This window comes from Oncorhynchus keta, unplaced genomic scaffold, assembly GCF_023373465.1.
Source record: "Oncorhynchus keta strain PuntledgeMale-10-30-2019 unplaced genomic scaffold, Oket_V2 Un_scaffold_17407_pilon_pilon, whole genome shotgun sequence".
In the NCBI taxonomy this organism is placed as follows: domain Eukaryota; kingdom Metazoa; phylum Chordata; class Actinopteri; order Salmoniformes; family Salmonidae; genus Oncorhynchus; species Oncorhynchus keta.
Genome location: NW_026290822.1, coordinates 195667 through 267755, shown reverse-complemented (window position 1 = coordinate 267755; position 72089 = coordinate 195667). Strand labels below are relative to the sequence as shown.

Sequence of the window (72089 nt, the reverse complement as noted above, 5' to 3'; positions counted from 1 at the left end):
GACCAGCTCCATATTAAGTGTCCACATACCTTTGGTCATGTAGTGTGTCTCCTATACTCAGTAGGACAAAATACACTCAGGCCACTTTATTAGGTACACCATCCCATTCACTGGGTGGCTCCTACAGACAGTGAGTTACGTGGTCGTGGCTTGCTATATAAAGCAGACAGGAATTGAGTCATTCAGTAACTGTTTGATTGAACGTTAGAATGGGCACAACGAGGGCCTCCCGGGTGGCGCAGTCGTTAAGGGCGCTGTACTGCAGCGCCAGCTGTGCAACCAGAGACCCTGGGTTCGTGCCCAGGCTCTGTCGTAACCAGCCGCGACCGGGAGGTCCGTGGGGCGACGCACAATTGGCCTAGCGTCGTCCGGGTTAGGGTGGGCTTGGCCGGTAGGGATATCCTTGTCTCATTGCGCACCAGCGACTCCTGTGGCGGGCCGGGCACAGTGCACGCTAACCAAGGTGCACGCTGTTTCCTCCGACATATTGGTGCGGCTGGCTTCTGGGTTGGATGCACACTGTGTTAAGAAGCAGTGCGGCTTGGTTGGGTTTGAGGACGCATGACTTTCAACCTTCGTCTCTCCCGAGCCCGTACGGGAGTTGTTATTGATGAGACAAGATAGTAGCTACTAAACAATTGGAAACCACGAAATTGGGGAGAAAAAGGGGTAAAAATTCAACAACAAAAAAACAAAACAAACAAACCAAAAAAAAGAAAGTATTCGGCCCCTTGAACTTTGCAACCTTTTGCCACATTTCACGCTTCAAACATAAAGATATAAAACTGTATTTTTTTGTGAAGAATCAACAACAAGTGGGACTCAATCATGAAGTGGAGCGACATTTATTGGATATTTCAAACTTTTTTAACAAATCAAAAACTGAAAAATTGGGCGTGCAAAATTATTCAGCCCCCTTACTATATATGTCTCATACTATATATGTCTCATACTCAGTAGAGCTATATATGTCTCATACTCAGTAGAGCTATATATGTCTCATACTATATATGTCTCATACTATATATGTCTCATACTATATATGTCTCATACTCAGTAGAGCTACAGTATGTCTCATACTATATATGTCTCATACTCAGTAGAGCTATATATGTCTCATACTATATATGTCTCATACTATATATGTCTCATACTCAGTAGAGCTATATATGTCTCATACTATATATGTCTCATACTCAGTAGAGCTATATATGTCTCATACTCAGTAGAGCTATATATGTCTCATACTATATATGTCTCATACTCAGTAGAGCTATATATGTCTCATACTATATATGTCTCATACTATATATGTCTCATACTCAGTAGAGCTATATATGTCTCATACTATATATGTCTCATACTCAGTAGAGCTATATATGTATCATACTATATATGTCTCATACTATATATGTCTCATACTCAGTAGAGCTATATATGTCTCATACTATATATGTTTCATACTCAGTAGAGCTACAGTAGAGCTATATATGTCTCATACTATATATGTCTCATACTCAGTAGAGCTACAGTATGTCTCATACTATATATGTCTCATTCTCAGTAGAGCTATATATGTATCATACTATATATGTCTCATACTATATATGTATCATACTATATATGTCTCATACTCAGTAGAGCTACAGTATGTCTCATACTATATATGTCTCATACTCAGTAGAGCTACAGTATGTCTCATACTATATATATGTCTCATACTATATATGTCTCATACTATATATGTCTCATACTCAGTAGAGCTATATATGTCTCATACTATATATGTCTCATACTATATATGTCTCATACTCAGTAGAGCTATATATGTCTCATACTATATATGTCTCATACTATATATGTCTCATACTCAGTAGAGCTATATATGTCTCATACTATATATGTCTCATTCTCAGTAGAGCTATATATTATATCTTCCGGGTTGGAGCGAGCGGTCGCATTCGCACTTCGCTCTGCAGGTTGTATAACTTTTTCATTACATTTCATTATAGTACAACGGTTGATTTGTCTAATCTTAGCAATTCTTCTTAGCTAGCTACATAGCCGTCCTTGTATCAGAGATAATTGCATAATTATCGTATTTCGTCGCCCTAACGTAGCCTTCACTGCTATTCGCCCAGGAGCTAGCAAACGCTAGCTAATGCACACAGATTAGCATCACTGTAGTGCTATTCACTCAACTGAACGACTTGATTAGTTTAGCGTTAGCTAGCTACATAGCTGTCTTTGTTTCCAAGATAATTGTGTAGTTTAGTGTGTGTAGTCTTGGAGCGATTATCTTAATTCACTGAGGTTCGCTAGCCAGCTATTTGTCGTCCTTAACGTAGGAGACTCTGCTAGCTAGCCAACAGCTAACAGCTAACAGCTAGCCAACGTCACCACACACACGTCTACTGTTTCGAATTCAACAACCCGGTCAGGTAGTATCACATTTTCATTTCATTACAGTACAACGGTTTGATTTGTTTGATCGTAGCTAGCTACATAGCTAGCTACATAGCCGTCTTTGTTTCAAAGATAATTGTGTAGTCTAGAGCGATTTCCTAGGTTAGCTAGCCAGCTATTGTCGTTCTTTTAACGCAACGTAACGTAAACAACACTGCTAGCTAGCCAGCTGGCCCCGAATAGCAGCACTGTAGAAACTATTACACTCAACGGAACGACTTGATTAGCGTAGTGTCAACAACGCAGCTACTGCCAGCTAGCCTACTTCAGCAGTACTGTATCATTTTAATCATTTTAGTCAATAAGATTCTTGCTACGTAAGCTTAACTTTCTGAACATTCGAGACGTGTAGTCCACTTGTCATTCAATCTCCTTGCATTAGCGTAGCCTTTTTCTGTAGCCTGTCAACTATGTGTCTGTCTATCCCTGTTCTCTCCTCTCTGCACAGACCATACAAACGCTCCACACCGCGTGGCCGCGGCCACCTAATCTGGTGGTCCCAGCGCGTACGACCCACGTGGAGTTCCAGGTCTCCGGTAGCCTCTGGAACTGCCGATCTGCGGCCAACAAGGCAGAGTTCATCTCAGCCTATGCCTCCCTCCAGTCCCTTGACTTCTTGGCACTGACGGAAACATGGATCACCACAGATAACACTGCTACTCCTACTGCTCTCTCCTCGTCCGCCCACGTGTTCTCGCACACCCGAGAGCTTCTGGTCAGCGGGGTGGTGGCACCGGGATCCTCATCTCTCCCAAGTGGTCTTTCTCTCTTTCTCCCCTTACCCATCTGTCTATCGCCTCCTTTGAATTCCATGCTGTCACAGTTACCAGCCCTTTCAAGCTTAATATCCTTATCATTTATCGCCCTCCAGGTTCCCTCGGAGAGTTCATCAATGAGCTTGATGCCTTGATAAGCTCCTTTCCTGAGGACGGCTCACCTCTCACAGTTCTGGGCGACTTTAACCTCCCCACGTCTACCTTTGACTCATTCCTCTCTGCCTCCTTCTTTCCACTCCTCTCCTCTTTTGACCTCACCCTATCACCTTCCCCCTACTCACAAGGCAGGCAATACGATTGACCTCATCTTTACTTTCCGGAGACACCTGAAACCCCACCTCTTCATGGAATACCTAGGATAGGGTAAGTAAGGGTAAGTAATCCTTCTCACCCCCCTTCTCCCCCAAAAGATTTAGATGCAAGTGGCTGTTCCACTGGATGTCATAAGGTGTATGCACCAATTTGTAAGTCGCTCTGGATAAGAGCGTCTGCTAAATGACTTAAATGTAAATGTAAATGTACTAGATGCTGTTCTTCCACTAACCTCATTGCAACTCCCTCCAAGTCTCCGACCACTACCTTGTATCCTTTTCCCTCTCGCTCTCATCCAACACTTCCCACACTGCCCCTACTCGGATGGTATCGCGCCGTCCCAACCTTCGCTCTCTCTCCCCCGCTACTCTCTCCTCTTCCATCCTATCATCTCTTCCCTCTGCTCAAACTTTCTCCAACCTATCTCCTGATTCTGCCTCCTCAACCCTCCTCTCCTCCCTTTCTGCATCCTTTGACTCTCTATGTCCCCTATCCTCCAGGCCGGCTCGGTCCTCCCCTCCCGCTCCGTGGCTCGACGACTCATTGCGAGCTCACAGAACAGGGCTCCGGGCAGCCGAGCGGAAATGGAGGAAAACTCGCCTCCCTGCGGACCTGGCATCCTTTCACTCCCTCCTCTCTACATTTTCCTCCTCTGTCTCTGCTGCTAAAGCCACTTTCTACCATTCTAAATTCCAAGCATCTGCCTCTAACCCTAGGAAGCTCTTTGCCACCTTCTCCTCCCTCCTGAATCCTCCCCCCCCCCTCCTCCCTCTCTGCAGATGACTTCGTCAACCATTTTGAAAAGAAGGTCGACGACATCCGATCCTCGTTTGCTAAGTCAAACGACACCGCTGGTTCTGCTCACACTGCCCTACCCTATGCTCTGACCTCTTTCTCCCCTCTCTCTCCAGATGAAATCTCGCGTCTTGTGACGGCCGGCCGCCCAACAACCTGCCCGCTTGACCCTATCCCCTCCTCTCTTCTCCAGACCATTTCCGGAGACCTTCTCCCTTACCTCACCTCGCTCATCAACTCATCCCTGACCGCTGGCTACGTCCCTCCCGTCTTCAAGAGAGCGAGAGTTGCACCCCTTCTGAAAAAACCTACACTCGATCCCTCCGATGTGAACAACTACAGACCAGTATCCCTTCTCTTTTTCTCTCCAAAACTCTTGAGCGTGCCGTCCTTGGCCAGCTCTACCGCTATCTCTCTCAGAATGACCTTCTTGATCCAAATCAGTCAGGTTTCAAGACTAGTCATTCAACTGAGACTGCTCTTCTCTGTATCACGGAGGCGCTCCGCACTGCTAAAGCTAACTCTCTCTCCTCTGCTCTCATCCTTCTAGACCTATCGGCTGCCTTCGATACTGTGAACCATCAGATCCTCCTCTCCACCCTCTCCGAGTTGGGCATCTCCGGCGCGGTCCACGCTTGGATTGCGTCCTACCTGACCGGTCGCTCCTACCAGGTGGCGTGGCAAGAATCTGTCTCCTCACCACGCGCTCTCACCACTGGTGTCCCCCAGGGCTCTGTTCTAGGCCCTCTCTTATTCTCGCTATACACCAAGTCACTTGGCTCTGTCATAACCTCACATGGTCTCTCCTATCATTGCTATGCTGACGACACACATTAATCTTCTCCTTTCCCCCTTCTGATGACCAGGTGGCGAATCGCATCTCTGTATGTCTGGCAGACATATCAGTGTGGATGACGGATCACCACCTCAAGCTGAACCTCAGCAAGACGGAGCTCCTCTTCCTCCCGGGAAGGACTGCCCGTTCCATGATCTCGCCATCACGGTTGACAACTCCATTGTGTCCTCCTCCCAGAGCGCTAAGAACCTTGGCGTGATCCTGGACAACACCCTGTCGTTCTCAACTAACATCAAGGCGGTGTCCCGTTCCTGTAGGTTCATGCTCTACAACATCCGCAGAGTACGACCCTGCCTCACACAGGAAGCGGCGCAGGTCCTAATCCAGGCACTTGTCATCTCCCGTCTTGATTACTGCAACTCGCTGTTGGCTGGGCTCCCTGCCTGTGCCATTAAACCCTACAACTCATCCAGAACGCCGCAGCCCGTCTGGTGTTCAACCTTCCCAAGTTCTCTCACGTCACCCCGCTCCTCCGCTCTCTCCACTGGCTTCCAGTTGAAGCTCGCATCCGCTACAAGACCATGGTGCTTGCCTACGGAGCTGTGAGGGGAACGGCACCTCAGTACCTCCAGGCTCTGATCAGGCCCTACACCCAAACAAGGGCACTGCGTTCATCCACCTCTGGCCTGCTCGCCTCCCTACCACTGAGGAAGTACAGTTCCCGCTCAGCCCAGTCAAAACTGTTCGCTGCTCTGGCCCCCAATGGTGGAACAAACTCCCTCACGACGCCAGGACAGCGGAGTCAATCACCACCTTCCGGAGACACCTGAAACCCCACCTCTTCAAGGAATACCTAGGATAGGGTAAGTAATCCTTCTCACCTCCCCCTAAAAGATTTAGATGCACTATTGTAAAGTGGCTGTTCCACTGGATGTCATAAGGTGTATGCACCAATTTGTAAGTCGCTCTGGATAAGAGCGTCTGTGTCTCATACTATATATGTCTCATTCTCAGTAGAGCTATATATGTCTCATACTATATATGTCTCATACTATATATGTCTCATACTCAGTAGAGTTATATATGTATCATACTATATATGTCTCATACTATATATGTCTCATACTCAGTAGAGCTGAGTACACACTGACTGTACCAAACAAACATCAGGAACACCTTCCTAATATTGAGTTGCACCCCTCCCCCTTTTACCCTCAGAACAGCCTCAATTCATCGGGGTCATGGACTCTACAAGGTGTTGAAAGCGTTCCACAGGGATGCTGACCCATGTTGACTCCAATGCTTCCCACAGTTGTGTCAAGTTGGCTTGATGTCCTGACCATTCTGTATACAGCCTCATTATTGTTATTTTATTGTGTAACTTTTTTGTACTATTTTTTATTTTTTACTTTATTTTATTTAGTAAATATTTTCTTAAATCTATTTGATTTAAACTGCATTGATGGTTAAGGGCTTGTAAGTAAGCTTTTCACGGTAAGGTCTGTTGTATTCGGCACATGTGACAAATACAATTTGATTTGATACACACAGGAAACTGTGGCGTGTGAACAACCCAACAATGTTGCAGTTCTTGACACAAAAGGCGCCGAGGTTTTTGGTCTTTCCCATTCACCCTCTGAATGGCACACATTCACAATCCATGTCTCAAGGCTACACTGGTTGAAGTGGATTTAACAAGTGACATCAATAAGGGATGACAGCTTTCATCTGGTCAGTCTATGTCATGGAAGGAGCAGGTGTCCTTAATGTTTTGTGTACTCAGTGTATGACTCTTATACTCTGTACAGCTTATAATGTACATGTCTAATCGATAGTGAAGAACTACCGTGACCAGTCGATAAGATCTGAACAAAAAAAGATTTTGGAGTTTCATTTCATTTATCCCCCTCATGTTCCCATCACATCAGACATGTTTACACCATTAGACTTGTGATAATCGATAGCAGGGGAATTCAAATCTGGAATACTGCTGGATATGGACCGTTTCCGTAACCAGCCGCTGGGAGACGGGAAGCAAGGACAGGGTGAGGATTTAATAATAAATAGACATGAAAACAAACATGAACAGCTGGAGATGAGAAACAAAACCAACATCAATGCAAACACAGGAATGAAACAGAGGAAGTGACAGATATAAGGGAGGCAATCAATGACGTGATGGAATCCAGGTGAGTCCGATGAAGCGCTGGTGCGTGTAATGATGGTGACAGGTGTGTGTAATGATGAGCAGCCTGGCGACCTTCGAGCACCAGAGAGGGAGAGAGGGAGCAGATGTGACAGTAACCCCCCTCTAAGGGTGCCACCTGGTGTCCTACCTGGGTGAGCCCGACGGGCCGGCTGAGGCATGGGAGCCTGACGAGCCGACTGAGGCATGGGAGCCTGACGAGCCGACTGAGGCATGGGAGCCTGACGAGCCGACTGAGGCATGGGAGCCTGACGAGCTGGCTGAGGCATGGGAGCCTGACGAGCCGGCTGAGGCATGGGAGCCTGACGAGCTGGCTGAGGCATGGGAGCCTGACGAGCCGACTGAGGCATGGGAGCCTGACGAGCCGGCTGAGGCATGGGAGCCTGTCGAGCCGGCTGAGGCATGGGAGCCTGTCGAGCCGGCTGAGGCATGGGAGCCTGTCGAGCCGGCTGAGGCATGGGAGCCTGACGAGCCGGCTGAGGCATGGGAGCCTGACGAGCCGGCTGAGGCATGGGAGCCTGACGAGCCGGCTGAGGCATGGGAGCCTGTCGAGCTGGCTGAGGCATGGGAGCCTGACGAGCCGGCTGGCTGAGGCATGGGAGCCTGACGAGCCGGCTGAGGCATGGGAGCCTGACGAGCCGGCTGAGGCATGGGAGCCTGACGAGCTGGCTGAGGCATCCCCGGTTGCTTCGGCAGAGGCACCCAGACCCGACGTGACCCCTCCAAAATAAAAAAATACATAAAACATTCCCTGGTGACAGGTGTGCGTAACGATGGTGACAGGTGTGCGTAACGATGAGCAGCCTGGCAACCTTGAGCGCCAGAGAGGGGGAGCGGGAGCAGACATGACAGGATATCTGTTCAACCTGAAACTGAATTGCACCCACCTGGTGTCCCTGGTCTAAATCAGTCCCTGATTTACACGAGGAAAACAAAAAGAAGCAGTGGAACGAAGTGGCTTCCACATCCAGATTTGAATTTGAGGGGTCTAAGGTCATTTATGATTTACTTTATAAAACAGCAGAATTACATACCATGTAATGTAGCACATCTCTTACTCTACGTCTCTGCTTGATACTGTAGCAAAGCAGAACGTCTATTAGAATCTAATAAAGAGTTTGGAGTTGAAATGTTCATGACATTCTGATTGCAATTCTTCCTCTAGTCATATTCCCATTAGATTAGATGTGTTTATATCGTTAGTTCCCATTAGATTAGATGTGTTTATATCGTTAGTTCCCATTAGATTAGATGTGTTTATATCGTTAGTTCCCATTAGATTAGATGTGTTTATATCGTTAGTTCCCATTAGATTAGATGTGTTTATATCGTTAGTTCCCATTAGATTAGATGTGTTTATATCGTTAGTTCCCATTAGATTAGATGTGTTTATATCGTTAGTTCCCATTAGATTAGATGTGTTTATATCGTTAGTTCCCATTAGATTAGATGTGTTTATATCGTTAGTTCCCATTAGATTAGATGTGTTTATATCGTTAGTTCCCATTAGATTAGATGTGTTTATATCGTTAGTTCCCATTAGATTAGATGTGTTTATATCGTTAGTTCCCATTAGATTAGATGTGTTTATATCGTTAGTTCCCATTAGATTAGATGTGTTTATATCGTTAGTTCCCATTAGATTAGATGTGTTTATATCGTTAGTTCCCATTAGATTAGATGTGTTTATATCGTTAGTTCCCATTAGATTAGATGTGTTTATATCGTTAGACTTCTGACGGTCTGTAAACCATGATTTATTATTGACTCTATCAAACAGCCACAGTGCAGTTTGCAAACCAGTTCACCTAGAAGGTAATATCTACATACAGCTCCATAAATAAACTGAAATATATTCTGTAGTGAACTGTGGGGTCAGAAGGCTTGCTGTGAGGAAAGTGTGTCTCTCAGCCACTGAATACACTGGCACTTTTAGATTGTTTCTGTTGATGTTTACACTAGTGTTTGTGTTGATGTTTACACTAGTGTTTGTGTTGATGTTTACACTAGTGTTTGTGTTGATGTTTACACTAGTGTTTGTGTTGATGTTTACACTAGTGTTTGTTTGTGTTGATGTTTACACTAGTGTTTCTGTTGATGTTTACACTAGTGTTTGTTTGTGTTGATGTTTACACCAGTGTTTATGTTTCTGTTGATGTTTACACCATTGTTTATGTTTCTGTTGATGTTTACACTAGTGTTTCTGTTGATGTTTACACTGGTGTTTGTGTTTGTCTGTGTTGATGTTTACACTAGTTTTTATGTTTACACTGGTGTTTATGTTTGTGTTGATGTTTACACTAGTGTTTGTGTTTATGTCTTTGTTGATGTTTACACTCGTTTTTATGTTTACACTGGTGTTTATGTTTGTGTTGATGTTTACACTGGTGTTTATGTTTATGTTTATGTTTACACTAGTGTTTCTGTTGATGTTTACACTAGTGTTTCTGTTGATGTTTACACTAGTGTTTCTGTTTATGTTGATGTTTGTGTTTATGTTGATGTTTACACTGGTGTTTATGTTTCTGTTGATGTTTACACTGGTGTTTATGTTTATGTTGATGTTTACACTAGTGTTGATGTTTACACTGGTGTTTATGTTTGTGTTGATATTTACCCTGGTGTTTATGTTTGTGTTGATGTTTACTCTAGTGTTTGTTTATGTTGATATTTACCCTAGTGTTTATATTTGTGCTGATGTTTACTCTAGTGTTTGTTTATGTTGATATTTACTCTAGTGTTTATATTTGTGCTGATGTTTACTCTAGTGTTTGTTTATGTTGATATTTACCCTAGTGTTTATATTTGTGCTGATATTTACCCTAGTGTTTATATTTGTGCTGATGTTTACTCTAGTGTTTGTTTATGTTGATATTTACCCTAGTGTTTATATTTGTGCTGATGTTTACTCTAGTGTTTGTTTATGTTGATATTTACCCTAGTGTTTATATTTGTGCTGATGTTTACTCTAGTGTTTGTTTATGTTGATATTTACCCTAGTGTTTATATTTGTGCTGATGTTTACTCTAGTGTTTGTTTATGTTGAACCCTCTGTTTATATTTGCTGATTTTACCTAGTGTTTGTTTATGTTGATACAACCCTCAGTGTTTATATTTGTGCTGATGTTTACCTAGTGTTTGTTTATGTTGATGTTTACCCTAGTGTTTATATTTGTGCTGATGTTTACTCTAGTGTTTGTTTATGTACCATATTTACCCTAGTGTTTATATTTGAATGTTTAATCTAAACAAACATGTTGATATTTACCCTAGTGTTTATATTTGTGCTGATGTTTACTCTAGTGTTTGTTTATGTTGATATTTACCAGTGTTTATATTTGTGCTGATGTTTACCTAGTGTTTGTTTATGTTGAACTACCCAGTGTTTATATTTCACCTGATGTTTACCCTGTGTTTGTTTATGTTGATCCCATTTACCCTAGTGTTTATGATTTGTGCTGATGTTTACTCTAGTGTTTGTTTATGTTGATATTTACCTCAGTGTTTATATTTTCTATGTTTACCCTAGTGTTTGTTTATTTGATATTTACCACTAGTGTTTATAAATGATGGATGTTTACTCTAGTGTTTGTTTATGAATAAAACCCACCCAGTGTTTATATTTGTGCTGATGTTTACTCTAGTGTTTGTTTATGTTGATATTTACCCTAGTGTTTATATTTGTGCTGATGTTTACTCTAGTGTTTATATTTGTGCTGATGTTTACTCTAGTGTTTGTTTATGTTGATATTTACCCTGGTGTTTATATTTGTGCTGATGTTTACTCTAGTGTTTGTTTATGTTGATATTTACCCTAGTGTTTATATTTGTGCTGATGTTTACTCTAGTGTTTGTTTATGTTGATATTTACCCTAGTGTTTATATTTGTGCTGATATTTACCCTAGTGTTTGTTTATGTTGATATTTACCCTAGTGTTTATATTTGTGCTGATGTTTACTCTAGTGTTTGTTTATGTTGATATTTACCCTAGTGTTTATATTTGTGCTGATCCCCACTCTAGTGTTTGTTTATGCTGATATTTCCCATGTTTACATTTGTGCCCATACATCCCTACAGTTTGTTTATGTTGATATTTACCCTAGTGTTTATATTTGTTTGATGTTTACTCCTGTTTGTTTATGGATATTTACCCAGTGTTTATATTTGTCTGATATTTACCTCCCTGTTTGTTTATGTTGATATTTACCCTAGTGTTTATATTTGTGTTGATGTTTACTCTAGTGTTTGTTTATGTTGATATTTACCCTAGTGTTTATATTTGTGCTGATATTTACCCTAGTGTTTGTTTATGTTGATATTTACCCTAGTGTTTATATTTGTGTTGATGTTTACTCTAGTGTTTGTTTATGTTGATATTTACCCTAGTGTTTATATTTGTGCTGATGTTTACTCTAGTGTTTGTTTATGTTGATATTTACTCTAGTGTTTGTTTTTCTACAAACTCCACCGCCCTCCAAACCCTCTGCCAAAAAGCCTTCATCCAATGTGTTGTAGACACACAACCCCTCAACCTCAAACTCCCAACACCAACTATCATAAACATGCTCCCTAACCCCCTTGCCATCAATACCCGCCTCCTACAGTACCAACCAACCAACCCCCTGGTAAATTGAATGTTAATCTCAAACAAACACACACTGCCCTGAATCTCTTTTATCAATCCCTACCAGTCTGTGTGCCCCAAAACTACCCACAACCACCCACCCTTCACCTCAAGAACCCTGTGTCTCTCATTGCCTCCCAGGCAGCACTTCAGTGATCTGCCTGCCTTCCTGTCACACTCTAAAGGTCCACGTGCCTCATGATTACTGTTCTATGTATAATAGGTAGCATTCATCATCCACTAGTGACAGGAAATGATGGAGGAGTCTGGGGAGCAGAATAAAACCCAGCGCCAGAGCACTAATCTCTTCTTCTCCTCTTTTCTTTCTCTGTTAATACAATGACATGCTCATATTCCTCCCATTAACACACTCATCCCCACTCCACTAACACAATGACATGCTCATATTCCTCCCATTAACACACTCATCCCCACTCCACTAACACAATGACATGCTCATATTCCTCCCATTAACACACTCATCCCCACTCCACTAACACAATGACATGCTCATATTCCTCCCATTAACACACTCATCCCCACTCCACTAACACAATGACATGCTCATATTCCTCCCATTAACACACTCATCCCCACTCCACTAACACAATGACATGCTCATATTCCTCCCATTAACACACTCATCCCCACTCCACTAACACAATGACATGCTCATATTCCTCCCATTAACACACTCATCCCCACTCCATTCCCATCTTGCTCTATTCCCTCCTCTATCCCCATCTTCCACATTCCCATCCTATCCCCATCTTCCTCTATTCCCATCTTGCTCTATTCCTCCCTTCCTCTATCCCCATCTTCCTCTATCCCCATCTTCCTCTATTCCCATCTTCCTCTCCCCATCCCCATGACATCCTCTATTCCTCCCTTCCTCTATCCCCATCTTCCAATCTATGCCCATCTTCCTCCCATTCCCATCTTCCTCTATCCCCATCTTCCTCTATTCCCATCTTCCTCTCATCCCCATCTTCCACTATTCCCATCTTCCTCTATTCCCATCTTCCTCATCCCATCTTCCTCTAACCATCTTCCTCATATTCCTCCCATTAACCACTCATCCCCATCTTCCACTATCCCATGACATGCTCATATTCCCATCTTCCTCTCATCCCCATCTTCCTCTATTCCCATCTTCCTCTATTCCCATCTTCCCCATCCCCATCTTCATCTCTATTCCCACACTCTTCCTCTATCCCCATCCTCCCATTAACCTCTATCCCCATCTTCCTCTATCCCCATCTTCCTCTATTCCCAATCTCTTCCCTATCTCCCATCTTCCTCTATTCCCCATCTTCCCCCTATTCCCATCTTCCTCTATTCCCATCTTCCTCTATCCCCATCTTCCTCCCATCCCATCTTCCTCTATCCCCATCTTCTCCTGTTTATTCCCATCTTCCTCTATTCCCATCTTCCTCTATCTCCCATCTTCCTTCTATTCCCATCTTCCTCTATTCTCCCTATCTTCCTCTATCCCCATCTTCCTCTATTCCCATCTTCCTCCCCCCATCTTCCCCTATTCCCATCTTCCTCTCCCTTCCTCTATCTCCCTACCTCCCTCCTTCTCTGTCCCATCTTCCTCCTTCCCCATCTTCCTCTATCCCCATCTTCTCTGTCTCCCTATCTCCCATCCTTCCTCTGTCTCCCATCTTCCTCTATCCCCATCTTCCTCTATCTCCATCTTCCTCTATCCCTTCTCTTCCCCTATTCCCATCTTCCTCTGTCTCCCATCTTCCCTCTCTCTCCCTACCTCCCTCCCTCTCTATCTCCCATCTTCCTCTATGTCCCATCTTCCTCTGTCCCCTATCTTCCTCTGTCTCCCTATCTTCCTCCCTCCCTCTCTGTCTCCCTATCCTTCCCTCTTTCTTTCCATCTCTCACCCCATCTTCTACATATCCTTTTTTGATCTTCCTCTATCCCCATCTTCCTCTATCCCCATCTTCCTCTATTCCCATCTTCCTCTATCCCCATCTTCCTCTATTCCCATCTTCCTCTATCCCCATCTTCCTCTATTCCCATCTTCCTCTATCCCCATCTTCCTCTATCCCCATCTTCCTCTATTCCCATCTTCCTCTATCCCCATCTTCCTCTATCCCCATCTTCCTCTATCCCCATCTTCCTCTATTCCCATCTTCCTCTATCCCCATCTTCCTCTATCCCCATCTTCCTCTATCCCCATCTTCCTCTATTCCCATCTTCCTCTATCCCCATCTTCCTCTATTCCCATCTTCCTCTATCCCCATCTTCCTCTATTCCCATCTTCCTCTATCCCCATCTTCCTCTATCCCCATCTTCCTCTATCCCCATCTTCCTCTATCCCCATCTTCCATTATTGAACTTATGTTTCACTTTAATTTTTCACATTCTGTCTTTCACAACCCTCTTTCTGCAGCTCCCCAGCTAATTTGAATCAAGCTGGAAATGGGGACGTTCAAGCAAACAGCATAACATATCGCCAATGCAATCAGAGAGCATCCCTCCCTACCTCCCTCCCTCTCTGTCTCCCTACCTCCCTCTCTGTCTCCCTCTCTGTCTCCCTACCTCCCTCTCTGTCTCCCTACCTACATTCCTCCCTCCCTCTCTGTCTCCCTACACCTTCCCTCTTTCTTTCCATCTCTCACCCTCTTCTACATATCCTTTTTTGATCTTCCTCTATCCCCATCTTCCTCTATTCCCATCTTCCTCTATTCCCATCTTCCTCTATTCCCCATCTTCCTCTATCCCCATCTTCCTCTATCCCCATCTTCCTCTATTCCCATCTTCCTCTATCCCCATCTTCCTCTATTCCCATCTTCCTCTATCCCCATCTTCCTCTATCCCCATCTTCCTCTATTCCCATCTTCCTCTATCCCCATCTTCCTCTATTCCCATCTTCCTCTATTCCCATCTTCCTCTATCCCCATCTTCCTCTATTCCCATCTTCCTCTATCCCCATCTTCCTCTATTCCCATCTTCCTCTATCCCCATCTTCCTCTATCCCCATCTTCCTCTATCCCCATCTTCCTCTATCCCCATCTTCCTCTATCCCCATCTTCCTCTATCCCCATCTTCCTCTATTCCCATCTTCCTCTATCCCCATCTTCCTCTATTCCCATCTTCCTCTATCCCCATCTTCCTCTATTCCCATCTTCCTCTATCCCCATCTTCCTCTATCCCCATCTTCCTCTATTCCCATATTCCTCTATCCCCATCTTCCTCTATTCCCATCTTCCTCTATCCCCATCTTCCTCTCCCCATCTTCCCCATCTTCCTCTATTCCCATATTCCTCTATCCCCATCTTCCTCTATCCCCATCTTCCTCTATTCCCATATTCCTCTAACCCCATCTTCCTCTATTCCCATCTTCCTCTATCCCCATCTTCCTCTATCCCCATCTTCCTCTATTCCCATATTCCTTTATCCCCATCTTCCTCTATTCCCATCTTCCTCTTTCCCCATCTTCCTCTATTCCCATCTTCCTCTATCCCCATCTTCCTCTATCCCCATCTTCCATTATTGAACTTATGTTTCACTTTAATTTTTCACATTCTGTCTTTCACAACCCTCTTTCTGCAGCTCCCCAGCTAATTTGAATCAAGCTGGAAATGGGGACGTTCAAGCAAACAGCATAACATATCGCCAATGCAATCAGAGAGCCTGCCTCCCTCCCCCTCCCTCCCTCCCTCCCTCCCTCCCTCCCTCCCTCCCAATGCATTGCAGCTCCCCCTGCACCTTGCTCAGCAGCGGCCCCTCCCTCTATCTCTCTCCCCTCTATCTCTCTCCCCTCTATCTCTCTCCCCTCTCCCACTCTCTGTCTCACTCAGCTCGGTGCAGCATGTATGTTAGAGTGTCTGAGACACCGGAGCCTGTGTTTACATGCACGCCTATCAGTGGAGGTGGATTTAGAGCATCTGGAGGACCTAGGCATCTCCCATGCTCCTCACCGGGGACTCACCTCCTTTTATCTCGCCTCGGGTATCCCATTTCTCCCTTTGAATCCTCATTTCAATGGCCTCTTCAATCTCTGCCCTGCTCTCTGAGGCATTTTGGATTTCCTTGGCAACGTGGAGCAGCTTAAATTAGAATTCTGTGCATGACGGTCCTGGTAAGTAGCCTCCTCTGTCTGTTCTGTGGGTTTCCAGCACTGAGCCATAGAGGCAGGCTCATCATGGTGCATTGGTGGGGCAGAATTGGCAGGAAAATATTTGTCTGGACAAATGGTACGTATTGAAAGGGGGAAAGGGAGAGCGAGAGAGAGAGAGAGAGAGAGGGGATGTTCAATGATCATTCTACTGAATAGGATTCAGGACCAGGTTTGTTCTGTCACCTGGATGCTGACATTTATTTAAATGTGTAGGAGCATACATGTTGGCTACTGTGTGTGTGTGTGTGTGTGTGTGTGTGTGTGTGTGTGTGTGTGTGTGTGTGTGTGTGTGTGTGTGTGTGTGTGTGTGTGTGTGTGTGTGTGTGTGTGTGTGTGTGTGTGTGGTATGTGTGTGTGTGTGTATGGTGTGTGTGTGTGTATGGTGTGTGTGTGTATGGTGTGCGTGTGTGTGTGTGTGTATGGTGTGTGTGTGTGTGTTTGCATATGTGCACCAGTTTGTACCTGTATGTTGTGTGTGTACGGTGTGTCTGTGTACAGTGTCTGTGTGTGAGTACGGTGTGTTTGTGTGTGTGTACGGTGTGTCTGTGTGAGTACGGTGTGTCTGTGTGTGAGTACGGTGTGTCTGTGTGAGTACGGTGTGTTTGTGTGTGAGTACGGTGTGTTTGTGTGTGAGTATGGTGTGTCTGTGTGTGTGTACGGTGTGTCTGCTGTCTCCATATGTATTTTAAAGGTGTGTCATATTGCTAGTGTAGGGGTGTGTGTGTGTACGGTGTGTCTGTGTGTGTACGGTGTGTCTGTGTGTGTGATGGAGTGTGCCTGCCGTGTGTTCCTGTCTGAGTGCTCCTCCACCACCATGCTTATTGTAGCGCCAACTAATCTGTCCTTGTTAGCACGCCTCTTTCTAAAGACCCTAAACACCTCGTCTAGCCTGACACTGATTTGCTTCCGGAGGTCAAACCTCATTCAATCACAATGAATTTGCTGTGTTCCCTCTGGGGTTGAAAGAATGGTGTTTCATTTCACCCACAGGTTCCAGGGAAGCCTTTTTGTCCCATTTGTATGTAGGTCAAACACCCCAGCCTCTCATCCGTTCTCTCTGTGTGTGTGTGTGTATGTGTGTCTCTGTCTGTCTGTCTGTTTATGTGTGTGTGTGTGTGTGTGTGTGTGTGTGTGTGTGTGTGTGTGTGTGTGTGTGTGTGTGTGTGTGTGTGTGTGTGTGTGTGTGTGTGTGTGTGTGTGTGTGTGTGTGTGTGTGTGTGTGTGTGTGTGTGTGTGTGTGTGTGTGTGTGTGTGTGTGTGTGTGTGTGTGTCTGTCTGTTTGTGTGTGTGTGTGTGTGTCATCCTTTCATCCTTCCAGCCTGCATTATTTGCATCCCTCATAATTCTGCCTGGCTGCAGTGCTCTGGCACACAGTATAAATCTATAGAGACTCTTCCACCTCCTATAGAAGCACAGTACAGCAGCTGCCTGCAAGCCACTAGCTGACACCTCTAGCTGGTGAAGTTGAGGCTGTGTTTGCTTAGAGACACACTACACTGTTGGTTACTGTACACGAGGCTCCCTAAGATATGTGAGACTGGAAAGAGACTTCTCTTCCACTGGTTTCACCCCACTGCTCTTTTGTAACACTGTGAGACCCACAGATGCAAAAATACAACGTTCCCTAAATTGCTTCCTAATCTAAAAAAATGAATCCTATCCAACACTACCTAGTTCATCTCCTTCATCACTACCTAGTTCATCTCCTTCATCACTACCTAGTTCATCTCCTTCATCACTACCTAGTTCATCTCCTTCATCACTACCTAGTTCATCTCCTTCATCACTACCTAGTTCATCTCCTTCATCACTACCTAGTTCATCTCCTTCATCACTACCTAGTTCATCTCCTTCATCACTACCTAGTTCATCTCCTTCATAACTACCTAGTTCATCTCCTTCATCATTACCTAGTTCATCTCCTTCATCACTACCTAGTTCATCTCCTTCATCACTACCTACCTAGTTCATCTCCTTCATCACTACCTAGTTCATCTCTTTCATCACTACCTAGTTCATCTCCTTCATCACTACCTAGTTCATCTCCTTCATCACTACCTAGTTAATCTCTTCATCATCACTACCTTCATCACTACCTAGTTCATTCATCTACCTTCATCACTACCTAGTTCATCTCCTTCATCACTACCTAGTTCATCTCCTTCATCACTACCTAGTTCATCTCCTTCATCACTACCTAGTTCATCTCCTTCATCACTACCTAGTTCATCTCCTTCATCAACCTAGTTCATCTCCTTCAACTAAGTTCATCTCCTTCATCACTACCTAGTTCTTCTCCTTCATCACTACCTAGTTCTTTCCTTCATCACTACCTAGTTTCTTCTTTCATCACTACCTAGTTCATCTCCTTCATCACTACCTAGTTCATCTCCTTCATCACTACCTAGTTCATCTCCTTCATCACTACCTAGTTCATCTCCTTCATCACTACCTAGTTCATCTCCTTCATCACTACCTAGTTCATCTCCTCCTTCATCATCACTACCTAGTTCTTCTCCTTCATCACTACCTAGTTTCTTCTCCTTCATCACTACCTAGTTCATCTCTCCTTCATCACTACCTAGTTCATCTCCTTCATCATTACCTAGTTCATCTCCTTCATCACTACCTAGTTCATCTCCTTCATCACTACCTAGTTCATCTCCTTCATCACTACCTAGTTTCTTCTCCTTCATCACTACCTAGTTCATCTCCTTCATCACTACCCAGTTCATCTCCTTCATCACTACCTAGTTCATCTCCTTCATCACTACCTAGTTCATTTCCTTCATCACTACCTAGTTCATCTCCTTCATCACTACCTAGTTCATCTCCTTCATCACTACCTAGTTCATCTCCTTCATCACTACCTAGTTCTTCTCCTTCATCACTACCTAGTTCATCTCCTTCATCACTACCTAGTTCATCTCCTTCATCACTACCTAGTTTCTTCTCCTTCATCACTACCTAGTTCATCTCCTTCATTACTACCTAGTTTCTTCTCCTTCATCACTACCTAGTTCTTCTCCTTCATCACTACCTAGTTTCTTCTCCTTCATCACTACCTAGTTCATATCCTTCATCCATACCTAGTTCATCTCCTTCATCACTACCTAGGTCATCTCCTTCATCACTACCTAGTTCTTCTCCTTCATCACTACCTAGTTCATCTCCTTCATCACTACCTAATTCATATCCTTCATCCATACCTAGTTCATCTCCTTCATCACTACCTAGTTCATCTCCTTCATCACTACCTAGTTCATCTCCTTCATCACTACCTAGTTCATCTCCTTCATCACTACCTAGTTCATCTCCTTCATCACTACCTAGTTCATCTCCTTCATCACTACCTAGTTCATCTCCTTCATCACTACCTAGTTCATCTCCTTCATCACTACCTAGTTCATCTCCTTCATCCCTACCTAGTTCATCTCCTTCATCACTACCTAGTTCATCTCCTTCATCACTACCTAGTTCATCTCCTTCATCACTACCTAGTTCATCTCCTTCATCACTACCTAGTTCATCTCCTTCATCACTACCTAGTTCATCTCCTTCATCACTACCTAGTTCATCTCCTTCATCACTACCTAGTTCATCTCCTTCATCACTACCTAGTTCATCTCCTTCATCACTACCTAGTTCATCTCCTTCATCACTACCTAGTTCATCTCCTTCATCACTACCTAGTTCATCTCCTTCATCACTACCTAGTTCATCTCCTTCATCACTACCTAGTTCATCTCCTTCATCACTACCTAGTTCATCTCCTTCATCACTACCTAGTTCATCTCCTTCATCACTACCTAGTTCATCTCCTTCATCACTACCTAGTTCATCTCCTTCATCACTACCTAGTTCATCTCCTTCATCACTACCTAGTTCATCACTCCTTCATCACTACCTAGTTCATCTCCTTCATCATCTACCTAGTTCATCTCCTTCATCACTACCTAGTTCATCTCCTTCATCACTACCTAGTTCATCTCCTTCATCACTACCTAGTTCATCTCCTTCATCACTACCTAGTTCATCTCCTTCATCACTACCTAGTTCATCTCCTTCATCACTACCTAGTTCATCTCCTTCATCACTACCTAGTTCATCTCTTTCATCACTACCTAGTTCATCTCCTTCATCACTACCTAGTTCATCTCCTTCATCACTACCTAGTTCATCTCCTTCATCACTACCTAGTTCATCTCCTTCATCACTACCTAGTTCATCTCCTTCATCACTACCTAGTTCATCTCCTTCATCACTACCTAGTTCATCTCCTTCATCACTACCTAGTTCATCTCCTTCATCACTACCTAGTTCATCTCCTTCATCACTACCTAGTTCATCTCCTTCATCACTACCTGGTTCATCTCCTTCGACCCACATGTAGCTCTATGTAGTATTGTTGTGTCAGTAGGATACATGTTGGCATCGGTAGCCTCTGAAACGGTAGAAACATGATCCACTCATCTCACATCCAACTAGTCCCCTACACAAGCATATGTGGTAGGCCATTACATGAAATCTTTTTTTCCTGTCTTCTCTAATATGTCATGATTATGAAGAACAAAATACAGAGGGTAACAAACAATCTAAACCTGAGATAGAGGTCGCTTTGGAAATGTTGAAGAAAGGTGAAAGGTTTGACCTGACACACAGGGCTACATTAATATACTGATAGAATAGGGTTTGATCTGACACACAGGGTTACATTAATATACTGATAGAATAGGGTTTGATCTGACTCACAGGGTTACATTAATATACTGATAGAATAGGGTTTGATCTGACTCACAGGGTTACATTAATATACTGATAGAATAGGGTTTGATCTGACACACAGGGCTACATTAATATACTGATAGAATAGGGTTTGATCTGACATACAGGGTTACATTAATATACTGATAGAATAGGGTTTGATCTGACACACAGGGCTACATTAATATACTGATAGAATAGGGTTTGATCTGACACACAGGGTTACATTAATATACTGATAGAATAGGGTTTGATCTGACACACAGGGTTACATTAATATACTGATAGAATAGGGTTTGATCTGACACACAGGGTTACATTAATATACTGATAGAATAGGGTTTGATCTGACACACAGGGCTACATTAATATACTGATAGAATAGGGTTTGATCTGACACACAGGGTTACATTAATATACTGATAGAATAGGGTTTGATCTGACTCACAGGGCTACATTAATATACTGATAGAATATGGTTTGATCTGACACACAGGGTTACATTAATATACTGATAGAATAGGGTTTGATCTGACACACAGGGTTACATTAATATACTGATAGAATAGGGTTTCATCTGACACACAGGGTTACATTAATATACTGATAGAATAGGGTTTGATCTGACACACAGGGTTACATTAATATACTGATAGAAACAGGTTTGATCTGACACACAGGGTTACATTAATATACTGATAGAAACGGGTTTGATCTGACATACAGGGCTACATTAATATACTGATAGAAACAGGTTTGATCTGACACACAGGGTTACATTAATATACTGATAGAATAGGGTTTGATCTGGCACACAGGGCTACATTAATATACTGATAGAAAAGGGTTTGATCTGACACACAGGGCTACATTAATATACTGATAGAAACAGGTTTGATCTGACACACAGGGTTACATTAATATACTGATAGAATAGGGTTTGATCTGACACACAGGGTTACATTAATATACTGATAGAAACGGGTTTGATCTGACACACAGGGTTACATTAATATACTGATAGAAACGGGTTTGATCTGACACACAGGGTTACATTAATATACTGATAGAAAAGGGTTTGATCTGACTCACAGGGTTACATTAATATACTGATAGAATAGGGTTTGATCTGACTCACAGGGCTACATTAATATACTGATAGAATAGGGCTTGATCTGACTCACAGGGTTACATTAATATACTGATAGAAAAGGGTTTGATCTGACACACAGGGTTACATTAATATACTGATAGAATAGGGTTTGATCTGACTCACAGGGCTACATTAATATACTGATAGAAAAGGGTTTGATCTGACACACAGGGTTACATTAATATACTGATAGAATAGGGTTTGATCTGACACACAGGGTTACATTAATATACTGATAGAAAAGGGTTTGATCTGACACACAGGGCTACATTAATATACTGATAGAATAGGGTTTGATCTGACACACAGGGCTACATTAATATACTGATAGAATAGGGTTTGATCTGACACACAGGGCTACATTAATATACTGATAGAATAGGGTTTGATCTGACACACAGGGTTACATTAATATACTGATAGAATAGGGTTTGATCTGACACACAGGGTTACATTAATATACTGATAGAATAGGGTTTGATCTGACTCACAGGGTTACATTAATATACTGATAGAATAGGGTTTGATCTGACACACAGGGTTACATTAATATACTGATAGAAACAGGTTTGATCTGACACACAGGGTTACATTAATATACTGATAGAAACGGGTTTGATCTGACATACAGGGCTACATTAATATACTGATAGAAACAGGTTTGATCTGACACACAGGGTTACATTAATATACTGATAGAATAGGGTTTGATCTGGCACACAGGGTTACATTAATATACTGATAGAAACAGGTTTGATCTGACACACAGGGCTACATTAATATACTGATAGAATAGGGTTTGATCTGACACACAGGGCTACATTAATATACTGATAGAATAGGGTTTGATCTGACACACAGGGTTACATTAATATACTGATAGAATAGGGTTTGATCTGACTCACAGGGTTACATTAATATACTGATAGAAACGGGTTTGATCTGACACACAGGGTTACATTAATATACTGATAGAAAAGGGTTTGATCTGACTCACAGGGTTACATTAATATACTGATAGAATAGGGTTTGATCTGACACACAGGGCTACATTAATATACTGATAGAATAGGGTTTGATCTGACACACAGGGTTACATTAATATACTGATAGAATAGGGTTTGATCTGACACACAGGGTTACATTAATATACTGATAGAATAGGGTTTGATCTGACTCACAGGGTTACATTAATATACTGATAGAATAGGGTTTGATCTGACACACAGGGTTACATTAATATACTGATAGAATAGGGTTTGATCTGACACACAGGGTTACATTAATATACTGATAGAATAGGGTTTGATCTGGCACACAGGGTTACATTAATATACTGATAGAAACAGGTTTGATCTGACACACAGGGCTACATTAATATACTGATAGAATAGGGTTTGATCTGACACACAGGGCTACATTAATATACTGATAGAATAGGGTTTGATCTGACTCACAGGGTTACATTAATATACTGATAGAAACGGGTTTGATCTGACTCACAGGGCTACATTAATATACTGATAGAATAGGGTTTGATCTGACTCACAGGGCTACATTAATATACTGATAGAATAGGGTTTGATCTGACACACAGGGTTACATTAATATACTGATAGAAACAGGTTTGATCTGACACACAGGGCTACATTAATATACTGATAGAATAGGGTTTGATCTGACACACAGGGCTACATTAATATACTGATAGAATAGGGTTTGATCTGACACACAGGGCTACATTAATATACTGATAGAATAGGGTTTGATCTGACTCACAGGGTTACATTAATATACTGATAGAAACGGGTTTGATCTGACTCACAGGGCTACATTAATATACTGATAGAATAGGGTTTGATCTGACTCACAGGGCTACATTAATATACTGATAGAAACAGGTTTGATCTGACACACAGGGTTACATTAATATACTGATAGAATAGGGTTTGATCTGACTCACAGGGTTACATTAATATACTGATAGAATAGGGTTTGATCTGACACACAGGGCTACATTAATATACTGATAGAATAGGGTTTGATCTGACACACAGGGTTACATTAATATACTGATAGAATAGGGTTTGATCTGACACACAGGGTTACATTAATATACTGATAGAATAGGGTTTGATCTGACACATTAATATACTGATAGAAACGGGTTTGATCTGACACACAGGGTTACATTAATATACTGATAGAATAGGTTTTGATCTGACACACAGGGTTACATTAATATACTGATAGAAACGGGTTTGATCTGACTCACAGGGCTACATTAATATACTGATAGAATAGGGTTTGATCTGACTCACAGGGCTACATTAATATACTGATAGAATAGGGTTTGATCTGACTCACAGGGTTACATTAATATACTGATAGAATAGGGTTTGATCTGACACACAGGGTTACATTAATATACTGATAGAAACAGGTTTGATCTGACACACAGGGTTACATTAATATACTGATAGAAACGGGTTTGATCTGACATACAGGGCTACATTAATATACTGATAGAAACAGGTTTGATCTGACACACAGGGTTACATTAATATACTGATAGAATAGGGTTTGATCTGACACACAGGGTTACATTAATATACTGATAGAAACGGGTTTGATCTGACTCACAGGGTTACATTAATATACTGATAGAAACAGGTTTGATCTGACTCACAGGGTTACATTAATATACTGATAGAATAGGGTTTGATCTGACACACAGGGCTACATTAATATACTGATAGAATAGGGTTTGATCTGACTCACAGGGTTACATTAATATACTGATAGAAACAGGTTTGATCTGACACACAGGGTTACATTAATATACTGATAGAAACGGGTTTGATCTGACTCACAGGGTTACATTAATATACTGATAGAAACAGGTTTGATCTGACTCACAGGGTTACATTAATATACTGATAGAATAGGGTTTGATCTGACACACAGGGTTACATTAATATACTGATAGAATAGGGTTTGTTTCTGACTCACAGGGTTACATTAATATACTGATAGAATAGGGTTTGATCTGACACACAGGGTTACATTAATATACTGATAGAATAGGGTTTGATCTGACACACAGGGCTGCATTAATATACTGATAGAATAGGGTTTGATCTGACTCACAGGGTTACATTAATATACTGATAGAATAGGGTTTGATCTGACACACAGGGTTACATTAATATACTGATAGAATAGGGTTTGATCTGACACACAGGGTTACATTAATATACTGATAGAATAGGGTTTGATCTGACTCACATGGTTACATTAATATACTGATAGAAACAGGTTTGATCTGACACACAGGGTTACATTAATATACTGATAGAATAGGGTTTGATCTGACACACAGGGTTACATTAATATACTGATAGAAAAGGGTTTGATCTGACTCACAGGGTTACATTAATATACTGATAGAAACAGGTTTGATCTGACTCACAGGGTTACATTAATATACTGATAGAATAGGGTTTGATCTGACACACAGGGTTACATTAATATACTGATAGAAACAGGTTTGATCTGACACACAGGGTTACATTAATATACTGATAGAATAGGGTTTGATCTGACACACAGGGCTACATTAATATACTGATAGAATAGGGTTTGATCTGACACACAGGGTTACATTAATATACTGATAGAATAGGGTTTGATCTGACACACAGGGTTACATTAATATACTGATAGAATAGGGTTTGATCTGACACACAGGGCTACATTAATATACTGATAGAATAGGGTTTGATCTGACACACAGGGCTACATTAATATACTGATAGAATAGGGTTTGATCTGACTCACAGGGCTACATTAATATACTGATAGAATAGGGTTTGATCTGACTCACAGGGTTACATTAATATACTGATAGAAACGGGTTTGATCTGACACACAGGGCTACATTAATATACTGATAGAATAGGGTTTGATCTGACTCACAGGGCTACATTAATATACTGATAGAATAGGGTTTGATCTGACTCACAGGGTTACATTAATATACTGATAGAATAGGGTTTGATCTGACACACAGGGTTACATTAATATACTGATAGAATAGGGTTTGATCTGACTCACAGGGTTACATTAATATACTGATAGAATAGGGTTTGATCTGACTCACAGGGTTACATTAATATACTGATAGAATAGGGTTTGATCTGACACACAGGGTTACATTAATATACTGATAGAATAGGGTTTGATCTGACTCACAGGGCTACATTAATATACTGATAGAAACGGGTTTGATCTGACACACAGGGTTACATTAATATACTGATAGAATAGGGTTTGATCTGACTCACAGGGTTACATTAATATACTGATAGAATAGGGTTTGATCTGACACACAGGGTTACATTAATATACTGATAGAATAGGGTTTGATCTGACTCACAGGGTTACATTAATATACTGATAGAATAGGGTTTGATCTGACTCACACGGTTACATTAATATACTGATAGAATAGGGTTTGATCTGACTCACAGGGCTACATTAATATACTGATAGAATAGGGTTTGATCTGACTCACAGGGTTACATTAATATACTGATAGAATAGGGTTTGATCTGACTCACAGGGTTACATTAATATACTGATAGAATAGGGTTTGATCTGACACACAGGGCTACATTAATATACTGATAGAAACGGGTTTGATCTGACACACAGGGTTACATTAATATACTGATAGAAACAGGTTTGATCTGACACACAGGGTTACATTAATATACTGATAGAATAGGGTTTGATCTGACACACAGGGCTACATTAATATACTGATAGAATAGGGTTTGATCTGACTCACAGGGCTACATTAATATACTGATAGAATAAGGTTTGATCTGACACACAGGGTTACATTAATATACTGATAGAATAGGGTTTGATCTGACACACAGGGTTACATTAATATACTGATAGAATAGGGTTTGATCTGACACACAGGGTTACATTAATATACTGATAGAATAGGGTTTGATCTGACACACAGTGTTACATTAATATACTGTTAGAATAGGGTTTGATCTGACTCACAGGGCTACATTAATATACTGATAGAATAGGGTTTGATCTGACACACAGGGCTACATTAATATACTGATAGAATAGGGTTTGATCTGACACACAGGGTTACATTAATATACTGATAGAAACAGGTTTGATCTGACACACAGGGTTACATTAATATACTGTTAGAATAGGGTTTGATCTGACACACAGGGCTACATTAATATACTGATAGAATAGGGTTTGATCTGACTCACAGGGTTACATTAATATACTGATAGAATAGGGTTTGATCTGACACACAGGGTTACATTAATATACTGATAGAAACGGGTTTGATCTGACACACAGGGTTACATTAATATACTGATAGAATAGGGTTTGATCTGACACACAGGGCTACATTAATATACTGATAGAATAGGGTTTGATCTGACACACAGGGTTACATTAATATACTGATAGAAACGGGTTTGATCTGACACACAGGGTTACATTAATATACTGATAGAAACGGGTTTGATCTGACACACAGGGTTACATTAATATACTGATAGAATAGGGTTTGATCTGACTCACAGGGTTACATTAATATACTGATAGAATAGGGTTTGATCTGACACACAGGGTTACATTAATATACTGATAGAATAGGGTTTGATCTGACACACACGGTTACATTAATATACTGATAGAATAGGGTTTGATCTGACACACAGGGCTACATTAATATACTGATAGAATAGGGTTTGATCTGACACACAGGGCTACATTAATATACTGATAGAATAGGGTTTGATCTGACACACAGGGTTACATTAATATACTGATAGAATAGGGTTTGATCTGACTCACAGGGTTACATTAATATACTGATAGAATAGGGTTTGATCTGACACACAGGGTTACATTAATATACTGATAGAATAGGGTTTGATCTGACTCACAGGGTTACATTAATATACTGATAGAATAGGGTTTGATCTGACTCACAGGGCTACATTAATATACTGATAGAATAGGGTTTGATCTGACACACAGGGTTACATTAATATACTGATAGAATAGGGTTTGATCTGACACACAGGGTTACATTAATATACTGATAGAATAGGGTTTGATCTGACACATTAATATACTGATAGAAACAGGTTTGATCTGACACATTAATATACTGATAGAATAGGGTTTGATCTGACACACAGGGTTACATTAATATACTGATAGAATAGGGTTTGATCTGACACATTAATATACTGATAGAAACAGGTTTGATCTGACACATTAATATACTGATAGAATAGGGTTTGATCTGACACACAGGGCTACATTAATATACTGATAGAATAGGGTTTGATCTGACACACAGGGTTACATTAATATACTGATAGAATAGGGTTTGATCTGACACACAGGGCTACATTAATATACTGATAGAAAAGGGTTTGATCTGACACACAGGGTTACATTAATATACTGATAGAATAGGGTTTGATCTGACACACAGGGTTACATTAATATACTGATAGAATAGGGTTTGATCTGACACACAGGGCTACATTAATATACTGATAGAATAGGGTTTGATCTGACACACAGGGCTACATTAATATACTGATAGAATAGGGTTTGATCTGACTCACAGGGCTACATTAATATACTGATAGAATAGGGTTTGATCTGACTCACAGGGTTACATTAATATACTGATAGAAACGGGTTTGATCTGACACACAGGGCTACATTAATATACTGATAGAATAGGGTTTGATCTGACTCACAGGGCTACATTAATATACTGATAGAATAGGGTTTGATCTGACACACAGGGTTACATTAATATACTGATAGAATAGGGTTTGATCTGACACATTAATATACTGATAGAATAGGGTTTGATCTGACTCACAGGGTTACATTAATATACTGATAGAATAGGGTTTGATCAGACTCACAGGGTTACATTAATATACTGATAGAATAGGGTTTGATCTGACACACAGGGTTACATTAATATACTGATAGAATAGGGTTTGATCTGACACACAGGGCTACATTAATATACTGATAGAAACGGGTTTGATCTGACACACAGGGTTACATTAATATACTGATAGAATAGGGTTTGATCTGACTCACAGGGTTACATTAATATACTGATAGAATAGGGTTTGATCTGACACACAGGGTTACATTAATATACTGATAGAATAGGGTTTGATCTGACTCACAGGGTTACATTAATATACTGATAGAATAGGGTTTGATCTGACTCACAGGGCTACATTAATATACTGATAGAATAGGGTTTGATCTGACTCACAGGGTTACATTAATATACTGATAGAATAGGGTTTGATCTGACTCACAGGGTTACATTAATATACTGATAGAATAGGGTTTGATCTGACTCACAGGGTTACATTAATATACTGATAGAATAGGGTTTGATCTGACACACAGGGCTACATTAATATACTGATAGAATAGGGTTTGATCTGACACACAGGGTTACATTAATATACTGATAGAAACAGGTTTGATCTGACACACAGGGTTACATTAATATACTGATAGAATAGGGTTTGATCTGACACACAGGGCTACATTAATATACTGATAGAATAGGGTTTGATCTGACTCACAGGGCTACATTAATATACTGATAGAATAGGGTTTGATCTGACACACAGGGTTACATTAATATACTGATAGAATAGGGTTTGATCTGACACACAGGGTTACATTAATATACTGATAGAATAGGGTTTGATCTGACACACAGGGTTACATTAATATACTGATAGAATAGGGTTTGATCTGACACACAGGGTTACATTAATATACTGATAGAATAGGGTTTGATCTGACACACAGGGCTACATTAATATACTGATAGAATAGGGTTTGATCTGACACACAGGGCTACATTAATATACTGATAGAATAGGGTTTGATCTGACACACAGGGTTACATTAATATACTGATAGAAACGGGTTTGATCTGACACACAGGGTTACATTAATATACTGATAGAATAGGGTTTGATCTGACACACAGGGTTACATTAATATACTGATAGAATAGGGTTTGATCTGACACACAGGGTTACATTAATATACTGATAGAATAGGGTTTGATCTGACACACAGGGTTACATTAATATACTGATAGAAACGGGTTTGATCTGACACACAGGGTTACATTAATATACTGATAGAATAGGGTTTGATCTGACACACAGGGCTACATTAATATACTGATAGAATAGGGTTTGATCTGACACACAGGGTTACATTAATATACTGATAGAAACGGGTTTGATCTGACACACAGGGTTACATTAATATACTGATAGAAACGGGTTTGATCTGACACACAGGGTTACATTAATATACTGATAGAATAGGGTTTGATCTGACTCACAGGGTTACATTAATATACTGATAGAATAGGGTTTGATCTGACACACAGGGTTACATTAATATACTGATAGAATAGGGTTTGATCTGACACACACGGTTACATTAATATACTGATAGAATAGGGTTTGATCTGACACACAGGGCTACATTAATATACTGATAGAATAGGGTTTGATCTGACACACAGGGTTACATTAATATACTGATAGAATAGGGTTTGATCTGACACACAGGGTTACATTAATATACTGATAGAATAGGGTTTGATCTGACACACAGGGTTACATTAATATACTGATAGAATAGGGTTTGATCTGACACACAGGGTTACATTAATATACTGATAGAATAGGGTTTGATCTGACACACAGGGTTACATTAATATACTGATAGAAAAGGGTTTGATCTGACACACAGGGTTACATTAATATACTGATAGAATAGGGTTTGATCTGACACACAGGGTTACATTAATATACTGATAGAAAAGGGTTTGATCTGACACACAGGGTTACATTAATATACTGATAGAATAGGGTTTGATCTGACACACAGGGTTACATTAATATACTGATAGAAAGGGGGATTGTTTTCCTTCCAATATTCTGAAAATATGTACAACCAAATACTCCAAGAGTAAATTCGATGCTTCCTCTACACATCAAAATAACAGAAATGAATATATCTTTTAAAAACGTATGGATTGTGAGGTTAGAATACTGCCGTGACGACCATTCGTTATATGGTAAAGGAGTAAGATAGGAGGTTCTCTCTCCAGATGAAGCCAGAAAGGACAACCAAATATTACTGAAAGTAACTTACACACACACACACACACACACACACACACACACACACACACACACACACACACACACACACACACACACACACACACACACACACACACACACACACACACACACACACACACACACACACACACACACACACACACACACACACACACACACACACACACACACACACACACACACACACACACACACACACACACACACACACATACATACATACATACATACATACACACATACATACATACATACATACATACATACATACATAGGAAAACCCCCAGAATAGTTGATCCTCTCAAAAAGATACACCACCGTTCAAAAGTTTGGGGTCACTTAGAAATGTCCTTGTTATTGAAAGAAAAGAAAACATTTTGTCCATTAAAATAACATCAAATTGACCAGAAATACTGTGTAGACATTGTTAATGTTATAAATGACTATTGTAGCTGGAAGCGGCAGATTTTTTATGGAATATCTACGTAGGTGTACAGAGGCCCATTATCAGCAACCATCACTCCTGTGTTCCAATGGCACATTGTGTTAGCTAATCCAAGTTTATCATTTTAAAAGGCTAATTGATTATTAGAAAACCATTTTGCAATTATGTTAGCACAACTGAAAACTGTTGTGCTGATTAAAGAAGCAACAAAACTGGCCTTCTTTAGACCATTTGAGTATCTGGAGCATCAGCATTTGTGGGTTCGGTGACAGGCTCAAAATGGCCAGAAACAAAGCATTTTCTTCTGAAACTCATCAGTCTATTCTTGTTCTGAGAAATGAAGGTTATTCCATGCGAGAAATTGCCAAGAAACTGAAGATCTTGTACAACACTGTGTACTACTCCCTTCACAGAACAGCGCAAACTGGCTCTAACCAGAATAGAAAGAGGAGTGGGAGGCCCCGGTGCACAACAGAGCAAGAGAACATTAGAGTGTCTAGTTTGAGAAACCGACGCCTGTTCTTTTGCTCATCTTAATCTTTTATTTTTATTGGCCAGTCTGAGATATGGCTTTTCTTTTTAACTCTGCCTAGAAGGCCAGCATCACAGAGTCGCCTCTTCACTGTTGACGTTGAGACTGGTCAGAGGAACTCTGCCTAGAAGGCCAGCATCCCGGAGTCGCCTCTTCACTGTTGACGTTGAGACTGGACAGAGGAACTCTGCCTAGAAGGCCAGCATCACGGAGTCGCCTCTTCACTGTTGATGTTGAGACTGGACAGAGGAACTCTGCCTAAAAGGCCAGCATCCCGGAGTCGCCTCTTCACTGTTGACGTTGAGACTGGTGTTTTGCAGGGGACTATTTAAAAGAGTATGCTTTCGATCGCAAAATAAGAAAAAAAAAATATTTGTAAAGTTGATCAATTTGGCAATTTCAGACAAAAGGCCAGCATCCCGGAGTCGCCTCTTCACTGTTGACGTTGAGACTGGACAGAGGAACTCTGCGTAGAAGGCCAGCATCACGGAGTCGCCTCTTCACTGTCGACGTTGAGACTGGACAGAGGAACTCTGCCTAGAAGGCCAGCATCACGGAGTCGCCTCTTCACTGTCGACGTTGAGACTGGACAGAGGAACTCTGCCTAGAAGGCCAGCATCACGGGGTCACCTCTTCACTGTTGACGTTGAGACTGGACAGAGGAACTCCACCTAGAAGGCCAGCATCCCGGAGTCGCCTCTTCACTGTCGACGTTGAGACTGGACAGAGGAACTCTGCCTAGAAGGCCAGCATCACGGAGTCGCCTCTTCACTGTTGACGTTGAGACTGGACAGAGGAACTCTGCCTAGAAGGCCAGCATCACGGAGTCGCCTCTTCACTGTTGACGTTGAGACTGGACAGAGGAACTCTGCCTAGAAGGCCAGCATCACGGAGTCGCCTCTTCACTGTTGACGTTGAGACTGGTGTTTTGAAGGGGACTATTTAATAGTGTATGCTTTTGATCGCAAAATAAGAAAAATAATGGAATTTGTAAAGTTGATCAATTTGGCTATTTCAGACAAAATATTTCAGATGTATAGACAGTATCATTACACTATTGTTTCCTTCACATGTAAATGCTTTTGCTCCATTTTGATGTGATTTTAATAGAATTTCACAGTTTTCTTACCACACATTTTTCTCCCATTTAAGGCCCAATGTTGCAACATTTCCAGAAAATTCTACAAACTTGAAAAAACGACAACAACAACATTTTCATAATCGGAGGCGCATTCCAGGTATTTTTGAAGGGTAATGAAATGTTTTCCTCATTTGGATCTATGTTTGGGTCTCGCAGAGTGAAATGGGAAAGCAGAAGGTCTATAGTAGTGTTTGGAGAGACAGAGAGGGAGGGAGGAAGGTAGGTAGGGAGTCTATAGTAGTGTTTGGAGAGACAGAGAGGGAGGGAGGAAGGTAGGTAGGGAGTCTATAGTAGTGTTTGGAGAGACAGAGAGGGAGGGAGGAAGGTAGGTAGGGAGTCTATAGTAGTGTTTGGAGAGACAGAGAGGGAGGGAGGAAGGTAGGTAGGGAGTCTATAGTAGTGTTTGGAGAGACAGAGAGGGAGGGAGGAAGGTAGGTAGGGAGTCTATAGTAGTGTTTGGAGAGACAGAGAGGGAGGGAGGAAGGTAGGTAGGGAGTCTATAGTAGTGTTTGGAGAGACAGAGAGGGAGGGAGGAAGGTAGGTAGGGAGTCTATAGTAGTGTTTGGAGAGACAGAGAGGGAGGGAGGAAGGTAGGTAGGGAGTCTATAGTAGTGTTTGGAGAGACAGAGAGGGAGGGAGGAAGGTAGGTAGGGAGTCTATAGTAGTGTTTGTATTGTTTGTGCTGCAGCTTTAGGTTGATACATACAGTATGTGTCACGATAACAAGGTGACAGTAGATATCAAACGACAGAACATCGATGTCACATGAAATGTGGGGCTTTCACATCGTGACTGAGCGAGTGATTAAAACCACGACGGTTACCTGGCAACACGTTACTGTCGGTGGTCTAATGTAACAATCCATAAAACCTTCATAAACACTCTTCTCCAATTAGTCTTGCCGTAATGAAAGCACTGATTCTTTAACAAGCCCATCTGTTCAAGCACAATATCAACACGTGATTCCTTATAATAAGTACAGCAGGCACATGATCTGGATATCAGGCTCATTCATATCAATGATGTGCAGTAGAAACGTACTGTAGCAATAGCATGTTCATTAAGTACCGCTTAAGGCAGGACAATGTGTGTGAGCGCCACAGCGCCCCCTGGTTGTTTCAATACACTCACTGTTCATAGGCTACTGCCGTTCGCTGATGCATGAGCCTATCGTGGGCCGCTGCAGTCTTCAAACATGCGATTGGCTCAACCGTGACATATCAGACAGGAAGTCATCACTCATCACTGTTTTGACTCTGTAAGCAGATGTGCCTCACGCATAATTCTGTTTTATCCTCTCAGACTACACAGAGACTACACAGAGACTACACAGAGATGCTACAGAGATGCTACAGAGATGAGGGCATGGTATAATGATTGTCTATTGCCTTGCTGTTACATTGTTCTCCTGACCTATAGTGGTCATATGAAGGGTCTGTTCTGAATGTACACCTCAGGGTCTTGGTACTTAAACTGAACCCAATAACCATAGGCTCTTTCTCCCATTTAACCTGTGTAATTGATTGTGTTGTCTGTACAGTTGGGTAGCATGTAAGCACTGGGAACACCAATCTATATGCAGTTCCAAGATTGATAATTGCACATTGATCGATTTGATTCAAATGGGAATGTTTTAACTATGTAGCAGAGGATGCCTCCATAGCACCCTATTTGGCTTTTAACAGGATGGAAAACCAAATAGTGGTTAAGGTTGAGGACAATGCAGACGATGGCTGCACACAGTCTCTCTGGTGGTCTGACTGGTCATTACAGTAGTGAGGCGGTTCACTAGCCCCACTTCTGTTACACACAAGACGGAATAGAATGCAAGTCATCAACAAGCCATTACTAGTTCAACTCTTGACACGCAAAAAAACAGATCTATAGATGAACATGTACACTGTAGGCCAACTTCCTGTTCAACAGTCCATCCACACCGCCCATCTCTTACGTTGTGTGACCCTGTTGTGAGCAGTAGCTTTTCATGTAAATCAAGTCTGTGCCAAGGATATTTAGTCTGCCTGTCCTGTACACTAGTCCTCCGTGAGATATGGGGGAAGTCAGAGAGTGAATGAAGCTACAGAATGCTGTAATAGTGATGTGGAAGGATGGGCGGATTATAATCTCAACGGGGAGAGTGTTAAGGATGCTGCTGAAACCACAGCATTGCAGTAAACAGATGTAGGATCTTAATTTGGTCACACTTTTATTGCTGAAAATGTTCCTGCAAAGCAGGAAATAAAAATGGTTGTGTATTCAAGGTGTAAAAGTTTCTATAAATTTCAGACTTGATTTTCCCTAACGAATTATCTATCAGCCAGTACAAAAATATCCATGAATTCTAATCCACATAATAATTCACACTTCCTGTTGCTGCAGGATTATTTTCCTGCTGTAGCAAAGTTGCTCAAATTAAGATCCTAAATATGTAATGGTTCCTTCCTGTCAGGGACCGTTAAGACGGTCGGACCACATGTAGACCGCGTGCGGGCGGGAGGGACGGGTGAGACAGACAGACAGACAGACAGACAGACAGACAGACAGACAGACAGACAGACAGACAGACAGACAGACAGACAGACAGACAGACAGACAGACAGACAGACAGACAGACAGACTCTCTACAAATGTATTCACAAGGTCACAGTGGCGTTTCGCTGCAGCAGCCTCTCCCATTTAAATGTAATCATAACAGCTTTATGTAAAATCTGATCCAGGCATGGTGGAGGATGTGGTTTGATTCTCCCTCTGACTCCTACACTCCACCGGCTCTATAATGCAGTGATCTTTGCTCTAAAACAAAGTGTGGGCTACTGATTTAACACTCCTCCTGCCCATTTGTTGTAATTGTCACTGTGAATATTTAGGGAAGTATTGGCTAGAGTGAGCTATATCAGCTAAATGAATATGAGAACGAAGATAGCTGGTGGTAATTATTATACGGGCGATTTGGGATGAAAAAAAATCTCCCAGAATCGCCCATTGTGCTGTCCATAAAGGGCCTTAAGAAGCTTGGCCGGTGGAAAATTGCCTTCAGGATTGCATTGAGCCACAGTTTTCAATTCTACTGGAAACTTGGATCCCTGTTGATACATAGGGGAAAAGGTTTGTGTAATTACCAGCTTAGGCTGCTGCTATAGCGGGGAATTTCCAAGAGGAATGGTGTTAATGAGGAAAGAAGCATCCCTTTCCAGAATTATTATTAGACATTCAGTCAGAGCAGAGAGAGACAGATCTGTGTGGAAATATTACCAATTAGACTCGGCGCAGAGGCTTTGCACCGCAAGTCATTTCATACAGAACAAAGCACCCAAATGAAGTGAAACCAACCGAACAGCGACCATTACAATGTGTTCAGCACTCGTACAGGGATGTGTCATGCGGCACCATTTTCTGCACATTACATAACGAGCTGATGTTCTTACAGACCAGATATTCTATTTGGGTTTTTTCACATTTCAGGTATTCTTCATCTGGTGTGTTCCAGGTTCCTTCAACACAACAGGGTATTAGAACAGAGTGTAGCTAATTACATAAGACGTCTTACTTACTAGTCCCTATGTACTGTACATTGGAGCAGGCCTATTGGTGGTGGTGGTGGTGGGATCTCCTTGTAGGGCCAAGTCCAATGGATAAGCATGACAGAGGCATAGATTAACAGCAGTGGAGGCTGGTGACTTGAACAATGGAGGAGGATGGGAGACCCACGGTATAGGAGCGGACCGCACGGAAACGACAGTGTTTTTCCAAAATCGTCAAAGACGTATTATTTTAACCTAAGTGATTATGTGTTATCGTCTTTGCTAAGTAAATACCGGAGGAAAGGGGAAAGCCTACTTGAGGCTCTCAACATCTCTCTTTAATCAACATCTCTCTTTTGGATGATGTGATGGAAGCTGTCTAATCATTTGGAATTGTTTTCCCGGAAAAGACAGTCGATAACGTATCGATATGTTCAGCAAGTAAAACATTGTAAAGTGCAATTACCTCTGAAAGCTCCTTGTAGTTGCCCTTGTTGGCAGAACTTTCCCTCTCACCATGTCCTCTATCCACGCAGCTTTTTCCCAGAAGCTTGAATCTGACGTGGGCTTTTGTTTTGCCATTTAGCTGAACGATCGATGTTCTTCAGGTCACTGTACCCCCCTTTCGACCAAGGCTCAGACTTTCCAAAAAAGCAGGCAAGCAATACAGGCTTTGATGACAGGCTCCCTGTTTAACCAGCTGTACTTTTGAAACCAGTTGGTTTTGGACAGAGGTCAGAGGTCAACCTTTGCTTTAAATTGGCACCTTTTCTGTGTAGCCCAGAGAATGAAAGGGGTTCTTCAACAAAAAGTCCACAACATTTTCGCCAGTGTTGGCCATTCTACCATTCTGGCGGAGAAATCTGCACACTCACGCTGGTAGCTAGCTAGCTACTGACGTTAGTAAGGCTAATGTATTTTTATTTTTTTTAAATGAATTGCACTAACTGGACACAAAAATGTAGTTTTAAAACTAAGAAAATAATGTATAATATACCTCCTCCGTCTCCTGTAATTTGAAAAAACTCTTTTGAATTGAATAATATCCCCAAAATGCTCAAATATCACTTTTCATCTCTATCCAACAATGTCACAAAGCTTCTCAACACATTGAACCCCCATAATGCTCTGTGGCACAATCCCAATACAACACTAGGTTAATTGTCTGACTATAATTCTGTGATTGGATGGACAACATGTCAATTCATGCTGCAAAAGCTTTGATTGGTTGCAGGACGTACTCCGAAAGTGGTCATAATTACCATGCATGTCTAAGGGGTGAGGCCTATGAGCCTCCTAGGTTTTGTATTGAAGTCAATTTAGTGAGAGGAGGACGGAAGCTAGCTGTCCTCCGGCTACACCATGGTGCTACACCAGACAGTACTGTAGACGTGACTGTAGACCTTCATTGCAAAACAAGAATTTAATCAATTGTTTGGTGACATATGAATATATTTTGCATAGTTTTATCTAAACATTATAACTTTTAAATGTTTCTAATCATTTTATTTGTAAGAAAATTCACAGAGGAAGATGGTCCTCCCCTTCCTCCTCTGAGGAGCCTCCACCGATTAACAGTAACCGCATATTGTTTTGTTGTTAATTCTACAAAGTAATCAGTAATTTACACTAAAAAGTCATATTCAGAGTATTTAAATGAGGGAGAATTAGCCTACATGAGAAGGGGCCACTTGGGGGACATTTTCGGGGTCCCTGTGTCTTCAGATTCACAGACACCCAAATATCACCTGAGTGTATTTTAACATGGCCTGTGGATTAACCAGACACACCATTTCTCTTATTAGTAGTAATCATTTGCCATTGACCTTGAAACATGTTATCATAATGGGGAACCATTAACTTGAAGAGCATATCAAGATATTATTTCTGAATCAAAAGGTATAACACAAGCTCTCTGGTAGGAGCTCAGCTCTTCGAATCCCCCCTGCCTAGTTTTCCTATCTTCACTTCAGTGTGCAAGGGCTTATTCTGTGGGATTCAAGGCTGCAGATAGAAACAATTTGCAAAGCTGGTAAAATCCCCTATTCTGCAAGACAGAGAACAATGGCTCTTCTATTAACACTCCATTTCTGTCTGGATGTGCTGTGACATTGTGCCCTAACAAATCAGCCCACGGGGAATCCCAATGTGGTCGTAGTATAACACGTCTTCTTCTCCTTTCCTGCACCAGCACTGACTGGAAAAAGTGAAAGCAATCGTGATATGGAGGAATTCAATACTTAGCTTTCACTTTCCACATGTTGTCAGATCAGCCGAGAAAAAGGAGACGAGGAAGCCTCTTTAGACTATTGGGACCAACTGCTGTCTGGTTGCCATGGTAGCGGACAGTCTTTCCAAGTGTTCTGTGTCTGAGATCCAGTAACCAATTGTAGTTCTTGCTCTGGCAGTTTCCTCCCATGGTACACATACATTAGAGAAAAAGACAGGCCCCTAAAATAGTGCCAATCCAATAACATAGACAAGCAACCAGGACGTTGAAACCGTTGGAGTAAACATTAATTTGAACTGAGATCACCTTTCAGTCCAGTAGCAGCTGGGGAGGCTTTCACCTAAACAAACCTACATGTACATATTACAACAATACAACCTGGTACCCTGGTACACTGACTCAGTACCGGTACTACTTGTATAGAGCCTGTATATAGCCTCATTAATGTTATTTTATTGCGTTACTGTTACATTTTTATCTATTTGTTAATGTTCTTTCTTTTCGACTGCATTGTTTGGAAAAGGCTCGTAGGTAAGCATTTCACGGTAAAGTCTACACTTGTTGTACTGAATTTGGCGCATGTGACAAATAACATTTGATTTGTGTTGTGTGGTTGGAGCCCTGTGTTCCAAGCTGTCAATTTTATCCCCTTGTTTTGTGTGTTCTCTAGAGTAGATGCGCCTGCTCGGATCTCCCACATTTCCCAGCAGCAACCTTCCCTCCACTTGGATCGCTCCCCTTCAATCAGCTGTCACTCAAATCTCATTAGCATATCCAGCACTGTTTTAAAGGGAGGAAAGGCCCATTGGAACAGTCTCCTGTTGGAGGTCTAGGTGGAGTCGTCATGATGGCTGATACCTAGTCTTTAGTCTTTTCCCCCCTTTGTGGTAGGCACTAGTAAAAGGGGCATGGTCTGACACAGGTTAAATAAGTGTATTGAATACCTATTCAATCCCTTCATCTGTTTGTGGTAATGAGGGAAAAGAGCACAGAAAAGGAAGCCATGCAAAAGCATTGAGATGCAACCCCATGTCTGAAAAGCTCCCCTGAAAGAGCATTGAGATGCACCCCATGTCCCTGAAGGAGGGGAGCACAGATGTGCTGCAGGCGAGAGTCTGTTGAATTAGATAAGAGAAGACAGACGAGACAGTTCTAAGTCATCAATGAGCTCGAATTTACTTCATTTCTCATGTAAAATCAACCTGCTACACATGCAAAGTGTACTTTTATGAAGTACTTAATAACACCCAGCTTTTCATTTTACGCAATCTACAGTATGTAGCCTACACTTTTGACAGTATTTTGAAAATGTTGAAATGCTTTGAAATTATCTTTGTTGTGATGGTTTGTGAAATTTGAGAATATTTATTGATTTTGTCTCAATCTGTCTGAGAAGTGTCTCTTTACAGTATTTCAACATCAAGGTGTCCAGAGTTTTTTTCCGTAAGTCAACTCTTAACAGATTCTCAGCTGTCAAAAACTCAAAGCTTTGATCTAAATCTTAGAGTAGTCAAACGGAACATCAAAGGTGGGCCATTTTAGACTAAAAATAAAGATCAAAGCATAAAAAAACAAGTTGTTTCCGTTTCCATTTTAAATTGAATGTATTGGGATGCCAACTGCTTTACGCTTATTAGCTTCATACAGGATCATTGAGATGTGAGGCTAACTCATTAGCTTCATGTTATTCCAGTATCATTGAGATGTGAGGCTAACTCATTAGCTTCATGGTATTACAGTATCATTGAGATGTGAGGCTAACTCATTAGCTTCTTGGTATTCCAGTATCATTGAGATGTGAGGCTAACTCAATTAGCTTCATGATATTACAGCATCATTGAGATGTGAGGCTAACTCATTAGCTTCCTGGTATTACAGTATCATTGAGATGTGAGGCTAACTCATTAGCTTCATGGTATTACAGTATCATTGACATTGTGAGGCTAACTCATTAGCTTCCTGGTATTACAGTACAGTGTCATTGAGATGAGAGGGTAACTCATTAGCTTCATGGTATTGCAGTATCATTGAGATGTGAGGCTAACTCATTAGCTTCATGGTATTACAGTATCAGTGAGATGTGAGGCTACCTCAATAGCTTCCTGGTATTACAGTACAGTATCATTGAGATGTGAGGCTAACTCATTAGCTTCTTGGTATTCCAGTATCATTGAGATGTGAGGCTAACTCATTAGCTTCTTGGTATTACAGCATCATTGAGATGTGAGGCTAACTCAATTAGCTTCATGATATTAAAGCATCATTGAGATGTGAGGCTAACTCATTAGCTTCATGGTATTACAGTATCATTTAGATGTGAGGCTAACTCATTAGCTTCATGGTATTACAGTATCATTGAGATGTGAGGCTACCTCAATAGCTTCCTGGTATTACAGTACAGTATCATTGAGATGTGAGGCTAACTCATTAGCTTCTTGGTATTCCAGTATCATTGAGATGTGAGGCTAACTCATTAGCTTCATGGTATTACAGTATCATTGAGATGTGAGGCTAACTCATTAGCTTCCTGGTATTACAGTACAGTATCATTGAGATGTGAGGCTAACTCATTAGCTTCATGGTATTACAGTATCAGTGAGATGTGAGGCTACCTCAATAGCTTCCTGGTATTACAGTACAGTATCATTGAGATGTGAGGCTAACTCATTAGCTTCTTGGTATTCCAGTATCATTGAGATGTGAGGCTAACTCATTAGCTTCTTGGTATTACAGCATCATTGAGATGTGAGGCTAACTCAATTAGCTTCATGATATTACAGCATCATTGAGATGTGAGGCTAAGTCATTAGCTTCATGGTATTACAGTATCATTTAGATGTGAGGCTAACTCATTAGCTTCATGGTATTACAGTATCATTGAGATGTGAGGCTACCTCAATAGCTTCCTGGTATTACAGTACAGTATCATTGAGATGTGAGGCTAACTCATTAGCTTCTTGGTATTCCAGTATCATTGAGATGTGAGGCTAACTCATTAGCTTCATGGTATTACAGTATCATTGAGATGTGAGGCTAACTCATTAGCTTCCTGGTATTACAGTACAGTATCATTGAGATGTGAGGCTAACTCATTAGCTTCATGGTATTACAGTATCAGTGAGATGTGAGGCTACCTCAATAGCTTCCTGGTATTACAATACAGTATCATTGAGATGTGAGGCTAACTCATTAGCTTCTTGGTATTCCAGTATCATTGAGATGTGAGGCTAACTCATTAGCTTCATGATATTACAGCATCATTGAGATGTGAGGCTAACTCATTAGCTTCCTGGTATTACAGTATCATTGAGATGTGAGGCTAACTCATTAGCTTCATGGTATTACAGTATCATTGACATTGTGAGGCTAACTCATTAGCTTCATGGTATTACAGTACAGTGTCATTGAGATGTGAGGGCAACTCATTAGCTTCATGGTATTGCAGTATCATTGAGATGTGAGGCTAACTCATTAGCTTCATGTTATTACAGTACCATTGAGATGTGAGGCTAACTCATTAGCTTCATGGTATTACAGTACAGTGTCATTGAGATGAGAGGGTAACTCATTAGCTTCATGGTATTGCAGTATCATTGAGATGTGAGGCTAACTCATTAGCTTCATGGTATTACAGTATCATTGAGATGTGAGGCTAACTCATTAGCTTCCTGGTATTACAGTACAGTATCATTGAGATGTGAGGCTAACTCATTAGCTTCATGGTATTACAGTATCAGTGAGATGTGAGGCTACCTCAATAGCTTCCTGGTATTACAGTACAGTATCATTGAGATGTGAGGCTAACTCATTAGCTTCTTGGTATTCCAGTATCATTGAGATGTGAGGCTAACTCATTAGCTTCTTGGTATTACAGCATCATTGAGATGTGAGGCTAACTCAATTAGCTTCATGATATTACAGTATCATTGAGATGTGAGGCTAACTCATTAGCTTCATGGTATTACAGTATCAGTGAGATGTGAGGCTACCTCAATAGCTTCCTGGTATTACAGTACAGTATCATTGAGATGTGAGGCTAATTCATTAGCTTCTTGGTATTCCAGTATCATTGAGATGTGAGGCTAACTCATTAGCTTCATGGTATTACAGTACAGTGTCATTGAGATGTGAGGCTAACTCATTAGCTTCCTGGTATTACAGTACAGTATCATTGAGATGTGAGGCTAACTCATTAGCTTCATGGTATTACAGTATCAGTGAGATGTGAGGCTACCTCAATAGCTTCCTGGTATTACAGTACAGTATCATTGAGATGTGAGGCTAATTCATTAGCTTCATGATATTACAGCATCATTGAGATGTGAGGCTAACTCATTAGCTTCATGGTATTACAGTACAGTGTCATTGAGATGTGAGGGTAACTCATTAGCTTCATGGTATTGCAGTATCATTGAGATGTGAGGCTAACTCATTAGCTTCATGTTATTACAGTATCATTGAGATGTGAGGCTAACTCATTAGCTTCATGGTATTACAGTACAGTGTCATTGAGATGTGAGGCTAACTCATTAGCTTCATGGTATTACAGTATCATTGAGATGTGAGGCTAACTCATTAGCTTCATGGTATTACAGTACAGTATCATTGAGATGTGAGGCTAACTCATTAGCTTCATGGTATTACAGTATCATTGAGATGTGAGGCTAACTCATTAGCTTCCTGGTATTACAGTACAGTATCATTGAGATGTGAGGCTAACTCATTAGCTTCATGGTATTACAGTATCAGTGAGATGTGAGGCTACCTCAATAGCTTCCTGGTATTACAGTACAGTTTCATTGAGATGTGAGGCTAACTCATTAGCTTCTTGGTATTCCAGTATCATTGAGATGTGAGGCTAACTCATTAGCTTCTTGGTATTACAGCATCATTGAGATGTGAGGCTAACTCAATTAGCTTCATGATATTACAGCATCATTGAGATGTGAGGCTAACTCATTAGCTTCATGGTATTACAGTATCATTGAGATGTGAGGCTAACTCATTAGCTTCATGGTATTACAGTATCATTGAGATGTGAGGCTAACTCATTAGCTTCATGGTATTACAGTATCATTGAGATGTGAGGCTAACTCATTAGCTTCATGGTATTACAGTATCATTTAGATGTGAGGCTAACTCATTAGCTTCATGGTATTACAGTACAGTATCATTGAGACGTGAGGCTAACTCATTAGCTTCATGGTATTACAGTATCATTGAGATGTGAGGCTAACTCATTAGCTTCATGGTATTACAGTATCATTGAGATGTGAGGCTAAATCATTAGCTTCATGGTATTACAGTACAGTATCATTGAGACGTGAGGCTAACTCATTAGCTTCATGGTATTACAGTATCATTGAGATGTGAGGCTAACTCATTAGCTTCATGGTATTACAGTATCATTGAGATGTGAGGCTAACTCAATTAGCTTCATGATATTACAGCATCATTGAGATGTAAGGCTAACTCATTAGCTTCATAGTATTACAGTATCATTTAGATGTGAGGCTAACTCATTAGCTTCATGGTATTACAGTACAGTATCATTGAGACGTGAGGCTAACTCATTAGCTTCATGGTATTACAGTACAGTATCATTGAGACGTGAGGCTAACTCATTAGCTTCATGGTATTACAGTATCATTGAGATGTGAGGCTAACTCATTAGCTTCATGGTATTACAGTATCATTGAGATGTGAGGCTAACTCATTAGCTTCCTGGTATTACAGTACAGTATCATTGAGATGTGAGGCTAACTCATTAGCTTCATGGTATTACAGTATCAGTGAGATGTGAGGCTACCTCAATAGCTTCCTGGTATTACAGTACAGTATCATTGAGATGTGAGGCTAACTCATTAGCTTCTTGGTATTCCAGTATCATTGAGATGTGAGGCTAACTCATTAGCTTCATGATATTACAGCATCATTGAGATGTGAGGCTAACTCATTAGCTTCCTGGTATTACAGTATCATTGAGATGTGAGGCTAACTCATTAGCTTCATGGTATTACAGTATCATTGACATTGTGAGGCTAACTCATTAGCTTCATGGTAATTACAGTATCATTGAGATGTGAGGCTAACTCATTAGCTTCATGTTATTACAGTATCATTGAGATGTGAGGCTAACTCACTAGCTTCATGGTATTACAGTATCATTGAGATGTGAGGCTAACTCATTAGCTTCATGGTATTACAGTACAGTGTCATTGAGATGTGAGGGTAACTCATTAGCTTCATGGTATTGCAGTATCATTGAGATGTGAGGCTAACTCATTAGCTTCATGGTATTACAGTATCATTGAGATGTGAGGCTAACTCATTAGCTTCCTGGTATTACAGTACAGTATCATTGAGATGTGAGGCTAACTCATTAGCTTCATGGTATTACAGTATCATTGAGATGTGAGGCTAACTCATTAGCTTCCTGGTATTACAGTACAGTATCATTGAGATGTGAGGCTAACTCATTAGCTTCTTGGTATTCCAGTATCATTGAGATGTGAGGCTAACTCATTAGCTTCTTGGTATTACAGCATCATTGAGATGTGAGGCTAACTCAATTAGCTTCATGATATTACAGCATCATTGAGATGTGAGGCTAACTCATTAGCTTCATGGTATTACAGTATCATTGAGATGTGAGGCTACCTCAATAGCTTCCTGGTATTACAGTACAGTATCATTGAGATGTGAGGCTAACTCATTAGCTTCTTGGTATTCCAGTATCATTGAGATGTGAGGCTAACTCATTAGCTTCATGGTATTACAGTATCATTGAGATGTGAGGCTAACTCATTAGCTTCCTGGTATTACAGTACAGTATCATTGAGATGTGAGGCTAACTTATTAGCTTCATGGTATTACAGTATCAGTGAGATGTGAGGCTACCTCAATAGCTTCCTGGTATTACAATACAGTATCATTGAGATGTGAGGCTAACTCATTAGCTTCTTGGTATTCCAGTATCATTGAGATGTGAGGCTAACTCATTAGCTTCCTGGTATTACAGTATCATTGAGATGTGAGGCTAACTCATTAGCTTCATGGTATTACAGTATCATTGACATTGTGAGGCTAACTCATTAGCTTCATGGTATTACAGTACAGTGTCATTGAGATGTGAGGGCAACTCATTAGCTTCATGGTATTGCAGTATCATTGAGATGTGAGGCTAACTCATTAGCTTCATGTTATTACAGTATCATTGAGATGTGAGGCTAACTCATTAGCTTCATGGTATTACAGTACAGTGTCATTGAGATGTGAGGGTAACTCATTAGCTTCATGGTATTGCAGTATCATTGAGATGTGAGGCTAACTCATTAGCTTCCTGGTATTACAGTACAGTATCATTGAGATGTGAGGCTAACTCATTAGCTTCATGGTATTACAGTATCATTGAGATGTGAGGCTAACTCATTAGCTTCCTGGTATTACAGTACAGTATCATTGAGATGTGAGGCTAACTCATTAGCTTCATGGTATTACAGTATCAGTGAGATGTGAGGCTACCTCAATAGCTTCCTGGTATTACAGTACAGTATCATTGAGATGTGAGGCTAACTCATTAGCTTCTTGGTATTCCAGTATCATTGAGATGTGAGGCTAACTCATTAGCTTCTTGGTATTACAGCATCATTGAGATGTGAGGCTAACTCAATTAGCTTCATGATATTACAGCATCATTGAGATGTGAGGCTAACTCATTAGCTTCATGGTATTACAGTATCATTTAGATGTGAGGCTAACTCATTAGCTTCATGGTATTACAGTATCATTGAGATGTGAGGCTACCTCAATAGCTTCCTGGTATTACAGTACAGTATCATTGAGATGTGAGGCTAACTCATTAGCTTCTTGGTATTCCAGTATCATTGAGATGTGAGGCTAACTCATTAGCTTCATGGTATTACAGTATCATTGAGATGTGAGGCTAACTCATTAGCTTCCTGGTATTACAGTACAGTATCATTGAGATGTGAGGCTAACTCATTAGCTTCATGGTATTACAGTATCATTGAGATGTGAGGCTAACTCATTAGCTTCATGGTATTACAGCATCATTGAGATGTGAGGCTAACTCAATTAGCTTCATGATATTACAGCATCATTGAGATGTGAGGCTAACTCATTAGCTTCATGGTATTACAGTATCATTTAGATGTGAGGCTAACTCATTAGCTTCATGGTATTACAGTATCATTGAGATGTGAGGCTACCTCAATAGCTTCCTGGTATTACAGTACAGTGTCATTGAGATGAGAGGGTAACTCATTAGCTTCATGGTATTGCAGTATCATTGAGATGTGAGGCTAACTCATTAGCTTCTTGGTATTCCAGTACAGTATCATTGAGATGTGAGGCTAACTCATTAGCTTCTTGGTATTCCAGTATCATTGAGATGTGAGGCTAACTCATTAGCTTCATGGTATTACAGTATCATTGAGATGTGAGGCTAACTCATTAGCTTCCTGGTATTACAGTATCATTGAGATGTGAGGCTAACTCATTAGCTTCATGGTATTACAGTATCATTGACATTGTGAGGCTAACTCATTAGCTTCATGGTATTACAGTACAGTGTCATTGAGATGTGAGGGCAACTCATTAGCTTCATGGTATTGCAGTATCATTGAGATGTGAGGCTAACTCATTAGCTTCCTGGTATTACAGTACAGTATCATTGAGATGTGAGGCTAACTCATTAGCTTCATGGTATTACAGTATCAGTGAGATGTGAGGCTACCTCAATAGCTTCCTGGTATTACAGTACAGTATCATTGAGATGTGAGGCTAACTCATTAGCTTCTTGGTATTCCAGTATCATTGAGATGTGAGGCTAACTCATTAGCTTCTTGGTATTACAGCATCATTGAGATGTGAGGCTAACTCAATTAGCTTCATGATATTACAGCATCATTGAGATGTGAGGCTAACTCATTAGCTTCATGGTATTACAGTATCATTTAGATGTGAGGCTAACTCATTAGCTTCATGGTATTACAGTATCAGTGAGATGTGAGGCTACCTCAATAGCTTCCTGGTATTACAGTACAGTATCATTGAGATGTGAGGCTAACTCATTAGCTTCTTGGTATTCCAGTATCATTGAGATGTGAGGCTAACTCATTAGCTTCATGGTATTACAGTATCATTGAGATGTGAGGCTACCTCAATAGCTTCCTGGTATTACAGTACAGTATCATTGAGATGTGAGGCTAACTCATTAGCTTCTTGGTATTCCAGTATCATTGAGATGTGAGGCTAACTCATTAGCTTCATGGTATTACAGTATCATTGAGATGTGAGGCTAACTCATTAGCTTCCTGGTATTACAGTACAGTATCATTGAGATGTGAGGCTAACTCATTAGCTTCTTGGTATTCCAGTATCATTGAGATGTGAGGCTAACTCATTAGCTTCTTGGTATTACAGCATCATTGAGATGTGAGGCTAACTCAATTAGCTTCATGATATTACAGCATCATTGAGATGTGAGGCTAACTCAATTAGCTTCATGATATTACAGCATCATTGAGATGTGAGGCTAACTCATTAGCTTCTTGGTATTCCAGTATCATTGAGATGTGAGGCTAACTCATTAGCTTCTTGGTATTACAGCATCATTGAGATGTGAGGCTAACTCAATTAGCTTCATGATATTACAGCATCATTGAGATGTGAGGCTAACTCATTAGCTTCATGGTATTACAGTATCATTTAGATGTGAGGCTAACTCATTAGCTTCATGGTATTACAGTATCATTGAGATGTGAGGCTACCTCAATAGCTTCCTGGTATTACAGTACAGTATCATTGAGATGTGAGGCTAACTCATTAGCTTCTTGGTATTCCAGTATCATTGAGATGTGAGGCTAACTCATTAGCTTCATGGTATTACAGTATCATTGAGATGTGAGGCTAACTCATTAGCTTCCTGGTATTACAGTACAGTATCATTGAGATGTGAGGCTAACTCATTAGCTTCTTGGTATTCCAGTATCATTGAGATGTGAGGCTAACTCATTAGCTTCTTGGTATTACAGCATCATTGAGATGTGAGGCTAACTCAATTAGCTTCATGATATTACAGCATCATTGAGATGTGAGGCTAACTCATTAGCTTCATGGTATTACAGTATCATTTAGATGTGAGGCTAACTCATTAGCTTCATGGTATTACAGTATCAGTGAGATGTGAGGCTACCTCAATAGCTTCCTGGTATTACAGTACAGTATCATTGAGATGTGAGGCTAACTCATTAGCTTCTTGGTATTCCAGTATCATTGAGATGTGAGGCTAACTCATTAGCTTCTTGGTATTACAGCATCATTGAGATGTGAGGCTAACTCAATTAGCTTCATGATATTACAGCATCATTGAGATGTGAGGCTAACTCATTAGCTTCATGGTATTACAGTATCATTTAGATGTGAGGCTAACTCATTAGCTTCATGGTATTACAGTATCATTGAGATGTGAGGCTACCTCAATAGCTTCCTGGTATTACAGTACAGTATCATTGAGATGTGAGGCTAACTCATTAGCTTCTTGGTATTCCAGTATCATTGAGATGTGAGGCTAACTCATTAGCTTCATGGTATTACAGTATCATTGAGATGTGAGGCTAACTCATTAGCTTCCTGGTATTACAGTACAGTATCATTGAGATGTGAGGCTAACTCATTAGCTTCTTGGTATTCCAGTATCATTGAGATGTGAGGCTAACTCATTAGCTTCATGATATTACAGCATCATTGAGATGTGAGGCTAACTCATTAGCTTCCTGGTATTACAGTATCATTGAGATGTGAGGCTAACTCATTAGCTTCATGGTATTACAGTATCATTGACATTGTGAGGCTAACTCATTAGCTTCATGGTATTACAGTATCATTGAGATGTGAGGGCAACTCATTAGCTTCATGGTATTGCAGTATCATTGAGATGTGAGGCTAACTCATTAGCTTCATGTTATTACAGTACCATTGAGATGTGAGGCTAACTCATTAGCTTCATGGTATTACAGTACAGTGTCATTGAGATGAGAGGGTAACTCATTAGCTTCATGGTATTGCAGTATCATTGAGATGTGAGGCTAACTCATTAGCTTCATGGTATTACAGTATCATTGAGATGTGAGGCTAACTCATTAGCTTCTTGGTATTCCAGTATCATTGAGATGTGAGGCTAACTCATTAGCTTCTTGGTATTACAGCATCATTGAGATGTGAGGCTAACTCAATTAGCTTCATGATATTACAGCATCATTGAGATGTGAGGCTAACTCATTAGCTTCATGGTATTACAGTATCATTTAGATGTGAGGCTAAGTCATTAGCTTCATGGTATTACAGTATCATTGAGATGTGAGGCTACCTCAATAGCTTCCTGGTATTACAGTACAGTATCATTGAGATGTGAGGCTAACTCATTAGCTTCTTGGTATTCCAGTATCATTGAGATGTGAGGCTAACTCATTAGCTTCATGGTATTACAGTATCATTGAGATGTGAGGCTAACTCATTAGCTTCCTGGTATTACAGTACAGTATCATTGAGATGTGAGGCTAACTCATTAGCTTCATGGTATTACAGTATCAGTGAGATGTGAGGCTACCTCAATAGCTTCCTGGTATTACAGTACAGTATCATTGAGATGTGAGGCTAACTCATTAGCTTCTTGGTATTCCAGTATCATTGAGATGTGAGGCTAACTCATTAGCTTCATGGTATTACAGTATCATTGAGATGTGAGGCTTACCCAACCTGACTTATTGGTTACACTTCATGTGTCAGTACCTTTGACAGACCTTTTGATTTATTTAGATGGGATTCATTTTAACAACTGTCTCTAAGTATTATTTGGTCCAATAATTTGAGTAATTTGGTAAAGGAATTTTGAAGCAGGAAAGTATCAATTAGAAGTATCAACCTGTTTTAATACCCTGGTTTTCACTGATAGGCATTAACATATACAGTGTTGATGCCCAGCATAGCAGAATTGCTGCCTGTAAAATCAATATTTTTCTTGCCTTGAAGGTCAGTCACTATGTTACCAATTTGTGTGGAAGGGGAAGAGAAATAACAACATCCAACATGTTGTTTGCGTTTTGTGTTCCGACAAGTGGAAATGTGGAAATATGTTGCGTGCTGACGGTGTTCCCATTTCTCTGTTACAAAGTCAAAGAAAATACTTCATACTTCATGTGTTGTGAATGATTGACAACTATCCTTATTTGCACAGCTGACACAATAGGCCAAGTTGTCACATCTATAGTATGTTGTGTAAGGTTGTTTGCTATCGTTAGTTTGGAATACTTTGCCTTGAATATTAAACATTGAATAGCTGGCCTTGAATAGTTAGCATTGAATAGGAGGCCTTGAATAGTTAGCATTGAATAGGAGGCCTTGAATAGTTAGCATTGAATAGGAGGCCTTGAATAGTTAGCATTGAATAGGAGGCCTTGAATAGTTAGCATTGAATAGGAGGCCTTGAATAGTTAGCATTGAATAGGAGGCCTTGAATAGTTAGCATTGAATAGGAGGCCTTGAATAGTTAGCATTGAATAGGAGGCCTTGAATAGTTAGCATTGAATAGCTGGCCTTGAATAGTTAGCATTGAATAGGAGGCCTTGAATAGTTAGCATTGAATAGGAGGCCTTGAATAGTTAGCATTGAATAGGAGGCCTTGAATAGTTAGCATTGAATAGGAGGCCTTGAATAGTTAGCATTGAATAGCTGGCCTTGAATAGTTAGCATTGAATAGGAGGCCTTGAATATTAAACATTGAATAGCTGGCCTTGAATAGTTAGCCTTGAATAGGAGGCCTTGAATAGTTAGCATTGAATAGGAGGCCTTGAATAGTTAGCATTGAATAGGAGGCCTTGAATAGTTAGCATTGAATAGGAGGCCTTGAATAGTTAGCATTGAATAGGAGGCCTTGAATAGTTAGCATTGAATAGGAGGCCTTGAATAGTTAGCATTGAATAGGAGGCCTTGAATAGTTAGCCTTGAATAGGAGGCCTTGAATAGTTAGCATTGAATAGGAGGCCTTGAATAGTTAGCATTGAATAGGAGGCCTTGAATAGTTAGCATTGAATAGGAGGCCTTGAATAGTTAGCATTGAATAGGAGGCCTTGAATAGTTAGCATTGAATAGGAGGCCTTGAATAGTTAGCATTGAATAGGAGGCCTTGAATAGTTAGCATTGAATAGGAGGCCTTGAATAGTTAGCATTGAATAGCTGGCCTTGAATAGTTAGCATTGAATAGGAGGCCTTGAATATTAAACATTGAATAGCTGGCCTTGAATAGTTAGCCTTGAATAGGAGGCCTTGAATAGTTAGCATTGAATAGGAGGCCTTGAATAGTTAGCATTGAATAGGAGGCCTTGAATAGTTAGCATTGAATAGGAGGCCTTGAATAGTTAGCATTGAATAGGAGGCCTTGAATAGTTAGCCTTGAATAGGAGGCCTTGAATAGTTAGCATTGAATAGGAGGCCTTGAATAGTTAGCATTGAATAGGAGGCCTTGAATAGTTAGCATTGAATAGGAGGCCTTGAATAGTTAGCATTGAATAGGAGGCCTTGAATAGTTAGCATTGAATAGGAGGCCTTGAATAGTTAGCATTGAATAGGAGGCCTTGAATAGTTAGCATTGAATAGGAGGCCTTGAATAGTTAGCATTGAATAGGAGGCCTTGAATAGTTAGCATTGAATAGGAGGCCTTGAATAGTTAGCATTGAATAGCTGGCCTTGAATAGTTAGCATTGAATAGGAGGCCTTGAATATTAAACATTGAATAGCTGGCCTTGAATAGTTAGCCTTGAATAGGAGGCCTTGAATAGTTAGCATTGAATAGGAGGCCTTGAATATTAAACATTGAATAGCTGGCCTTGAATAGTTAGCATTGAATAGGAGGCCTTGAATAGTTAACATTGAATAGGAGGCCTTGAATAGTTAGCCTTGAATAGGAGGCCTTGAATAGTTAGCATTGAATAGGAGGCCTTGAATAGTTAGCATTGAATAGGAGGCCTTGAATATTAAACATTGAATAGGAGGCCTTGAATAGTTAGCATTGAATAGGAGGCCTTGAATATTAAACATTGAATAGCTGGCCTTGAATATTAAACATTGAATAGGAGGCCTTGAATAGTTAGCATTGAATAGGAGGCCTTGAATAGTTAGCATTGAATAGTTAGCCTTGAATAGGAGGCCTTGAATAGTTAGCATTGAATAGGAGGCCTTGAATATTAAACATTGAATAGCTGGCCTTGAATATTAAACATTGAATAGGAGGCCTTGAATAGTTAGCCTTGAAAAGTCACTGGTCATATTAACAACACCCACCTGCACGCCTGCAGGAATTTCTCACTGGTCAACGCCAAAGCAAACATCTCCTTTGACCGCCTTTCCTTTCAGTTCTCTGCTGCCAATGACTGGAAAGAATTGCAAAAATCGCTGAAGTTGGAGACTTCTATCTCCCTCACTAACTTTAAGCATCAGCTATCTGAGCAGCTTACCGATCGATGCACAGCTCATCTGTAAATAGCCCATCCAATCTACCCGCCTCATCCCCCATATTGTTTTTATTTACTTTTTTCTCTCTTTTGTACACCAGTATATCTACTTGCACATCATCATGTGCTCATCTATCACTCCAGTGTTAATCTGCTAAGTTGTAATTACTTTGCTACTTTGGCCTATTTATTGCCGTACCTCCTCACGCCATTTGCACACACTGTATATAGACTTTTTCTATTGTGTTATTGACTGTATGTTTGTTTATTCCATGTGTAACTCTGTGGTGTTGTTTGTGTCACACTGCTTTGCTTTATCTTGGCCAGGTCGCAGTTGTAAATGAGAACTTGTTCTCAACTGGCCTACCTGGTTAAATAAAGATTAAATGAAAAAAAAAATAGTTAGCCTTGAATATTAAGCCTTGAATAGTTAGCCTTGAATAGTTAGCATTGAATAGTTAGCATTGAATAGTTAGCTTTGAATAGTTAGCCTTGAATATTAAGCATTGAATAGTTAGCATTGAATAGTTAGCTTTGAATATTAAGCCTTGAATAGTTAGCATTGAATAGTTAGCATTGAATAGTTAGCCTTGAATATTAAGCCTTGAATAGTTAGCATTGAATAGTTAGCCTTGAATATTAAGCATTGAATAGTTAGCCTTGAATATTAAGCCTTGAATAGTTAGCATTGAATATTAAGCCTTGAATATTAAGCCTTGAATATTAAGCCTTGAATAGTTAGCCTTGAATAGTTAGCATTGAATAGTTAGCCTTGAATAGTTAGCATTGAATAGTTAGCCTTGAATATTAAGCCTTGAATATTAAGCCTTGAATAGTTAGCATTGAATAGTTAGCCTTGAATAGTTAGCCTTGAATAGTTAGCATTGAATATTAAGCCTTGAATAGTTAGCCTTGAATAGTTGGCATTGAATAGTTAGCCTTGAATAGTTGGCATTGAATATTAAGCCTTGAATAGTTAGCCTTGAATAGTTGGCATTGAATAGTTAGCCTTGAATAGTTGGCATTGAATAGTTAGCCTTGAATAGTTTGCATTGAATAGTTAGCCTTGAATATTAAGCCTTGAATAGTTGGCATTGAATAGTTAGCCTTGAATAGTTAACCTTGAAAAATTAGGCTCATAGGTCATAGAATAGTATTTGGATTTATTATGGATCCCCAATAGCTGCTGCCAAGACAGCAGCTACTCTTCCTGGGGTCCAGCAAAATTAAGGGAATTATACAATTTAATTCAATTTAAAAAAACATTACAATACATCCACAACACAGGCCACTACTCTACTACCACATATCTACAATACACAATTGTGTTATCGTGTGTGTGTGTGTGCATGTGTCTGTGCCTGTTTGTGTTTCTTCACAGTCCCCGCTGTTCCATAAGGTGTATTTTTTATCTCTTTTTTAAATAAAAATGTACCGCTTGCATGAGTTACTTGATGTGGAATAGAGTTCCATGTAGTCATGGTTCTATGTGGTTCTGTATAGACAGGGAATGTGAAGACATTCACAGTGTAAGTGGACCACTCCCTGTGATAACCAGCTTCCTTGCTCAGCTGCATCTTACAGGAGAGAGAGGGGGGGACGGATGGTAGAGAGAAAAATGTGTCAGAATGTGATGAGAACGAGAGGTCCAGAGAGGAAAGGGCTAGCAGTCCTACAACTACAGGAGAGAGGAGGAAGAGGAAGGTCCACTGTGCTTCCTCCCAAGGTCATTATTAAGAGGACATGGAGAGAGGGATGGAGAGAGGGATGGAGAGACAGGGAGAGAGGGATGGAGAGACAGGGAGAGAGGGATGGAGAGACAGGGAGAGAGGGATGGAGAGACAGGGAGAGAAAGATGGAGAGACGGAGAGAGAGATGGAGGGAGAAACAGGGAGAGAGGGAGGTGGAGACAAGGAGAGAGGGATGGAGAGACAGGGAGAGAGGGATGGAGAGACAGGGAGAGAGGGATGGAGAGACAGGGAGAGAGGAAGGTGGAGACGGGGAGAGAGGGATGGAGAGACAGGGAGAGAGGGATGGAGAGACAGGGAGAGAGGGATGGAGAGACAGGGAGAAAGGGATAGAGAGACAGGGAGAGAGGGAGGTGGAGACAGGGAGAGAGGGATGGAGAGACAGGGAGAGAGGGATAGAGAGACAGGGAGAGAGGAAGGTGGAGACGGGGAGAGAGGGATGGAGGAACAGGTTCTATGTGGTTCTGTATAGACAGGGAATGTATAGACATTCACAGTGCAAGTGGACCACTCCCTGTGATAACCAGCTTGGTAGAGCTTGGTAGAGAGAAAAATGTGTCAGAATGTGATGAGAACGAGAGGTCGAGAGGAAAGGGCTAGCAGTCCTACAACTGCAGGAGAGAGGAGGAAGAGGAAGGTCCACTGTGCTTCCTCCCAAGGTCATTATTAAGAGGACATGGAGAGAGGGATGGAGAGACAGGGAGAGAGGGAGGTGGAGAGATGGAGGTGGAGACAGGGAGAGAGGGATGGAGAGACAGGGAGAGAGAGATGGAGAAACAGGGAGAGAGGGATAGAGAGACAGGGAGAGAGGGATAGAGAGACAGGGAGAGAGGGAGGTGGAGAAAGGGAGAGAGGGATGGAGAGACAGGGATGGAGAGACAGGGAGAGAGGGAGGTGGAGAAAGGGAGAGAGGGAGAGGGAGGTGGAGAGAGATGGAAAGAGAGGGAGAGGGAGGTGGAGATGGAAACAGCGAGAGAGGGAGGTGGAGAGAGATGGAAACAGCGAGAGAGGGAGGTGGAGATGGAAACAGCGAGAGAGGGAGGTGGAGATGGAAACAGCGAGAGAGGGAGGTGGAGATGGAAACAGCGAGAGAGGGAGGTGGAGATGGAAACAGGGAGAGAGGGAGGTGGAGAGAGATGGAAAGAGAGGGAGAGGGAGGTGGAGATGGAAACAGCGAGAGAGGGAGAGGGAGGTGGAGAGAGATGGAAAGAGAGGGAGAGGGAGGTGGAGATGGAAACAGGGAGAGAGGGAGGTGGAGAGAGATGGAAAGAGAGGGAGAGGGAGGTGGAGATGGAAACAGCGAGAGAGGGAGAGGGAGGTGGAGAGAGATGGAAAGAGAGGGAGAGGGAGGTGGAGATGGAAACAGCGAGAGAGGGAGGTGGAGATGGAAACAGCGAGAGAGGGAGGTGGAGAGAGATGGAGGTGGAGAGAGAGGGAGGTGGAGAGAGATGGAAAGAGAGGGAGGTGGAGAGAGATGGAAACAGCGAGAGAGGGAGGTGGAGAGAGATGGAAACAGAGAGAGAGGGAGGTGGAGAGAGAGGGAGGTGGAGAGAGAGGGAGGTGGAGAGAGATGGAAACAGAGAGAGAGGGAGGTGGAGAGAGGGGGAGGTGGAGAGAGAGGGAGGTGGAGAGAGATGGAAACAGAGAGAGAGGGAGGTGTAGAGAGGGAGGTGTAGAGAGGGAGGTGGAGAGAGAGGAGAGGGAGAGAGATGGAAACAGAGAGAGAGAGAGAGAGGGAGAGGGAGAGAGAGGGAGAGGGAGGTGGAGAGAGGGAGGTGGAGAGAGAGGGAGAGGGAGAGAGAGATGGAAACAGAGAGAGAGAGAGAGAGGGAGAGAGAGAGAGGGAGAGGGAGAGAGAGGGAGAGGGAGGTGGAGAGAGAGGGAGAGGGAGAGAGAGGGAGGTGGAGAGAGATGGAGGTGGAGAGAGAGGGAGGTGGAGAGAGATGGAAAGAGAGGGAGGTGGAGAGAGATGGAAACAGCGAGAGAGGGAGGTGGAGAGAGATGGAAACAGAGAGAGAGGGAGGTGGAGAGAGAGGGAGGTGGAGAGAGAGGGAGGTGGAGAGAGAGGGAGGTGGAGAGAGATGGAAACAGAGAGAGAGGGAGGTGGAGAGAGAGGGAGGTGGAGAGAGAGGGAGGTGGAGAGAGATGGAAACAGAGAGAGAGGGAGGTGTAGAGAGGGAGGTGTAGAGAGGGAGGTGGAGAGAGAGGGAGAGGGAGAGAGATGGAAACAGAGAGAGAGAGAGAGAGGGAGAGGGAGAGAGAGGGAGAGGGAGGTGGAGAGAGGGAGGTGGAGAGAGAGGGAGAGGGAGAGAGATGGAAACAGAGAGAGAGAGAGAGGAGAGAGGGAGAGAGAGGAGAGGGAGAGAGAGGGAGAGGGAGGTGGAGAGAGAGGGAGAGGGAGAGAGAGGGAGGTGGAGAGAGAGGGAGGTGGAGAGAGAGGGAGGTGGAGAGAGAGGAAACAGAGAGAGAGGGAGGTGTAGAGAGGGAGGTGTAGAGAGAGGGAGGTGGAGAGAGAGGGAGAGGGAGAGAGATGGAAACAGAGAGAGAGAGAGAGGGAGAGAGAGGGAGAGGGAGGTGGAGAGAGAGGGAGGTGGAGAGAGAGGGAGGTGGAGAGAGAGGGAGAGGGAGAGGGAGAGGGAGAGGGAGAGGGAGAGGGGTTGAATTTCCTGTTTTTATGGGTTGAATTTCCTCCAAAGTGGGAAGAAATGAGATCATGCTCTAAACTCCAATACAAACAGGCAAAGTGATTTGAGACAGAAAGCAACATTGGTAATGGGTTCTCTTGTCATTTTAATTTTAAGGGTTATTTCAATTACCTTGTTTGATTTATTTCTGCCCCATATAAAATAACAAATAAAAATACAAACTTTTGCAAGTGAATCCCGGATTACATAATACAGTAAAATATCCTGTAACCATTCTCTCTGTAATGTATTTTCACAGGAAGCCAAAACATCAAATAAGGCTGCATGACTTTAGGTTAGGATACAACTAAAGTACCAGAGCACAGCAATGCCTTTCATCCACACGTCCATGTTATTGTCTGGACATGCAGTGGGCGATACAGGCTGCGTTTACACAGGCAGCCCAATTCTGATCTTATGCCCAGTTATGCCCAGTTGGTCAAAAGAGCAATTCTTAGCAAAAGATCAGAATTGGTCTGCCTGTGTAAATGCAGCCTTAGTCATGTGTTAGCGAGTTGTTATTCCAGACCCCTTTGACTCATTGTGTTTTGGCATTTCATCACAGTTCAAAATGACGTCAAAGCATTTACATTCAAGTCCTTTTATCAGTTGAAATATCAAAATGTCTCCTTCGTCCTTTTTATTTTCCTCGGCTGGTAGACTGATGTCCTGTCTGGGCTCGATAAAGACCAGCCATTTCGTCTATCAGATATCTAATAGACGTTTGATTGTGTGGCATATTCCAAACCCTCAATTAGCATCAGTGAGATTTCACAGTCATGAAACCAATACATTCATGAACCCAAGGTTCAATTCTCATCTATATTGTGTGGCATATTCCAAACCCTCATTTAGGTTGGGTGGAGGTCTGTGAATGCTTTTAAACCAACCTGATCTATCCATTCACAAGCCACACAATAATACTGTATGGTGAAAGGTTGAAACATGTTCTTGCAGTTTGAAACCAACAAAGTAGATTTAGTTGTATTACAGGAGTTGTGTATACTGTCACTATACAACCCTTTGAAAAATGTGAATTTAGATTGGAGGAGAAATGTAGAAGACAGTTAGACCTACTGGGTCGCTGGTCCTGCTAAAAGAACAGTCCCAACTGTTCTAATGGCAGTACTTTCTCTCTGTCTGGCATTTGTAAGGTGTAATTTGTGTTACCACACTGCTACCAGCAGAATCCCTCTCCTCCTACTGTCATGTCTGTTTTGTTAACCGTACAACTATGTGACACAAGTTGCGCAAAGAGAGATACTATCGAGCACTTCCGCCGAACAATTGAAGCACTCTTGAAAAACCATTATGTGTTGCAGGGAATGAGCTCCCTCACTTCTCATCTGTGTGAGTTCAAGCTGTTTATATGCTGATTCAGTACCACCACTTATCAGCAGTGACGACATGCCGGCTCTCTGGCAGGAGACTGTTTCTGTTCCACTTGATACTTCCATTCATACTCTACAACCTGGACAGCTTTGTACAACTCTCTACTGTACACTCATCATTTTGCTCCTCTCGCTGGGGGAAACCCAGTCGAGGTAGAGCTGTGGTACTGATCTAGTGCGTAGTACTACTGGCGTATTATACTTTCATTAAACTGTAATAGAGTGTTTCTCAGAAATACCTGAAAAACAGATGTCCGTAGATCAAAGTGAAATACTTCCTAGAGTATTTATCTTTTGGAGAATGCATCAGAGAACACAGAAATGTTTAATAAGAATGGTTAGCTTACTACTTCATAAACCACATAAACCATGAAATCTTACTGTACTGCCCAGTGGTTAAATATGATGTCAACCGCAGCCATTCTTGGAAGCCAAATGCAGCATGTGCCATAGAACTAGAATCCATAGAACAAGCCTCCCTATTCAAGTCAATGATGGCATAATGGGTGGATTCAATTTCTATGGTATTTGCCACATAGTTTTGGTTACTGCGGTGACCGTGTTCCTAAAATGGAACCTTTTATCATTCGTTTATGTCCAGGAATCTGTTCCTGGAGAAATGTACAGTCTAGTGAACATGTTTAGTCCCTGGAGAAATGTACAGTCTAGTGAACATGTTTAGTCCCTAGAGAAATGTACAGTCTAGCGAAACCACAATGTTTGGTTAGTTACTGTATGTTCAGTATGTATATATGCCTAGATTACTTGCATACAAGTGAGCCTCCCTGGAGCATGTATTTCATCAGATGTTTTTGGACTTGGGAACTTTTCTTTCACCATGCATTTTGGGGAAAAACAAACAGTATTTCTGATTGACTTTTGAGTTTGTAGATTCTTGTTGCACTGTGCAGACAGCCTTTCTTCCTCTCGGTCTCTGTGGATTTAGCCAGGAGTCAGTGAAATGGTTTGAGGACAGTGACATTTACCCTGTCCTTTAGGGACATTTAGCAACATTAGCGCATATTGATGGATGGTACAGATTTTTAGCTTGACTGTCAAGTAAAGTCCTCTCAATAAAGAGAATGTCCAGAGAGCTATTATTCTAACTTAGCATGGCTTCTTCACAGAGCACTTCCCACAGACATGGATGAGCCTCAAATTGTATGATCGATGTGGGAACCAGAGCTTGAAGGCTTTTGCAAGTTAAAACGCCCCGAGTCTAAAGCAAATAAGGGTTTAAACAGTCTCTCTCTCTCTCCGTTTATCACTTCTCTGCAGCAATCTCCGTTGTATATCACTCCAAGGTCGACAGCTCGCCAGCCAGCCGCATGGTAGTGTTGTGTTTAGTTGCAGGCAGCACACTTGTTTATTCACACCATTTAATCCATGGTAGTGTTGTGTTTAGTTGCAGGCAGCACACTTGTTTATTCACACCATTTAATCCATGGTAGTGTTGTGTTTAGTTGCAGGCAGCACACTTGTTTATTCACACCATTTAATCCATGGTAGTGTTGTGTTTAGTTGCAGGCAGCACACTTGTTTATTCACACCATTTAATCCATTGAATTAAAGCACATTTCGGTAAACTATTTCTCATTCCAACTACTTGTCACAGGGAGATTGACAGGTGACTCAAGGTGTTTCCAACATCTGGAACAGTAACTGACAGACCCTGCAGCCCACAAGGCAGCCCATTTCTCCCTCGGCCAGCAGATGAAGAGTTCATAAAGCCAGGATAAAGAATGTATCTGTCCCTCACGGTTGGATGGACAGTAGTTCTTAGGGGTTTACAGAAGACTTACAGTCCAATGTCGATAGAGCAGCAGTTGGTGTTTAGGACCGTGACACACAGATAAGAGAAGAGTAACAGAGAAGAGTAACCTGCAATCGGAATCGACAGAGAGTCTAGAGTACAAGGTCCTCCAGGCAATTGTACAGAACAATACATTGTGTTCCATACAAGCCTGGCATAATTCTCTTTCACATTGGAAGTAGGTATCTCTCCATAATTTGTCAATTAAACTGACATTTGTTTATGGCTGTAAATACTTTGTCTGTTTCATTTAGTTGATTGAGGTTTATGAGAGAGCCTAATCGGAAGTGAAAAGGACTAATTTGAGCTTTGTCGTTTATTGCATTAAAAAAACAATTAAAGCTGTAATTCAGATGTGTCCTCTGTGAGTGGCGTAGTTACTAAACACCACAGGAATAGTTTGAAGAAGATTTTTTGTTGTGAAAGGAAATCTGAGGTTTTCTGTTCACCTTCTGGTATTTCACCTGATATTTATACCACTTGTCTAACCCAGAGTCTTTAGTCCAAATCTGAGGCTGATGTAACCCTGTGACATCATCTTTTGGGCAAGAGTTATGATTTTTGTCTGTTGTGTGGCTAAAGTATTGTTTGTTAAATAAACACAAATGTTTTTTTATATCAATAATACTTCAGGAGATAAGTGTCAAACCTGACAAAATAATATATTTTAAAAAATGTGTTTATACATGTAGTTCTCCTTTAAATGGGCCAACCATCCCTCTTATTTCTGTCTCCGCAGGTAAGCAGTAGAATGGTGTCCGGGGAGGCAGGTGGGCACAGCTACCTGGTGGCGTGCTGGCAGCCCATCCTGGTCCTAATGCTGGGCACTGTCCTCTCCGGCTCCACCACCGGCTGCCCGTCCCGCTGTGAGTGTAATGCTCAGGAACGTTCCGTGGTGTGCCATCGACGGAGGCTGGCCTCGTTTCCCGAGGGCATCCCCATCGAGACGAAACTACTGGACCTCAGCAAGAACCGTCTGAAAAGCCTGGGGCCTGAGGAGTTCATCAACTACCCACAGCTGGAGGAGCTGCAGCTCAATGAGAACAATATCTCTTCCATGGAGCCCGGGGCTTTTAGCAACCTTGTCGGCTTGCGGACTCTGGGGCTGCGCAACAACCAGCTTAAGCTGATCCAGTTGGGAGTGTTCACAGGCCTCAGCAACCTCACCCAGCTGGACATTAGCGAGAACAGAATTGTCATCCTGCTGGACTACATGTTCCAGGAGCTGTACAATCTGAAGGCTCTGGAAGTCGGCGATAACGACCTGGTGTTCATCTCTCACCGAGCGTTCCACGGCCTCAGCAGCCTGGAACAGCTGACCATGGAGCGGTGCAACCTGACCTCGGTGCCCACTGAGGCCCTGAGCCATCTGCACAACCTGCTGTCGCTGCGACTACGCCACCTCACCGTCAATGCCGTCAGGGATTACTCCTTCAAGAGGCTTGAACGCCTGAGGGTGTTAGAGATCTCCTACTGGCCCTACCTGGACACCATGACTTCCAAATGCCTGTACGGCCTCAACATCACCTCCCTGACCATCACAAACTGTAACCTCACCGCCATCCCTTACCAGGCCATCCGACACCTTGGGCACCTTCTCTTTCTCAACTTGTCTTTTAATCCCATTGACACGGTGGAGGGGAACAAGCTGCACAATCTAATGAGGCTCCAGGCCTTCCACTTGGTAGGAGGGAGATTAGCCACAATCGAGCCCTACTCCTTCCGGGGCTTGAACCATCTCCGAGTCCTCAACGTATCCAGCAATAGCCTGAGCACCCTGGAGGAATCTGTGTTTCACTCCGTGGGGAACCTGGAGACCCTGGCACTGTACGGGAACCCACTGGCCTGCGACTGCCGACTGCTCTGGGTCTTCCGTCGCCGCTGGAGGCTCAACTTCAACCGGCAGCAGCCCTCCTGCTCTTTGCCCGAGGCCGTGCAGGGCAAGGAGTTCAAAGACTTCCCCGACATCCTCCCCTCCAATTCCTTCACCTGCCAGAAGTCCAGGATACAAGACCACAAGGCACTGCAGAAGCACGTAGACGAGGGCACAACGGTCCATTACACATGCCAGGCTGACGGCGACCCAGCCCCCGTGATCATGTGGCTGTCCCCCAAGAAGCAGTTCATCACCACCAAGTCCGTGGGGCGTCTCAGCGTGTCCCCCGAGGGCACGCTAGAGGTGCGCTACGCCCAGATCCAGGACAACGGTACCTACCTGTGCATCGCCAGCAACGCCGCAGGGAATGACACCAAGCCTGCCCACCTGCATGTGCACAGCTACTCGCCCAACTGGCCGCACCAGCCCAACAAGACGTTTGCTTTCATCTCCAACCAGCCCAGCGAGGACGGGGCCAACGGGACTCTGGCCCAGGTTCCCTTCCCATTCGACGTGAAGACTCTGATCATCGCCACCACCATGGGATTTATCTCGTTCCTCGGCGTCGTCCTCTTCTGTCTCGTCATCCTCTTCCTCTGGAGCAGAGGAAAAGGCAACGTTAAGCCAAACATAGAGATTGAGTATGTACCGCGTAAGGCGGAGGCAGGTGAGAGTAGTCCAACCGGCGATGCGCCACGTAAATTCAACATGAAAATGATGTGAGACTCAAGCTTACTGACACACTATATTCTCTTTAAATATATGTGGAATTTATGAGAGATAGACTTCTTGATACTATACCCAAGACTGTTTTACCTTCAGGGACTGAATCTTAAACAGCAAGTGTTGGATTTAAAAGTATTCAAATCTCTGTGCGTTTTTATGGGCAATAGTCATAAAGAAAATAAGCCAGTCATGTTTTATGCTCCTTTCAACCTGAAAAGGGAGATTGTCTTTATCTGGTCTTTTGATTGTTTTATTTTCTCTGTGTCTTGTCCTTCTTACCATGTACAATGAGAAAAGGAATGGTCGCAATACCACTTAAAGGGGTAGTTCACAAAAATACTGAAATTGACAGCAGCAACGGTAAGAGGAATATCATGTCAATTTGTTTGAACTATACCTTTAATGGTTATGGGTTTTGAGCATATTACTGTATTATGAGCAGGCGCAATTCAAGCAATGTACGTACAGTGCATTCGGAAAGTATTCAGACCCCCCATGACTTTTTCCAAATGTTGTTACGTTACAGCCTTATTCTAAAATGGATTAAATCGTTTTTTAAAAACTCATCAATGTACACACAACACCCGATAATAACAAAGCAAAAACAGGTTTTCAGACCCTTTACTCAGTAAACACCGGTATTTGGGGAGTTTTACCCATTCTTCTCTGCAGATCCTCTCAAGCTCTGTCAAGTTGGATGGTGAGCGTCGCTGCACAGCTATTTTCAGGTCTCTCCAGAGATGTTCGATGGGGTTCAAGTCCGGGCTCTGGCTGGGCCACTCAAAATCATTCAGAGACTTGTCCCGAAGCCACTCCTGCGTTGTCTTTTTTTGTGTGCTTAGGGTCATTGTCCTGTTGGAAGGTGAACCTTCGCCCCAGTCGAGGTCCTGAATGCTCTGGAGCAGGTTTTCATCAAGGATCTCTTTGTACTTTGCTCCGTTCATCTTTGCCTCGATCCTGATTAGTCTCCCAGTTTCTGCTGCTGAAAAAAATCACCACAGCATGATGCTGCCACCACCATGCTTCACCATCGGGATGGTGACATGTTTCCTCCACACGTGACGCTTGCCATTCAGGCCAAAGAGAGTGTTTAGGTGCCTTTGGCAAACTACAAGCCGGCTGTCATGTGCCTTTTACTGAGGAGTGACTTCCATCGGGCCGCCGTACCATAAAGGCCTGATTGGTGGAGTGCTGCACAGATGGTTGTCCTTCTGGAAGGTTCTCCCATCACCACAGAGGAACTCTGTCAGAGTGACCATCGGGTTCTTGGTCACTTCCCTGACCAAGGCACTTCTCCCCCCATTGCTCAGTTTGGCAGTGAGGCCAGCTCTAGGAAGAGTCTTGGTGGTGCCAAACCTCTTCCATTTACGAAAGATGGAGGCCACTGTGTTCTTGCAATGCTGCAGAAATGTTTGGTATCCTTCCTCAGATCTGTGCCTCGACACAATCCTGTCTCTGAGCTCTACGGACAATTCCTTCGACCTCATGGCTCGGTTTTTGCTCTGACATACACTGTCAACTGTGCGACCTTATATAGACAGGTGTGTGCCTTTCCAAATCATGTCCAATCAATTGAATTTACCACACGTTGATGACAATCAAGTTGGAGAAACATCTCAAGGATGATAAATAGAAACAGGATGCAAATAATTTTTTTGAATTTGAATACATTTTCAAAAACTTCTAAAAACCTGTTTTTCGCTTTGTCATTATGGGGTATTGTGTGTAGATTGATGAAGATTTTTATTTATTTAATCCATTTTAGAATAAGGCTGTAACGTAACAAAATGTGGAAAAAGTCAAGGGGTCTGAATACTTTTCGAATGCACTTAAGAGATAAAAGTAAGCTAGAAAGGCATAGAATGGCATATTCTAAGTTGTAAAACAATATATATATTATGCTTGACAATCATCAAAATCACAAAGGTCATCGGTATAAATCACGGAATAAGTACAATGTAAAATATCAGCAATGAAGTCAGGGTCCTCTGATGCCATTTTGTCTACTTAATGTGCAGTGGCTCAAATCCTTTCCTTGCAAACTAGGAACATTCCCTGAACATTAGCTAAGATTCCCCTTAAGTTCTAGTTAGGGTCTTAGGATGATTAACATCCCAAAAACATTAAAATAATGTTTTTATTAACAAAATCATTTTGAACAATATATATTTTTTAAATGAAATATCCTTGGAATGTTCTCCTAACATTCCCTAAAATGTTGTGCACAACATCTGTAAGAAACACCACAGAACATTCCCCAAACGTTCTCATTAGGTTACCAGGTAATGTAATAACACAATGTAGCAGTAATGTTTTTTACAACATACGGCCGCAACAAAATATGAGAGCATCGTTCTGGGAACATTCTTGCAAAATGCAAATGTTTTATACAAACATTGTATAACCATAAGCACAAGTGGACAGTTTTTTGTGTTATGAGAACATTTGCCGCAACCTAACAAATGTTCTGGGAACTTTCACAAAATTAATTTTGGTTTGCTGGGTTGTTTGTATAATCACAAACATGCTTCAAATGATAAGTGTGATATTGAATTTGAAGCCCTATGTTTTCTTTGTCAGTGTGTTCTCCTGTTTGCAGTGATCAGGAACCAGTTGTTGTAATACAGTTGATGTGTTAACAGGGTTTTATGTGGTGAAATACATTTTACAGCCATAGTCTGCTCTGAAAGTAATGTGTTCATAAACCCTTAAAGCGCTGGTTATGAAATAATGGACGGAATGGGAGCATATTAAAACAATAAAGTTTTATACAGTAATTGTATTAATTTTTGATGCTATTCCACTCAAGCACATTGAAAGGGCACCAAATGAGTCTATTTGCCTGCTGTATATCCCCGAGTGTGAATACAGTAGTAGGCTTAACACTGCTGACAAGCCTCGGATTTCAGGTCTCAGAGTTGGTTTTCTACCCTTTTGTACGCGGTAGCCTAGCCAGATGGGGGATGCTATAACCAGTTTATTCTTTCATGCTGTGAGTGCAGCTGTGAATCATTTACAGGGGATGACGTTGCCATGAGAACACCAGAAGAAGCCAATATGAAACTGTGTCATCCTGACACTCTAGGAGTTGAACAGGAAAGGATATTATTGGAGTTGATCCTGCTACAGTATCAGAGGCCAGGGAGGAGCTATGAAATATATCAGTGGTTCCCAAACTTTTTATAGTCCCGTACCCCTTCAAACATTCAGCCTCCAGCACCACTCTCAAATGTTGTTTTTTTGCCATCATTGTAAGGCTGCCACACACACACTATACGATACATTCATTAAACATAATCATTCGTTTTTGTCACAACCCGGCTCGTGGGAAGTGATAAAGAGCTCTTATAGGACCAGGTCACAAATAATAATATAATAATAATCAATAATTTTGCTCTTTGTTTAACCATCTTACATAAAAGAAACGTACTTGTTATGAAATGATGAATAACTCACCACAGGTTAATAAGGTTGTGCTTGAAAGGATGCACATAACTCTGCAATGTTGGGTTGTATTAGAGAGAGTCTCAGTCTTAAATCATTTTCCACACAGTCTGTGCCTGTATTTAGTTTTCATGCTAGTGAGGGCCGAGAATCCACTCTCACATAGGTACGTGGTTGCAAAGGGCATCAGTGTCTTAGTAGCGTGATTTGCCAAGTCAAGAAACTCTGAGTGCAGTCCTTTCCAGAAATCTAGCAGTGGCTTCTGATTAAATAAAATTTTCACAGAACCGCTTGTTGCAATTTTGATGAGGCTCCCTTGTTGAGATATGGGTAAGTGGACCGGAGGCAGAGTATGAAAGGGGATAACGAATCCAGTTGTTTGTGTCGTCCGTTTCTGGAAAGTACCTGTGTAATTGTGCATCCAACTCACTCAGGTGCTTCGCTAGATCACATTTGACATTGTCAGTAAACCTGAGTTCATTTGCACACAAAAAATCATACAATAACGGAAAGACCTGTGTGTTGTCCTTGTTAATGCAGACAGAGAAGAACTCCAGCTTCTTCATCTGTAGCCTCAATGTTGTCCTGCACATTGAACAGTTGTGGAGAGTCCCTGTAATCCTAGATGCAGGTCATTCAGGCGAGAAAAAACATCACCCAGATAGGCCAGTCATTTGAGAAACTCGTCATCATGCAAGCGGGTCAAACGAGCAGTCAGCTCGTTTCTCTATTTAAAAAATGTCAATACCTTGCCCCTTGATAACCAGCGCACTTCTGTATGTAAAAGTATGTTGTAAAATCATTACATGGTTGCTGCCTACATCATTGCATAGTGCAGAAAATACACGAGAGCTCAGGGGCCTTGCTTTAACAAAGTGAACCATTTTCACTGTAGTGTTGAAAATGTCTTTCAAGCTGTCAGCAAGAGCCTCTCGCTGGATGCTGCAGTGGACCCAAGTGACGTCTGGAACAACTGCTTGCACGCGCGTTACCACTCCACTATGTCTCCCTGTCATGGTTTTTGCGGCATCAGTACAGATACCAACACATCTTGACCACCAAAGTCCATTTGATGTCACAAAGCTGTCCAGTACTTCAAAAATATCCTCTCCTGTTGTCCTGGTTTACAGTGGTTTGCAGAAGAGGATGTTTTCTTTAATTGACCCCATATAAATGGAACGGACATATACCAGGAGCTGTGCCAGGCCACGTCTGTTGACTCATCCAGCTGTAACAGACATATACCAGGAGCTGTGCCAGGCCACGTCTGTTGACTCATCCAGCTGTAACAGACATATACCAGGAGCTGTGCCAGGCCACGTCTGTTGACTCATCCAGCTGTAACAGACATATACCAGGAGCTGTGCCAGGCCACGTCTGTTGACTCATCCAGCTGTAACAGACATATACCAGGAGCTGTGCCAGGCCACGTCTGTTGACTCATCCAGCTGTAACAGACATATACCAGGAGCTGTGCCAGGCCACGTCTGTTGACTCATCCAGCTGTAACAGACATATACCAGGAGCTGTGCCAGGCCACGTCTGTTGACTCATCCAGCTGTAACAGACATATACCAGGAGCTGTGCCAGGCCACGTCTGTTGACTCATCCAGCTGTAACAGACATATACCAGGAGCTGTGCCAGGCCACGTCTGTTGACTCATCCAGCTGTAACAGACATATACCAGGAGCTGTGCCAGGCCACGTCTGTTGACTCATCCAGCTGTAACAGACATATACCAGGAGCTGTGCCAGGCCACGTCTGTTGACTCATCCAGCTGTAACAGACATATACCAGGAGCTGTGCCAGGCCACGTCTGTTGACTCATCCAGCTGTAACAGACATATACCAGGAGCTGTGCCAGGCCACGTCTGTTGACTCATCCAGCTGTAACAGACATATACCAGGAGCTGTGCCAGGCCACGTCTGTTGACTCGTCTGTTGACTCATCCAGCTGTAACAGACATATACCAGGAGCTGTGCCAGGCCACGTCTGTTGACTCTTGTATGTGAAGAAGTAGTTGTTTCAAAACATCTCCTGCCACGTCACTGATGCGTCATGAACCAGTGTTGTTTGATGAAGACGTTGTCTGTATAGTTTTTTTGGGCCATTTCCCCCAGCATTGTCCCAGCCATATCCGTGGCAGCAGGAAGAATGAAGTCCTCCACAATAGTATTGGGCTTGCCTGTCCTAGCCACACGGTAGCTCACCATATAAGACACTTCTAGACCCTTCTTATTAATGGTATATATTGCTTTTATACATGCCTTACTTTTCGAAAGTCGTCTTAATTCTCGCTAAAAAAAACTCCTGTGGCTTATTTTTCAAATTGGCATGTTTTGTTTCCAAATGTCTGTGTAAGAGTGAAGGTTTCATTGAGTTGTGAGATAGTACTTTTGCACATATAACACACTGTGGCTGAGGAAAGGCACTACTCCCAACATACACTACTGTTCAAGAGTTTGGGGTCACTTAGAAATGTCCTTGTTTTTGAAAGAAAAGCACATATTTTGTACATTAAAAAAACATAAAACGGGCTCTAACCAGAATAGAGTGGGAGGCCCCGGTGCACAATTGAGCAAGAGGACAAGTACATTATAGTGTCTAGTTTGAGAAACAGATGCCTCACAAGTCCTCAACTGGCAGCTTCGTTAAATAGTACCCGCAAAACACCAGTCTCAACGTCAACAGTGCAAGAGGCGACTCCAGGATGCTGGCCTTCTAGGCAGAGTTGCAAAGAAAAAGCCATATCTCAGACTGGCCAATAAAAATAAAATATTAAGATGGGCAGAAGAACAAAGACACTGGACAGAGGAACTCTGCCTAGAATTCTGCCTAGAAGGCAGAGTTTCCTCTTAATTGTTGACGTAGAGACTGGTGTTTTGTGGGTATTATTTAATGAAGCTGACAGTTGAGGACTTGTGAGGCATCTATTTCGCTGTACGCCTATGTAGATATTTCATTAAAAAACAGCCGTTTCCACCTACAATAGTCATTTACAACACTAACAATGTCTACACTGTATTTCTGATCAATTTGATGTTATTTTAATGGACAAAAACATGTGCTTTTCAAAAATAAGGACATTTCTAAGTGACGCCAAACTTTTGAACGGTAGTGTAAGTGAACCCCAAATCAATGAATTTCATCATATTTGCGCCTCTTCGCTGGTCCAACGTCCCTGTCTGTTGTTCGGTGCTTTCCCAGGTAAAGGGGCAGGAGCTCTTCAGCTGCATCAGATTCACAACTGTCAGTGTCCATGCTAGCTGGGCTAACAACAAATGTAGAATTACTGATGCTAGCTGGGCTAACAACAAATGTAGAATTACTGATGCTAGCTGGGCTAACAACAAATGTAGAATTACTGATGCTCGCTGGGCTAACAACAAATGTAGAATTACTGATGCTCGCTGGGCTAACAACAAATGTAGAATTACTGATGCTAGCTGGGCTAACAACAAATGTAGAATTACTGATGCTAGCTGGGCTAACAACAAATGTAGAATTACTGATGCTCGCATTGGATGTGCTCGTGGAAGCAGAACAACTTGTGTTGTCGACAGGTGCAGGTGTAGTACTGCTGGTAGTAAGAGCACTATCAGTAGAGCTGGCATGTGTCTCTATGGATGCGGGCCTTACTTTTTTTGGGGGGACCATTTATCAATTTTCGAGCAAACGGAATGAGCAGCAGCTATGTTTGGCTACATACGGACCATTAGTGGAATTCCCTCGAGAGAGTAACGGTTAATGTGATTGGATGTTAATGATTTGACAAGGCTACCTGTATTTGACATTGTGTTGTTATTTTGCTGAACACTAGATGGTTTAATTTTATTTTTGGCAGTGAAATGAGGCTACTCAGGCGAGAAAAAGACCTCACCCAAATGAGTTTAAATTGAGTACATAGGGATTGCTTTAATTCATTACACTATCAAATGCAACCTGGCTACTATATATCTTATACCTCCTATATCTCCTACAGCTCCTTTAGCTAAAAAAGCTAATATATCTCCTATATCTCCCATTGCTAATATAGCTCCTATAGCTAATATATCTCCTATAGTCCTTAATGTCCTATAGCTCCTATAGCTCCTATAGCTAATATATATTTCTTATATCTCCTATATCTCATATATATCCTATAGCTCATATGTCTCCAATAGCTAACATATGTCCTATAGCTCCTATATCTCCTACAGCTCATATAGCTAATATATATTTGCTACATCTCCTATAGCTGCTATATTACATTTACATTTAAGTCATTTAGCAGACGCTCTTATCCAGAGCGACTTACAAATTGGTGCAAACACCTATGACAACCAGTGGAACAGCCACTTGCATCTAAATCTTGTCGGGGGGGGGGGGGAGAAGGGGGTGAGAAGGATTACTTACCCTTACTTACCCTATCCTAGGTATTCCTTGAAGAGGTGGGGTTTCAGGTGTCTCCGGAAGGTGGTGATTGACTCCGCTGTCCTGGCGTCATGAGGGAGTTTGTTCCACCATTGGGGGGCCAGAGCAGCGAACAGTTTTGACTGGGCTGAGCGGGAACTGTACTTCCTCAGTGGTAGGGAGGCGAGCAGGCCAGAGGTGGATGAACGCAGTGCCCTTGTTTGGGTGTAGGGCCTGATCAGAGCCTGGAGGTACTGAGGTGCCGTTCCCCTCACAGCTCCGT

The 72089-nt window shown here is 41.9% G+C and overlaps 1 protein-coding gene across 2 annotated transcripts; it reads left to right on the top strand.

The window, feature by feature from the left end:
* Positions 1 to 15795: 15795 nt before the first annotated feature.
* LOC118381813 (leucine-rich repeat and immunoglobulin-like domain-containing nogo receptor-interacting protein 1-B) lies at positions 15796 to 66771 on the top strand. Of its 2 annotated transcripts, none has more exons than XM_052514400.1 (2): positions 15796 to 16078; positions 62106 to 66771. In XM_052514400.1, exons 1-2 carry the CDS (start codon positions 16067 to 16069, stop codon positions 63963 to 63965), a joined length of 1872 nt encoding a protein of 623 aa, XP_052370360.1. In that variant the 5' UTR covers positions 15796 to 16066; the 3' UTR covers positions 63966 to 66771. The 2 variants fall into 2 exon arrangements, with proteins under 2 accessions (XP_052370360.1, XP_035624605.2); XM_035768712.2 differs by lacking the exon at positions 15796 to 16078 and adding an exon at positions 61174 to 61544.
* Positions 66772 to 72089: the final 5318 nt, after the last annotated feature.